Source organism: Candoia aspera, chromosome 2 (assembly GCF_035149785.1).
Source record: "Candoia aspera isolate rCanAsp1 chromosome 2, rCanAsp1.hap2, whole genome shotgun sequence".
Classification (NCBI taxonomy): domain Eukaryota; kingdom Metazoa; phylum Chordata; class Lepidosauria; order Squamata; family Boidae; genus Candoia; species Candoia aspera.
This window is the reverse complement of record NC_086154.1, coordinates 107,408,155-107,464,969: the sequence shown is the minus strand read 5'-3', so window position 1 is coordinate 107,464,969 and position 56,815 is coordinate 107,408,155. Positions and strand designations below refer to the sequence as shown.

The following is a 56,815-nucleotide window of genomic DNA, read 5'->3' as shown; positions in this document are numbered from 1 at the left end:
AGCAGGCATCTATGTGGGAATAAAAGTGACTTTTGTGAGCTAAATGAAAACCACAGAAGGAAGCATAACATTAGCAGATGGCAATTCAACTTCGATTCAGGGAAAAGGAAGTGTGCCCTTGCGATGCCTCAATGGAAGTGAATACAAAGATCTCGTAGCAGATGTTTTCTATGTGCCAGACTTAGAAGTTAATTTACTACATGTTTCAACATTGAATAAAAAGGGCTTTGATGTGATTTTTAGTGCTAATGGACAATGTAAAGTCACCAGTGGAGAAAAGTTTATGTTACAGGTTTTCAAAAGGATGGCGTCTACCAGGTGCACTGCGAACAACGGCCACCAGATGTCAGCCTTGCCTATCAGCAGCAAAAAGAGGACAACAGCACCACCACCTGGCACAGATGTTTTGCACACTGTGATTTTAATGCAATTTTAAGAATGAAAACTGAAGGCATGGTAAGAGACTTTGAAATAAGCAACCAAGATAAATGCCAATCAAAATGTGTGATATGCATCAAAGGAAAGGCAACAAGACCAGCCATACCCAAACAAAGGGAAAGGCAGGCAACCAAGCCACTTGAACTTATCCACACTGATTTGTGTGGACCTCTTCAAGCATCAGCGGGCAAAAATATGTTTTGTGCTTTATAGATGATTTTTCCAGATACTGTGTGACCTACCTAATGAAGGAGAAATTCCAAACAGCAGACATGCTGAAAGCCTATGTAGCCATGGTGACCAACAAGTTCAACAGAACCCCTCCAAAGCGACCGTGGAGGTGAGTTTATTTCACAAACCATGCAAACATACCTAACACAACTAGGTGTAGAACACAGACTAACCACTCCATCACACCCGAACAAAATGGAGTTGCAGAAAGGAAAAATCGCTCACTAATGGACATGGTAAGATGTATGCTTTTAGAAGCAGATCTGCCTGACAAATACTGGGCAGATGCTGTTTTAACAGCTACATACTTACAGAATAGACTGCCAACCAAAGCCAACAAGGTTACACCTTTTGAGCCATGGCATGAACGCAAACCAAGCGTAAAGCATCTGAGAGTATTTGGATCCAAGGCTTATGCACACATACCAAAAGAGAAGAGATCCAAACTAGTCCCCAGAGCTGAAGAAGGCATCATGATCGAGTATGCTCCAGGAAGCAAGGGATACAGAATCCTGAACCCGAAGACAGAAAAAGTAAACACATGCAGAGTGGTGTACTTTGATGAATGAGAGAGAGGCTACCATAGTCATGCTGATGATGACTGCACAGAAACCAACAGCAGCAGTTACCAGCTTGAGACGTTTAGCCCAACATTCAAAGACAACCACCACACTGAACCAGAGGGAGATAGAAGCCCAGGCAGAAACTCCACCAGAGTCAGATGATGAGGCCATGGATGCAGAAGAGGTTGAACCACCAAGTGCCACTCCTGAACCTGCTCCAAGATGCTCATCATGACCTAACAAAGGAGTTCGAGCTGAGAGACTCACCTACCTCACAAGGTCGTCTTTACCAAAGGAACCTGCATCGTGGAACGAAGTGTAGCAAATGCCACCAGATGAGGCAAGCAAGTGGAAAAAGGCATTGGTTTCGTCTCCTAGAGCTGCTCAGAATACAAAGGATTCCAGAACACACACATACCCCGCTCCTGGGATCAATGAACAGGGAGAGAATGCATGAGGGCAATCTGATCCAGAGTTCTTGAAGACACCTGCCCGTTCCAGGTGGAGACCAAGGCCTTAGTCAAACTGCCCAAGCTCCCTCTGAAATCCATTCGGGTCATTAGTTGCCTGGGGCAGGCTGATCTAATAGACGTTGACTCCGCGCAAGGAGAGATGATGCCAGCCAGCCAAAAAGCAATAAAAGAATTCATCACAGTTTGATTAAAATCCACTTTTTAAAAAGATTAGAGGAATGGATGGTCTTACATTCCAGGTAAGGTTAATCTTACCTGGAATGTAGGATGCTGACCAATTCATCCAAAAGTAAAATGGTAAAGGACTCTCAGAAATGTGAAAGCTTGCATACTATTTTTCAAAGTTTCTGTTGGAGAATAAAATAATTGCCTTAAAACTTTCAAGATTTTTTCTGTTACAGTGCCCCATTTTAGTTAGATATTTGTTATTTCGACTTACATGGCCACCCACTTGCCATGCAAGTCTGGGTAAGCTAACAAGAGGTTAAAAATATCAAAAGCAAACAAAAATCCATAAAAACACATCGAGCTGACACAGAGACAACTCACACATCTTATAACAGGCTTACATACCATCCTGGTCTAGAGCCTGGGGGGAAAACCAGATCTTCACAACTTTTCTGCAGGCCATCAGGGATAGGACTATCCAAATCTTGGGGGGAATGCTATTCCATTGGCCAGGCATAGTGACAGAAATGCATATCTCCTGGATCACAGCAGATGCTGCTGCTTAACTGATGAAACCTGGAAGATTCCAACACTGATCTTGTTGGATGGGCAGAGATAATTGGAGACAGAGTATGCCGCAAATATACTGGCCCTATGCCATGAAAGGCTTTATAGATAACTACAAGTACCTTGAATTATACCCAAAAGCTCAATGGTAATCAGTGAAACTCATTAAGTAGTGCTGTTACATGGGCATACTGGGATACCCCCCATAACTACTCATGCTGCTGCATTCTGGATCAGCTGTAATTTCCACGTAGTCTTCAAGAGTAGCCCCATGTAGAGCACATTGCACTAGTTCAGATGAGACTTGATTAAGGCTTGAATGACTGGAGCAGAGCCTCCTGATCCAGGAGTGAGCACAACTGGTGCTCAAGATGAAGATATCGAGTTTGCTGGGATTTGCTTCTTTTGCTTAAGAACTTCCTACATAAGACAGTGATATGATTCTTTATGCTACAGCTGCAGAGACAGGGAACTTATGGAACTTGCTGATTGGCTAGTCTAACTGATGAACTTCATGAACTTCTAAGGAATTATAGAGACAGGCTAGAATGTTAGAGGTCTTTGCCTCTGAGAGTGCTTGAAGCCATATAATATACATTTTCTGAGATTATGCTATATGACTGCTGGCCAGAGAGAAAGGTCATCATCGATAATATGGAGTGATGTAAGCAAGCTATCTGGTAGCAGTGCAGCTACTGCATGTTATTAGGAGTTAAACACACACACTTGAACCACATTCTCAATCAACAGTTTGAAGGCACAGATTATTGTTTTGTCTTCCACCAAATAAGACTTAGTTCTCAATGGGTCACCATAAGCACCCAGCAATGAGTTCACAAAGGTCACTTTTAAAAATATGGGTTCCAATAACCTGGACCACAGGGATTTGGGGAATGATTCTGGTTCCATTTTGAAGAGAGTCTTATGATTTAGCCTGCTTCCATCTTTTTGACATTAATGGAAGAGACATGAATTCTGTGTGGCATCTATAAACACCTATTTCATTATTTTTTTTTAGAAACAAGTGGACTAGAGGAGGTTCTGTTTCCAAAGTTGTACCACAAATTGTTTTTCTGGATAATTTTATCAATGCCATACTTATTAGCATGTGTACCATTACTTCCTAAGTAACACATCTAATATTCTCTCTCCTGCAGCTTTGTACTGAACACGGAAGAATAAACAGAACTGGACTATTTTCACAACCAGAGTGAATCACTTTATAAGCATAATCAACTGCTAGGCATTTCTCTTCTCCTGAGAATATGTATTTACAAGGAGCAGACATTTTCTTTGGCAGAGCTAGAAATAACTGGTATGTTATTTCTACAGATACTGTAGAAAAAAAGATGAAACGTAATAAAAAGACCAAGATTCTCTGTAAAGCTGATTTTTTCATCTCAGTGTTTGAAGAACTCTACCTTTGTTTGTATCAAAGTTGAGGATGGTCTAGCCTCCAGTTTTAATCAGCTTTTCAAAAAGAGAGAACTAGCACATCTCAATATTCCAGTTTCCTTAAAATGATTAACAAGGAATCAAATCATCCAAGCCTTTACCTTCTGGGTATCCCAATTTATGGTAGAATGTTCCAAAGAAATAAATATAGTGGCTGTGGTTTCTATCTGGATTTTCCATTTACAGAAATATATACATGAGAATAAATCATATTGAGTTGAGACTTACTTCAGAGCAAACAGCTTAGAAATGCTACAGATGACTCACTGATATTTAACATGGACTATGATGGAAGAGGGTTTCCAATTTCTTCTATAAGCAATCTACCTCTCAAGATAGTCACCTGGGTGAGGAATTTAGGCAACTGAATGGTGTTGTCACTACCTGTGTTTCCCTTAATTCTAGATTTTGCGTACCTGAAATATCCAACTAAATGAGGTAACTTGGAAGTGTGGGAGCACCTCAGCTAGATCTTTCCCCATCTGACATAGGCAAGTAGCCTTTACTTTTAGGGGCACAAATGGCCTACATCACATGAAATAAAGAATGTTTATTTCTGCCGCTTATAAGAAAAGGAAACATTGCTCGAGGCAAATAAAAAGTGGGAAACCTTTTGGAGTTCCACTATCACAATTTAATAGCTAAAGAACCACCTTTGGGGTAATATATTTTCAGGAGAAAGGGGCACTCTTGCTGACCAAGGATTCCATTTTTTTTCCTGAAAACATTCACCTCTGTTTAAATTATCAAATATTAAGGAAGGACTGTTTTGGTCTGTTCTCCTTATGCCATGGATGTGGCTTTCCAAATATAGCCAATAATACAGGATGATGGGAATTATAATAAAACATCTGGAAAGCCACTGTTCTTTGCACTGCCTTAGGTTCAGGCCATGTCATTCTTAAGCGATAGAGTTCAATACATAATCAAATGTTCCCAAATGTCTACAGACTTATCTCTTTCACTGCTGCTAAATTTACTGAATTCTAAGACTGTAAAGTGCTTTGGATTTTATTTTTAAAAAAAGTGGAGTACATGGGAGTACACAACTGCTGCAGCAAAGTGCTTTGAACACCATTTGGAAATCAAAATGGAAGCACTGCACAGCCCTATTGTGTTTCCTGGACTTCTCATTTCAATACTTCATTGCCCTCTAATGAGAAAGGGTAATCCTTCTAGAGATCAGCAGAGAAATTCTCCTATTTAAGCAATGAAACCAAATCTGTATATATAAGAACAAATTTATTGGGCAAAGAGAAATATATGGAAAAAACAAGGGAAGGTAACTATCACAGAAACAGAATTTCCAATCAAACTAATAGTCAACCAAATTAAAAAGTTACTTATTATCTGACCGCCTAGGAACAATACAAGTTCATAGTGCACTGCGTAGAGGATGGCTGAAGAGAGACTATCTGGTTGGATGTTACTCAGTCCCTCCCTTCCTGTATTCTTGTTTTATAGACTACAGAAGATAAATGAAAGCCAGCATCTTTAAGAGGAATGACTATTGCTTTGTCCAATCAGGGAAAGCTGTCCATTTTCAGCAAATCAGAAATTAACCCAAGCTGAGATACACTGAATAGATTCAATTCAGCTTTTGTTTCCCAAAAAGCTTGTCCTATAATCCTATGTATACAATAGCATACCTGATGAAAAATAGAATGCACCTTTCTAAAGAATGGGCTTAGCCACTAAATGATTTGTTGCCTAGACCCAGGACAGGATAGATGGAGAATTGTACCAATACAGGAATAACATGCAGCCTTGTCTCATTCCCTTATTTTGAACCAGTATGTTTCTCCAAAATAATTTTTCAAAGATACGACTTGTTCACTGTAGTTTCCTCAGAAGAATAATCAGATATTCTGGCATTCCCATCACCGCTAGAATAGACCAGAAAAGTGGTCACAGTCAAAGTGCAGTAGAACCAATATCAGTAATAGCCCTTTTGCTGTACTTGTTGATGTTTATAATTTACATTTATAATTTATATCTTAGTGTTCTGCCAATACCACACTCATCTGCCTTTATAATTTTGAATTCTTGGTTCTAAACCACACTGATTTGGAAGATGTTAATTTTCATTGAACAAATAAAGGGTACACAGTGAAAATGTATGCAAAATTACTAGATTTGCAAAAACCATTCCGATTTCACATCAATGTTTATGAGGAGGATACTGAAAAAGTAGGTAGTCAGCCTTTAATGCACTCATTCTTTCCCCTCTGGTTCTTCTTGCATGCACGGAATTAAGGCTGACAACTAACATTTGAATCACTGAAATTAGTGGTAACATTTTGTCACACACTGGAATCATGGAGGACAATTATGTGTAATATTTCTTATCTGGCCAGGAGTCAGTAAGTGGCCATGCATTTCACATTGTACCATCCACTAGATATGGATTTTCTCAGGCTTCTCCAGTGTTATGTAGAACAGAAAGCACAATTAAAAAGCACAACCTCCACTTCATACCTTGAAATGCAATAAAATCTCAATAATCACTCATTGCATTGTCAAGGACGATCAATGTGCAGGATCTTTTCATTATGCTGTATCTAGACTTTTCAAGTTGGAATGGAATTACCTTCATGAATGGGGATATAAGCACATCTCAGAACATAATACCAGTCTCTGTTACCAACAAAAGTGCCATTGAAGCAGCAGCACACCCTGAAATAATCCAGCTGTCATGGGATACATACAACCATGTTATTCAGGACAGAATACACACACCTCAAATACCCACAACACTAGAACAGCAGATAAGAGTAGAAAGTTTCTAGGCTCCCAAAAAGCAGTTCTTCATTAAATAGATTTTTTATTTATATTTATTTAGACTCTACTCACTCCTTTCTACCTTCATATATTTCCAGAAATTCCCACAGGGAGAGGTAAATGGGGCAGCTAGTTTCTCCCATCTCCATTTGTTTCTGGGGTATACTTCCAAACTGACTGCAAATATCTGCAGTTTTTCATTAAAATATGAAAAAAATGAAGCAATGATGATGAACTGCTGGTTCAAACAATACTTTCACATGAGTCTTATTAGTCCATGGTTGGATTGATGTTACTGATAAATTCAGAATTACAAAAGGTGCTTTTACAAGTAATAATTTACACAATAGGAGAATCATCTTGGTTCACTTGTGCTATAGTAAAGGATCTGCTGGCCAATTACAGAGTAATGGTTGTACGTCTGACCTCCAGTTGTAATGCACTAGAATTCATCTTGTAAACATATGACAATACTGAGCTGGAATCAGGCTTTTAGAATCGACCTGCTTGTTTTAAAGACAGTTCTGTTAGTAGAAATTTGCCATTTCCTTTGTTGACTGCATAGCGTTGGAAACCATAGGATGGCTTTGTAGACATCAGTATTGCCTTCTGCTTATTACACTTGTTTGGTGGAATACAGAATAAAAGTCTGAACCCATAGAAATCTTGAGTTTTCTCCTTTAGTTAGCAAGAAGTCAGACTTTGATAACAGGGAATAGAAGTTAAAAGTTTAGATTTAAAAATAAAAATGGAGTGGGGAAGTCTTGAAAAAGCTTCAAGTATACAGCTGATGGGAGGAACAGAAGACATCTGGCTGGTTGCAACTATCTGCAGACAGGCCTTGTTATCTTTCATGGATGAGCACGACTTCCACAAGATTCCCTAATTCTGTCAAAAACAAAAATATAACTATCTGTCAGGGCAAGTTTCTCGTAACTTATACAAGTGACAGTACGGACTTTCCTTGGAAAACTGATGCATCTTACATTTCTTAGAAGTAATCCTATCTTCTTCAACATCAAAGGAATCCCTTTTATTATAACAAGAAATCAATCAGAAGGAACTAGGGAAAGGGCCTTTGATTGTTCAATATTTGTTAAGAATTTAGATTAGAAAAGCTAAAGGGATGAGATGTTTACCCTAAGATCTTGTCCACAGTAAGACAGCAGGAGAAAGGTCTGTACGAATCCAGGTTTTTCTCCTAAGCAAAAGCTAGTGTGCCTAGGATCCACTAACTGTTTATAAAGAATAATCAGGAAAAAAAAGATGGTGCTCCTTTCTTATGTGACCTTGTCACCTGTTTTCAGTCACTTAGTAGCCCAACCACACATCTCCCAGCTATATTAACACATACAATTTAAGAAAGGAAGATCTAAATACAAATAATCATCTTCAGTGAAACAGTTACCCTGGATAACTACATAAGGCAACAGCAATACAAGCAACTAGCTATGTAAAAAACATTCCATTATACAATTGCACATTAAGTTCTTATTCCTCCACTCTAACTGTAACATTTTAAAGTCTTTTACAAGTATAAAATCTGTTCTGATACCTCACAACAGCACTTTCAATTGAGTGCATTCTGTTTATATAAAGAGAATAGTTTGACAAAAGACAGAAGTAAGTTAGTTTAGAGCACTAGAAATGGGAAATCTGGTTACATGTAATGAGATAAGCTTTGTTCTTTATGGATATTCCCCATTATTCTCTAATTACCTGCAATCTACAGTTATAGATCTGACTAACTTTTATCACTGGTTGCTAAGAATGGGTATTTTGATTTGTTACCTGGAAGAGCTGCGCTCTTTGCTCACACAGTCATCGTGGGAAGTAGTATCACCATTTCCCATCATGCTGCATGTTCTTCGCTTTTTTCTTCGATGCATCATTCCTTCGGTTTCTGAGCTAGAATCACACTAAATAAACAAGAAATAATAACAGTAAGTGCTGAATTTCAGAACTGCAATTTATATAAGGCTTCATCAGAAAAAGAGACTACAACATTTGAGGAATAACATCTAGTACAGGTAGCCCTCACTTAACAACCCTACCTGGGACCAGCAACAGTTATTAAATGAAATGTCACATGACTGCTCCGCTTAGTGATGGCAGTTCCAGCAATCCTGGTTGCTGCTGAGTGAATCCCATGCAGCTGTTAGGCAAGGACCCACCTATCCAAGCCATTCTGGGAAAAGGTAAGGGACTGCCTCCACTTCAACTCCCCCCATACACCTATCTGTTGCCACCAGCTGCCCCCACCACCCAGCTTGCCTGCTGCACGGTGTGCCACTACTCCATACAAATGGAGGCCTGGTGCGAAAGAAGGTGGCATGAAAGAAGGCCCTGGCTGGTACAGTAGTGGTGTGTGGTGTGGGGGCAGGGCTGGGCGGTGGGGGCAGCTGGTGGCAGCAGGTAGGTGGGCAGCCAAAAGGAAGTTATAAATGTGGGTTGGCCCAAATTTTGTTCACGTGACCGCGGGGGTGCTGCAATGGCTGGAACTTCGAGGTTAAGTCTCTTTGTTCAGCACCGTCATAACTTTGAATGGTCACTGAATGAATGGATATTAAGTGGGGACTACTTGTATGTTTTAAAAGCATTACCCCATCCAGAAACAAAACAGGAGAGAGAAAAGATCCCTAGTGTATAAATAGTAGCTCTGTCTTGCTAGGGTTTAGTTTAAGCCTAATCTCTCCCATCCAAAAATCACATAGCCTCCAGGCCATGGCAGGACTTCAACAGCATCTCTGACCTGGAGTTATGATGTACAGTTGTGAATCATCAGCATACTGATCAGGCTGGACTCCAAACTGTTGGATGATTTCCCCCAGCAGCTTCATGTAGATGTTAAATACATGCATTACATTTTAAATTTAGATTTATTGATATTGATATTTATTGATTATTGATATTATTTATGATTTTATTGAATTTTAAACTGTTTTATTGTGAACTGCCGAGGGTCCCCCATGTGGGGGAGATGGGCGGTGATAAAAATATGATAAATAAATAAATAACAAGGGACAGAAAAATTATCTCTGTGGTACCCCATAAGGGAGCAACCACAGTGCCAACCTCTCCCTTGCAACCACCATGAAGTGAAACTGACTACAAAGGAAGCAGCAGAACTACTGCAAAACAGTGCCTCCAATCCCCATACCCCATCCAAAAGAACACCATAGTCAACTATATTGAAGGCCACTGAAAGGTCCAAAAGGACCAGAACAAGCTAACTACCCATGTCCAGGTCCTGATGGAGGTCATCAACCAGAGCAACCAATGTTGTCTCTGTCCATTGCCAGGGTCTGAACCCTGATACCAGTCCAGATAATCCACTTCTTCTAGGGTGCTCTGTAGGTGGTTCCAAACCACTGTCTCAACAACCTTTGTCACAGAGAGAAGGTTGGTGACCAGGCAGTAATTATCTAATACCTCCAGATCCAGGCAGGACCTCCTGAGGAGGGGGCAAACCAATGCCTCCTTAAGGGCTCCTAGCATTAAACCTCCTGCAAAGAGGTGTTCACAACCTCCCAGGTCCACAGAACTACCACCTTCCCCAACTATACAAAGGAGACAGGATAGGCAAGGATCTAGCTCACAGATCGTTCAGGACATCCTAGAGAAAACCCTATTCACTTTGTCCGAGGTAACAGATTGAAAAGAAGCCCAGGTAACCGGGCAAGACAGTGTCCCAGTCACCATGTAAGACCCTGCCCAGATGCAGACCAGACTAGAGGAAATTTGAGGCAACCATGCTGCAAAGTGCAAGCAAACTAGACACAACAAACAGCAGGATGGCCCTTTCCCAAAAGGGAGTTGGCCACCCAGAAAAGGACTGAATGATAACAAGCCAATGCAGTAACAGAGAAGACATAATTAAATTTTGCCTATTTGTCCACACCAAGTTGTGGATGGACATGGTCACATTAGAGACACACCTGGCTTGAACTAGCACCAACTTAAGACTACCTGCCACAATAACCTGGCCACTGGGTCCCCAGGTAGAGGCAGCTGAAATGGAAGAAAGGATCACCAACACATTGGAGGCCTTTCTTTCCCCAACTTTAGGGTTAACACACAATTGGAGGTCTTTTGTGGTCTATCAATGGTTCACTATATGTGGGAATGGAATACCTTACTTGGAGGAGGCCATGACTTCAGAGCTATGAATGCCATTTAGCCTTGGTCATGTGCAGTTCATGCCTAAAATGTTACTTCTGAATATAATAATGGGGGGTACAATGGGCAGAAGCAGATTTTGCATGCTCATTTGAATTGGACAACACCAGAGATCTTACAAGGCACTGTCCTCCAGTACCATGGAAAACAGACAGGTCCTTCTTAGGATTTCTTAGATTCAGTTAATAATGCCACTGATTTCAGCTGAGGATCTACTCTTTTCTAGAGTGGTTTTGATTTTTGCCCTTCTCTCTACCTATAGCTCAGATTAAACCACAAGGGTAGTTCAGTTCTTACGCAGCTGTACCTGCAGCAGCCCAGTTCTTACCTCTGAATCAGAATCTGAAGAACTGGAGCTGGAAGAACTAGAAGAGTCACTAGAACTGTCTGAAGCGATGCCCGTTGATTCTTGTAAGTCAACAGAATCCGCTAGTGCCGCTAGTTCAGGATGCTCCTGCTTTAAGACCCTTGGGATGTATAAAGAAGGGATAAAAGCGTTATACGTTTGGAAGAGGTGAGGAGGGTAAATACCGCATATCCTACTCTTCACTCCAGAGGCCACTCAGAACATTTTTGCAGCGTAATAAAAATAAAAATTATATATCCTGCCCCCTTCCTCAAGCAATAAATTAAAAAGTGGCAACTTAGTAAAAGCTAGATATATAACCAGGGTACAAAACCTCTGTTGCTAAACAAAGGAAGAAGCAAGCCTCTCGAAAATGTTTGTGTCGCCAAAGTGTCATCAATATTAGGGCGACTTTGCTTGAGACTTCGCCAAGGCTCCTTTGCAGAGATCTGCCCAGCCGGGGCTCCATAATAATGGGAACTCACTTTGCCTTCTCGAGATTGAGCTTTTACTGCCCATTTTATTAATTTCGGAAGCAAGATATTTCACCGGTGAAATCAGCTACTTTTTTCTATCTTCCGCACTTCAGGTCATTTTTTAAGGTTTCCTCTAAGTGTTTAATTGGCATTAAACCAAAGAAACAATATACAGGAATTGGCATTTACACACAATGTATGGAGCATCAAACTACTACAGTTATAAAATATTATTAGGTATCTCATGTAGCTAAGTGAAATCAGTGGTGGGATTCACAAATTTTCTGTTCCCAAAACATGATCCAAATTAATCCAACTGCAGAACAGCCTATCAATGTTGTCCTTAAAGTGTGAAACTGCCTAGCAAAAATACAACAGGAGAGGGCTATTGCCCATATGGACCTATTTGCCAGTTTTCCAAGGACCAGGTGACACACTGTTATGGGATAGAGACTTGGAATACCCAGGCCCTTGGTTTGATCCAGCAGTGCTCGACAGGAGACAAAAGACTGTTCGTACAGGAAAGCTTAGAAATCCTGGGGCTACTTGGGAAGCATTTGCATCCGCAGTAAAGTTAAGAAGCCTCACCCTCAATTTTATCGCTTTAATTAACACATTAAAATCACTTTAATCACTAATCTATCACTTTAATATTAGTTTTGTGTTTAATAATTGAGTGGTCAAACATTCTCAAACTTAAAACTATGCCTTTTAAATACATATAGTTGAGTCACCTTAATGAATCTTGAAATCCAGAAGCCTAATCCTTCTTCTGGACTCCATGCACGATGTTGCTATTACAAGCCAGACTGTCCAGAAAGTCTTTCCAAAATGCAAAAAACTTAATTAGATTTGCTTTTCACATACTCTGTTAAGCATTATTCCAGGTGTCTGCATAGCTCTAGGATGCAACATCTGGCTTATCCAACCAGCACCTGGGAAATCACTGAAGTAACATTAACATCTCTCACCTGTACCATTTTCTTGATAACTTTGGTCTTCCCCTTACTGTCTTGTGCCACACCACAGGGAAGTTTGTACAGCTGGCAAAATTTTGAGTGACAGCAATAGTCGTGTCAAGATTGAGAACAACATGCCACCAGCCACCTACAAATGCAACACTGTAGAAGCTTACGATCATCAACAGAAGAAAATATGTAAATCATTCTGTTTTAACTGTAACTTTACAATTAGTAAATAGCTTGCTTGTGTGGGAGACTGTGTAATACAGCCCATAGGTCTGGTCATCAGTAGCAACTAATTCTGGATTAGATTTCCAGCACAAGTCCTCTCCTTTTAGTTTTCCACATATTGCAGAGAACTTGGAAGTGGGAAGGGAGTAGAAGAGATGGGGGGGATTTTTTTTTCCTCACAAAAGCTGTCAGATTTGCACTCCTTTTTTATGTAAAATCCCAGTGCTAAACAATAGACCCAGACTCAGATTCTCTGCATAGAAAGGGGACTACATGGTATAAGCTTCTCCATCACTGTTTATCAGGTGACTGAATTCTCTAGACAGTAGATTAAAGTACTTTCTTATGATGAGATTGATTAAAATCACATACCACTAAATTTTCCAGCTTTTAATTATCTTTAACAGATAATGCCAGAGAAAATTTGGTGCTGGAGTATTCTGAGTTTAAACAAAAGGGGAACATTTTGTTAAAACACTGTTAAAATGTAGTTAATAAAATAAGCAAGCAACTAACACAAAACTTGATTGAAATCCATGTTCTATTTCTTGTGAACTGAAAGTATCATGCATTGCAGTAGACGTTATCAAACCACAACAAATTATTCAATTTATATCATACCTTTCCATCAGGAGCTTAATGTAGCATACACAAAGCTCCCATCTTCCTCCACAACACCAATTGTAGGAGGCAGACTGGGCTGACAGTGAGCTTCCATGGCTAAGGGTGGACTTGAACCTGGGTCTCCCTGGTGCCAGTCCAACATCACAACCATTACACTGTTTTAGTAAGTAAAATTATTCAATCAGATTATTGGCCATAGGGAGTTTATTTCCATTTCATGGAACACTGAAAGGACAAGGAAGATTTTTTTCTCCCAACTATATAAGAGACATCCTAAAATGAGCATCTACTTTGCACATATAACTGCATACATGCAATGAAGAAGTAACTGATTTTAAAAAGCTATTTTAAGAAGGATCATCTTGTCAGTCCTCTGATTGCACTAATTAAGGTGACTGTTGCTCAAAAGACATTATTCATGGATTTATTCGCCATAACTTCCATAGCATTCTAATTGTTTAGAGCATCCCTATTTCAATTTCCTTTCTGAACAACTCATTTTATATTAGGTTTATTCATCTATTGGATATATAAGAGAAGCCTCTGCAGCTTTTCTAGGCCCCTTAATTTTAAGGCGTGGCAGCTGTGCTCGCAGGCTTAGGGATCTTCAGAAAAAGATTATTTCATTAGGAGTATGCTCTTCTGCAACAGAGGTAGACAATCTTTTGATCACTACTGTACTTGTGAATTTGAGTGGGAGACCTAAGGTCCACAGTAAGCAGCAATAATACACAGCTTGGAACCACGTAATACACCCCAAGGTAGGGGTGCTCCTAGGCTTATGGCCTTCCAACGGTTAGTGAAGACCTGGGTCTTTTGGAAGGCCTTTGGAGATCAATCGTATACATTCGTCACCAGAATGGTTGCTGCATTATGATACAATATATGACTTTGTTATAAAGATAGTAACAAAATATATAAAAATGTAAAAAAAATTACAGCACCCGGAGTCCTCCAGGATGTCCTGGTTAATAAATCTAAGAAAGATAGGGTCATGCCACATGTTGATAAACCTGTAATTGTTCTTTTCCCCATCCTTGTTTTGTGTTAGGATTTTTATTTCTTTTCCTCTAAAACTTATTTTAGAGCTCACATTTCAATTTCTGTATACCCGCCATCTCAAAGCAATACTTTGACAATTCCATTATCAAAATGCAATGACATGAATGAAGGGGACAGTGGAGGCTACCAGAAAAGGGCCACAGGTTGGCCATCCCTACTCTGGAATATTTTATTTTATTTATTAATTAAATTTATCACCACCCATCTCCCAAAAGGGACTCTGGGCGGTTTACAATAAAACATGAATAAAAATATGAAACTGTAAAACATCATAATACACAATAAAATAAATATGATAAAAACCCCGATGGCTGGAAGCTCTCTGGGAGAGAGAATATCATACTTCAACACAGAGTTTAACAAATACACATACCTGGCACAAAAACAGTCTCTTCAGGTTTCTGCACTATTTCCAAGGGTTTGAAATCTGAAGGCCAAGTTGGAAGTTGAGTTCGGGGATATATTACTCTGAACCAAGTGATAGCTTCATCTTGCTGATTGCCTCCTTCTTCACGAGTCACTTTGATCAGCTCTCTGGGAGTGCTGGTTGGGAAGAGACACCAGCGCTTGTGTCCATGGACTAAGGCATTCCATGCACTGGTTCCCAGAGGGTCAATGTGAATACCTGTTCCTGACCGGGGTGGGCCCATCACAAACCACCTGCAATATTAGAAAGTTGATTATTTTCCTTATAACATTTCCCCAAAATAAGGATTTGTTTTTCTAAATCAGACTGAAATATTTTGTTCCATTTTCCCTCTACAAATATGTAGAAAAGAAACCCACAAAGAAACTATACACTATACATTAGACTATTGATCTATGTAGCTCAGTATTACCCATATAGTGAAAAAACTTTTGGGAAGATGCCAGCTATTTCTATATTTCTGAATAAAAAACCAGAAGTCTAACTCTTCCAATGGAAAATAAAATACCATTTCAAGACAGCTACATAGGTCAGGGCAGTTTATTTTACAAAATGTAAATCCTGACCATGTGAGGAATGGTTTTCAGAATGTCCCAGAAACATCCTATTCTATGATTCCAAAATCTGACAATTTTTAGTTTAGGAGAACAAAAAAGATAAGAAATGCAGAGTATCATATACATCTTTACTGTAAAGAATGAGGTCAAGAATGGACAGAAATTATCCTACACATTTTTAACATTTCAATAATTTGGCACAATCATCCAATAATATGTCTTGGAAGTTATTTAAAGACAGAGATGAATAAAATATTGTTTTATTTCCCCAATGATAATAGAACCCAACTGTTTTAAGATTTTATGGACATTGTTAAGTGCAGGGTCTAAACAATATAATCCAGAACTGCACAAAAGATGCATTAAAACAGTAGAGCAACTTTTACCAATCTAATACTGCTCATGTATTCAGACTGCAATTCCCAGAATCTGTACTCAGCATTGCCTTTGACACAGTTAGAGAGTGCTATATTGGCTAAGACTGCAGCAAGAAAAGAAAAAAAAAGCACAAGTTCACTCTTTTTTTATACTAAAAGCCCTTAGATCTTTTTAAAATTTTCCTGTTACATATTAACTTTACTTGGACTTTAAGTGGTTTACAAGTTATACAGTAGCTCAAAGGTAGCTGCTATTTGGAAAGCCTTCCTGAAAGCTCAAAAATTTAAACAACCCTCCCAGTTGTAGTGTGCCTGGACTGAATGTGCAGGACAAATGAGAAGAGTGGACACTCACTGGTCTGTAAGCCAGTTTAAAAACCAGTCTTTTGTTGCTTGGGGATAGCTAGTTTATACCTGTAAGGTGGCCTTCTCTTCTCTCCTGCATATTTGAACAGATCATCAGTGAAGAATTTGGGCACCCTGTAGTCCTCTAACAGTTTCTTGCGCTTTGGATGCTCCCCATAACTGCTGTCAAATATATAGAGAGGACTATCATCTCGTGTCGTCTCCATGTACTCAATGTAGTATTTCATCTTCATCTTCACAGAGTAACCATCGTTGTCCTCCCCACACTTGAATTTCTGGTTCCTGTATTTACGCTTCAGACGCTCTAGAGTCCACTTCTCTTGGGCTGACCACCCTGCTTGAGCATTTAACAGGACAACAGGCTTATAAGGTTTCTCGTATCTTTCAATGAATTCTTCCACTGACAAATGGAGGGCATCTGCTCTTTCCACATTATCCTGCAAGAATGGATGAAGAATTGCCTTTAAAACAAAGTATCAGAGAAGGTAATATAGTAGAACATTAATGATCCTATTAGCCCCCCAGAATGAGACCCACAGAGCAAACAAAATGCTTTAAAAAGTTATACGTTAAATTCCTATCCTCCTTATGATCTGCATAAAGATATGCAGGCTTATCCAGGTATTCCTAGATGAAGTGGATTTTTTTTTTAAATAGAAGTGTCCTTAAAGCAACATGGGAGATAATAATTCTTCCATGAGGCCATACTGGTTGCATTCTCATAAAAATCCTGTCATTTTAATGTTTTAAACTATGGAATCCCATAAAGAACTGCCACTGAGTTCAACAGAACTTACTCCCAGGTAAGCAAATATAGAATCAAAATCTTAATGTATAATGTTTCAAATGATAGCTGTCAAACTGATCATTAGTTCTTTTCCCCTGGCAGATAAATGTGAAAAGACATGCTGTTTAATATGCATTTCAAGTACTGTACTCCATTTCTAAACTCACATGAGCAAAGTAAAGTGAAATTGTTTTTACACTCACTCATCATGAAGAAGGGGCAGAGAACAAACTTATCCCATGATTGAAAAGAACACCTGAGATAGAGCTATGCAGTGCTTTGCATTCAGTTTGAAAAGAGTCCTTGGGAGTACACTGTGGCATGTACACAGAACTCACCTGCAACTGTTTAAAGCAGCCACACAAACCTGGGAAAAGATTCATCTACTTTAAAGAGTTGCAGATACTACACTTGTATCCCCACATGCTCCAATACTACACAGCTCTAACCTGAAAAATCTTCAGGAACAAGTAATTAACATGGAGAACAATAAAAGAATATTTTGCACTCTAATCTAAAAGCATCTAAGAGCCTTATCACAGCTCTTATCCTTAGAAACAGTAAACGGCATAGACATTTTCACAGATACCTAAACTGGTATGCAGCAGAGCAGATATTACCATCTCTTTAACACTCATCAGCAAGTGAGTTTTCTCACAGTTTTAATCACAACATTCATTTTTTAGGACAGCCAATGGAAATCTGCAACACATGAAGGCTGATGCTTTGCATTTATTCAGAAGTATTCTTATCAAGTTCAGTGAGGTTTACTTACAGGTAACTTACGATAATGCAGCTTTTGCTACTAACAGTAAGGATATACTGTTTAAGCACATTTTTGCCAATGTGCCACGTATGCAACAAACCCAATTTTACCCCAATGTTGTTCTAAGCACACTAGAATTACTACTCTAGAGACTACTTTGTAGGATAACATATTGTTGCCTACATCCCATAAACCAGGAAGAATATACAAAAGCAAGGATGGCTTGCAAGGATAGAACGGTATGGATAAGTATACTGAAGTCAATGGTGTTGATATAAACAATTTCAGTTATGTTTCCTTTTGATTTTCGTAAGCTTACTTAAGCTTCTCTGTGCTCTGCATAAAATTGCTTACCTTGAAAGGAAATGAACATGACACAAATCTACATACGCATACTTAGTATTCAGATTTTAAATGGGTGCAATCCACTCTGAGGGTAAAGTTACAGGTATAAAAGTAGAATATGACTTTGAAAGTTTTCAACTCATGTTATCTTAATATCACTGTTTCTAAAAAACACAAGATTTTGTGTCATTCAGCAAGTTCTCCTCAATGTAAAATAACTCAAGCACTATTTTGTGACCTTTTTTCAAATACCATTGAACAAGAATTTATGCATTTCCCTGAGATGACTTAAATTAATGCAGATTTTTATAATACTGAAGTTATTTCTCAGATTTCCTTCAATCAGTGCAATGTTTCCCTTTTAAAGTTTTAAAATACCCTTTGTGTCTTATGGGCCATGTATCATGATTGCATGATTTATGAATGCATACTGGCCCTTCGAACAGTCACTCATGCCCTTGTTATTTCCCATATGGACTACTGCAATGCGCTCTACATGGGGCTACCCTTGAAGAGTATCTGGAAGCTTCAGCTGGTCCAGAATGCAGCTACACGGACTATTTTTGGCACCCCTAGAAGGGCGCACATAACACCTTTGCTTCGCGAACTGCACTGGATACCAGTTTGCTTCTGGGTCCAATTCAAGGTGTTGGTTATCACCTTTAAAGCCCTACATGGCATGGGGCCAGGTTACCTGAGGGACTGCCTCTTTCCCATTACATCAACCCGTCCCACCTGATCATGCAGACAGGGCATGCTGCGGACCCCGTCAATAAGAGAATTCCATCTGGCAGGGTCCAGGAGGCGGGCCTTCTCTGCAGTAGTGCCTGCCATTTGGAACATCTTGTCCCCAGCGGTGAGATTAGCCCCATCGCTCCTAGCCTTCCGGAGGGAATTTAAGACCTGGCTCTGCCATCCGGCTTGGGGCAGGGAGGAGAATAATCATACTTGGGGTTGGCTAGTGCCTTGAAGTGCCCCTCCTACGCAAGGATTGAATGAGATCATAGCCATCAGGATTTTATTATATTAGGTTGTTTTAAAAATTGTTTTAGTCTATATTTTATATTGGAATTTTATTGTATAGTTGTTTTATGCTGTAAACCGCCCAGAGTCCCTCCGTTCGGAGGAGATGGGTGGTGACAAATTTGATAAGTAAACAAATAAATAAATACACCCAAATATATTTGACTAAATATATTAAATATATTTAGTAATAGCAAGAATACTATCTCTCCTATGCCTCTCCTTCTCCAAAAAAATCAGATTTGTGAAAGGAAATTTTCTTGAATTCAAGAAAAATCTTGAAGGAAAATCAAGAGAATTCTCATGGAAAAGGACTTCAGTCCCAACTGCAGTCCCAAAACAAATCTCTCTGGTTAAGAATGAAGTACTCTATACCTGAAGATGAAGTGGACCAACATCCCTACCCTTACTTTCACCTTCCATTCATTATTTTATAAAAACTACTGAGATATCTATCTCACTAGCATTTCTCTAAATTTGCCTATACACACAAGCACACAAATATATAATAAACTTCATAGGCAGGTCCATTAAGTCCCCATGAGTTGAGCTCAACTTGAATGAAACTTTACCAACTTCATATGTACCATACCTCATTCCTGCTTATGGTGGGTTCAGTTCCTGCTCCATTTGAAATGGGGCGTAATTTATCTCAGCAGTGAATAACCCAGTTATTGCTTAATCTTATTTACAGTGACTGAGAACTACACCACACATAATTAAAAAACATTTTACTTTCATGTGAACAGGACTGGATTTCATGAAAACATAGAAGTACAAGGCACTTATTTAACATTTGCTCCTCTCCAGCCTGCAGACTTCTTAACTGTTAGAAGGTAACAGTAACCCTACTTCTTCACTACTATTGCTTTCAGCACTTAATTAAAGGTGTTACATTATCAATCCCATCACATAAGGCTATTCCTACAAGATCTACCTTTTATAATTCACATTTTCTTCACTTTCTATATTTTGTCTAAACTAATCTCTACCTCTGCTATATTCTTCTATGAAATCTGCTTTAGATAAAGAATACTAAGATTATCTTCTCAGCACATCAAAAAGGCCTTAAAGTGATTATCTGCCACAAACATTTTCTTTTTTTTCTTTCTCCTTTTACTTTCCCATTCGTATCTAATTCTTTTAAATAAGGAATAGAAAAGCAGTGATGATTCATGTTTTCTCATTCCCCCCCCCCCAAAGGGCAGCTAGTCTGTGTCAACAACAGGTCTGGCATATATTCATTTACTTAAGAGCAAGCCCTATTCCATTTAACCTGATTTAATTCGGAGGAAACATGTATAGGATTGGACTACCGATTAAAAATAGCATCAAGTTAAAAATACATGAGTGTAGGTTCTCTCTGACCAACATCAGTTCTTGTCCAGGAGCAGTTTCCATGTTTCTGCACCAACAAGTCCCACTGAGTTCAACCAAGGTGTCCTTTACGCACATGCATAAAACCACAGCAGTTGCCCCTTCCCCTCTTTAATGGAAACACCTTACAAAAATATACAGAACCCACGAGAGGGGTTTAAGCCAAGGTGCTAATAATCCTCACCTGAGACTGTTAGCCCAGGGTCCCCAAACTCTTCAGCTCCTCGACCCCTTCATGAAGCTTCAGATTGTTCATCGACCCCCAAACATTTATTATATGGAAATAATTTAATGAATACTACTTTAACTAAGAGTACTACTATAATCAAAACAGCAATAATGGATAGTCCCATCGACCCTTGGGGGTCGATACTGACCACTCTAGGGAACTCTGGGAGCCGATTTAATCCCCATAAAACTGGGGGGGCTAAGCCCCTCGCCTCTCTCACAGCCCAACCTACTTCGCGGGGTTGCTGTTGGGAGGATCAAACGAAGACAGACCTGCCTCCCCACAACCCGCGTAAGCCGCCTTGAGCTCCTGGAGAAAGGGGGCACGAAATCCGATGCGCAAGCCGAGCCACCTCTCTCAGCATCCCCGAGCTAGGGAGTTGCATCCCTCCAGTCCGGATAGGAAGAGTCCGGCCAGGGCTTTCAGCTGCCGCCCTTTCCCCGCCAACCACCTAAGAGAGGCAGCCTTCTCAGGCGGCTCTCAGCCTCCCGCTCACCTTACAGCCTGCCGGGTTCAGCGGGAAGCTCTCGCAATAGTTGTGGCGAGTCCAGTCGAGGGAGTCCTTGAGCTCAGGACGCGCGCTCCGCTTAGCCTCACGGATGCGCTTCTTGCTCTTGTGGTTCATGCTCCCCACACGGCTCTCCCCTCCCCGCCCGTCTCTTCCGGCTACGGTTTCCGCAACGACGCCCTCCGAACAACAGTGCCCCGCCGCTTCCAGAAATTTCACTTACACGCCGACTCAGCCGCCGCACCGTGGCCTCGATTTGACCCGCCTTGCTTCAACCTCCGCTCCCTCCCATTGGCTGGCGCCGCCGGGGGTCTCGCGCTCATTGGTCTTTCTAGGAGCGGAAAGAGAGGCGGGCGGGACCAGATTGGAGGAGGAAGTGCTTCGGCGCCATCTTGAGGCGTCACGCCCCAGCAAGCGGCGTCGTTGTTGCGCAACGCAGAGGGCGGAGGCGGGCTCTTGGCGAGGCGCGGAAGCAGTGGCGCTGATTTGCGAGGTGGGTTAGAGGGTGCTTTGTTGCCCAGGAAGGCAGGAGAAGACGGAATAAACGCTGAAATTATTATTAATTATTATTTTCGATTCGATCCGATTATTATTATTGCAGCAACTGCATTTGGGAGGGTTGTTGGCCAACCTGGATGGAAGGTGCCCGTTGGGAAGACTCTTTCAGGCAATGGGATGTCCGTTCGCTTTCATAGGTACCTGGATAGGTTCGACCGGACGCTTATTTACTCACAAATCCTACTCTGTTCAGGGACGTTTAATCCCAAGCAAGTGTGCATAAACAGCAGCCTAACCGAGATACTGGATTTTTATGTCGGGGTAGCAGCCCACACTGAAACACGGTGGTTCCAAACTGCACAGGGGAGTTCATCATACTACAACTAGAGGGATGCAGCTTGATTCTGGGTGTCGGTGTAGACTGTTTTTAAACTAGCGTTTATTTGTTTACGGGACTCTGATCCTTAAAGGTTTATATGCAAGCATTACATTACACTAGCCTGGCAATAACTAACTGACCGCAATGGATTGTTCTGTAAAGGGTCCCAAATCTTTCCGGAAAAGCGCGAGTGACAGTAGGCGAAATTAAGCTCATTAGCATCATGGGATCAATTACCCTGCAGGAATAAACCATCTGAATAGTCTCCACAGGGGAGGAGGAAGTACACCCTGCCGACTCAGATAAAGTGAGAAGAAATTGGGAAAGAAAGGTAACCACTAACGCAAAACTTCAGTGCCATTCGCTGTCGGATGATTTTTCTTAATTCCACCCTTCGCAGAAATGGACATGCTTGGCTCTCTCGTCTGGAGACGCGCTGGAAGAGCCTGACTGCGGGTGGCCAATCGGGCGCTATTGATCGTACGCAAAACTCGGCATGTGCGAGACAGCATCCAGCTTGACTGTGAAGGAATACCGGTTTGGAAGGGGTCAGAAAAAAGGAGACGGGGATGAGCCGACCTGTGCGTTGGTGGTGCTGATTCCTGAGGTGCCATTGTTATGATTATTATTTGCTGAATGAGAGTCAGAGGTTGCAACGAGAGAGCGCAGAAACTATCGGATGCATGCTGTGGGACCTTTATCTGGAATTGAATTTAATACCTCTGCATTTCACAGGACTGTTAAGGAATTGCTGTTGAATAATTTTGCAATACCTTTTTTTTCTAGCTATGGATGCTGTACTGAAAATCGGTACGTTTTCATCCTAGAACATTTCTAAAGTGGGTTCATGTTCCAGCAGGGTTTTGGTTTTTCAAAATACTTTTATAAGGAACTTAAATTAAAACTCACATTGTTTATTTACTGCAGGTGAAATGGCAAATTTAAAATGTCAGCTGAGGACTATTTAAAAGACAAAACTGACAATAAAAAAGTTAATATGGTACCCTATATGCTTCTTCAGTGTAAAACTTTTTGAATGTAGCGGGGCATATTGTCAAGTGGTCATAGGGTTGCAGATTTATTTATTTACATGGCATATACCAGAGCATTTCAAAGTAACACTTGTAGAGTTAATTATACTGCATCATTTCCCAATGTTTATCACTAGCTAGAGGTCTGATAAATCCTGAGTAGGTTCCAGGATCCAATGGCTTATCTTCATAGCCTTTATTTGTGAATTAGTGAAATAAGGATCAACAAATCAATGAATGAGGAAGAATGTTTTTGGTAATGGATACAGCAATTTCTTCTCAGGTTTTTTTTTTTAGGCACTGTCAAGTTTTTACTGGTTCAAGTAAAAAAACAGAAACAATGGGGAGCTCAGATTTATTTTTGTGTGCACAGGCATGTCACATCTCAGTGATATGCCTAATTGGATTAAAGCTTCACCACCTTATGATATTTGACAATTAACTTTTTTAACAAGATAGAAAATGTGTGCCAATTTGTATGCAGGAAAAAATGTACCTGTGTTGTTCTCTTAAATGCTGTATAAGCAATTTGACTTCCTGACTTTATAGATTAATCCCCAAATATGACAGATGTTTCTGTAATCATTATTTTTGGCTTTTTAAATTGGCTGTAATTACTGTGATATAATGAGAGCAGAAGGCTTATCTCAGTAAATAAAATTAGACTCATTATATTGGCCACTTGAATACATCTGTTCTGCAATGTTGTATTAAACAGGCATTCCTATAACTACATGTTAGAGCTAAATCAATTTTGTCACAAAGGCATATTCTGAACTGGTATCTGCTGTAAATTTCCTTAGCTTTGTCAGTTGCTAGGCAACACACACGTCTGCGCGCAACAATAAATTTTGTGTCCTCTCTGAGTGAACTGTAACTATACACTAAGACTTGAAAGAGGAATTAAATCTGGTTTGCAGTTTCTTAGTAGACTCAAATGCTGGATTTGATGTCATTTCATTGGTACTACATAGCTGCATACAGTAATAGCCTTAATTGATCCTGAAAAGATGGATTACAAGACACATCTATTCTAATCGATAGTAGCAACTCTTTCTATTGATACTGAGCAGAAAATACAGTACATAGCATATGCATTATTCCAAATATATTATGTGTTTCAGCCTTCTCCTTGACCTACGGTTTGTATGTAGTTCTAGCATGTTGTAGGAAAGTATTAATAGAAGTATTTTACAAATTACTTGAACCCCAGAAAAATAGGAAAAGTTATATATAATATACATATTTTAAAAATTCTTTTAATGCTAACGTATTTTGCAACACAAACTCTTTTTTCAGGTTCTTGATCCTCAGTATGGTATGTATGTATGGCCTTGCGCAGTGGTTTTGGCCCAGTATATCTGGTTTCATAGAAGACTTGTCTGTGGCAAGAGAATACTGGAGGTAATTTTTTTTTTCATGTCGGAAGCACCTACCAAGGTGCTTCTGTATTGAAAGGATTTGCTGGTGAAGTCACTGTTGCCTGGGGGATGCCCAAGGGAGCTCCTTTCATGTCCCTGTTATTTTCCCACCAAAGTGGTAGCTATTCATCTACTTGCATTTGCATGCTTTCAAACTGCTAAGTAAATGTCATTTTACTATTTTCATTCAGACATCATGGAATTAGAGCCCTTGGGAAAAAGAAAAAACCCACTTCATCAGTTGGATTAGCTTGGGAAGAATATTTTATATTCACCCACAGGTCTTTTTTTGGGTGGGGGGGCAGGGAGATGATTGTAAATGGTTAGGTAAATGTGAATGGTGTAGACCACAATTATTACATGCAATGATTATTCACCAACTTTGACATTCTTCTGTTGGTGAATTGAACAAAATGTATTGTGTGGTGTAAAAAATTGACTATAGGTAGTCCTTGTTCAGCGACCACAGTTGGGACTGGCAACTTGGTTGTTAGCAAAGTGGTTGCTAAGTGAAACTGTGACTGCACTTATGATCTTACTCCAGCTTTCCAGCCCTGCAAAAGTTGTAAATGCAAGGATTGGTCACAAAGTTACTTTTTCATCACTGTAACTGTGAATGGTTGCTGTACAAGGCAGTCACTAAATGAGGACTACCTGTAGTTGAATTGAGAAATTGTGTCAAATTCATCATGAGTTTGTCCACTATTTTAGGCAAGCTAAAATTCTTCAGTAAGACCAGATAATTTTTTTATATTACAAATTCTAAGTAGTCTCATATAATATACCTAAAGATTAGGCCTACGTGTTTGGTCGTGTATCAAAGGAGAAAAACACATATACAGCATCCCATAGATGTACATATAACATTTTTACACATAAGCTTCAAAAATGATCATATTTCATTATGATCCATATATTCTATGATTGGAAGCATGTTGTTTTAAGCAACTTCTTCAGTCTATTAAGAAATTGAAGCCATAAATTTCTTTACAATGCATTAAGGGCATGGAGAATCCATTTCTGTTGACCAGCTATCACTTTCCATGTAGCAGTTATGAGATTCAAAAGAATATGGGAATCTGAAAATATTAAAATCTGCCTCAAATTTGTAATTTGTTTATTTTAGAACAGCACAAAGATTCAGTGGCCATTGGTCACTTAATCCATCCCCATATTCCTCTCTCTAACCAAGTACCACCCATGTTGATCCTAAATGTCTTGGATGGATTAAATTTGCATAGGTATCAAGTATGAATTTGAAGTTGTGATTCTCTATCCCAAGTTTTTCTGTCAAATAATTTGAAGCAATTTGACACTGCTTATTATTCATCAGGAGGCCATTAGGTATTTCAGGTTAACTTTTACTTTTAAGAGTGCAAACCTTTTGATAAAATATCATTAGTAACTTGGTAATGTTATTTGACAGTTCAAACAAATGGAGCAGGGAGGGGAATCAATTTGAATATATTTTATGAATGTGTTTTGGATTACAATTGCTGTGTCTCAAACTGGGTTTTATTCTGTTCAGATCGGAGCAGGTGTGAGTCTTCCTGGAATAGTGGCAGCAAAATGTGGAGCTCAAGTAATATTATCAGATAATGCAGAGTCCCCTCAGTGTCTCAACAACTGCCAAAGAAGCTGCCAGATAAATAACCTCTCTGGGGTGTGTGTTATAGGACTTACCTGGGGTCATATATCACCCTGTCTGTTGATGTTAGCCCCAGTTGACCTTATTTTGGCATCTGATGTATTTTTTGAACCAGAAGGTAAATGGTCTCTCTTAATATTCACTGTTGGAACTATTGAGTGTATGAATAATGGCAATGAGAGAAAAAATTCTTCAGCTGTTTCTTGTAAGCTCAAAACTTTCTACAGGGCCTATTTATACCAACTGCTAAACTAATGGGGAAATAAATTGCTTGATTTTAAAAGGGTATGCCATTTTGAAAGGACCAAAAGGTTACTTTTATTAGAGCCCTTTTCTTTCTGCCCAGTTATTTATAACGTCAATTACTTTTTATTCAGGGATTGCTTAATTTACAGCATAAATTTTGAGTCTTGTTACTACCTGTGAAGTTTGACAGATAACTTGCAATTCAAATGTTAGGAAGGCAACTCCTAAAATTTAATTGTTCGTGAGATTTTTTTAAAAAAATCCATGTGTGTTCAATTCTCAGAGACTGCCTGGACAAGTCCCTGTAGTTTTCTTGGCATGGTTTTTCAGAAGTGGTTTGCTGTTGCCCAAGGTCCATGTGACTTGCCCATGGATAAATCCCCATCAGGGATTTATCCCTATTTGATTAGCAAGTTACTAGCCAATTTTTAAAAAGCATTCATCTACAATGGTACTCTTTCAGGTCCCTGTAGTTTTTACAATGGACTGATTTGAAATAAGCTTTGCGGATTAAAAAAAAAGTACTTTAATGCCAAGATTTGTATTAAAGCTTTCAAACTGTGACAAACACTTGTAACATACTAACTTAAAAATGCCTTTTAAATGTAATATTGGCTCACTGCAATAAATAGCCTTATAGGAAAAGCCTCAATTGCTAAAGGAAAGCTAACTGGAAAATAGGTTACAAATAAAAGTACTTTGTTAATAAACTGTCAGAAGTTGCAGGACCTAGAAAAAATGTGAAAGGAATGTATAATTTATGTCTAAGCATACCAAAATAAACTAACATTTGATTTTTTAGACTTTGAAAACATTATAAGCACAGTGCACTATTTAATGGAAAAGAACCCACATGCCCAATTTTGGACTACTTACCAAGTCAGAAGGTATGGTTATTGCTCACTTTCCCATTGATTTTAGCTTTCACATATTTATGCACATCTGCAGTAGAAGCAACCCATTAAAAATGTCTTAAGTTGCTCACTATTAATTTTTCTACAATTTTCAACTTCTAAGTGCTATTGCAAACCCAACTTTGCATCAAGGCTTAATTGCTTTTACTTGCTTTTTGCAGTGCCAACTGGTCTATTGAAGGATTACTATACAAGTGGGGGATGGAAAGTACATGTGTGCCATTGCAGTCATTTGAAGCCAACAAGGAACAACTTGCAGGGTCTTCTCTTCCAGGGATGCACACTATTCAAATGATAGTTATCAGTAAAAAAATAAAGGATTGAAATCTGTTCTGTATTACCTTGGAAACCTAATGGATTTTTAAATAAAAAAAAAAATTATGAACTCCTTTACTATCAATGAATGCACATCAGTTTATTCTCAGTATTTTAAGTTTTTTTAGTACTTAATTTTATTCAGTTCATACCAATATGAATTCTACTGCATGTTTCCTTTGCATACACATAATTTCATAGGAATACCAAAATTGTGGCTTGAGGCTACAATCTTTTAAAAACAGTATTTGTTATATAGGAGTCCCATTAACCAAATAGGAATATTGTATATAAAGTATAGGAGTGAATTTGGTGGATGAGTTTGATTTAAAAAGCAAACTAATGTGATCTATCCTAGTCTAACACACAAAACTGACTCAAACCATCTGTTTAAAAAAAAACTGAACACCAAGAAAGTGTTGTTTTTATTAAACTACAGACACAGTGGTTATAATACAGAATGTTTTAAGAGATACTCCAAAATCAGTACTTAAAAGGAATGAATCAAATGCTTTAACATTACATTTTTAGATGCAAGTTCACATATGTAGATGGTCTAATTTACCATTCTGGAAAAATAAGGTGTGTATATCATCAGCTAGATGTGCTCACTGTATGCTCCATTATTTTAATGCAAGGCCCGGGTGACTGGAAGTGCAGTTGTCAGGCAATTACAATTAACTGGACAGCCATTTGTTTCTGCACGACAAGGCATCTTTACAGGAGCAATCAGGAGAAAACAGGAAACAGCCAAGCACTCTGCACTGCAACACGCCACCTTAACAGCTAACCAGCATTACTCAACTGCTACACAACTGCGCCTAGTGCACAAAAATACATAAGAGAAGAGATTAGAATTTTGTCTGATGAAAACAAATCTTTCAAAATAATTTGTCAGCTGTAAAGTTTAATGTTTGACTTGAAGAAATATTTGCATATGCGCTTGAATTTTAAAATTCAGAATTGGGAGAACAAAGGCAAAAATTGAACATTTGGACAGCATAAAGCTATTCAGCATACTGGAGCTGCATATTTAATATTAAACTTGAGGCAGCATGTTAGTTATCAGTTTAATTTGCAAACAAGTCAGCACTATATGAACAAAAATGAAGTTTTACCTCAAATATCCAAGCCAATAATGAAATCTGTAGTCGTTCACATCACTAAATTACAAGAAATTTGAATAATAGCAACAAAATGGCACATAAAAGTAAAAGTCTGCCATTTGAGGCTCAAAAACGTAAAGTAAAAAGTTAGACAAAGTGTTACAAAATAACCTTTTCAACAGCCGGTTGCTTGTGCAGGAGTCTCTCCAAAGGACTTGGCGATTCAAATGATCATTTCTCCTCCAAAGGCATCCTTTATGTAGATTTCTCATCTATTTGCAGTATCTAGATTTGAAAAAGATAATGCTTAGGAAGGGTACTCCTTGAATGCATTCTGTAGCTTATGGATGCTTTTAAATACCTACTGGTATTGATCTTTTAATACGTTTCAACGTACGTACAATGTCTCCTCCCAACCATCACATTTGATACTAATATAGCCATCATGAGATTTTTGGAGATGTTGTCCGATCACTCCACTAACCACATTATGCGTTGTTTATGAACCACCCCAATACAAATCCAACCTGATTCATATTAATTATGCATTCATCTTTATTCAAAACTTTGGTGTGTTATTAGTTATTAACCTTAACAGTTCTAGGCCTTCATTTGAAAAAACAGGACCAAACAATTTGAGGGAGGTTAAAGACACACTATCCATTTTCCCACCCAGCATATTCTTATAAGCCCACAATTGCACTGAAAAAACTGGTTGCCACGAACTTTTGCATTTCACTTCTAAAAGTGTTTGCTGCTGTTGAGAACTGTATCCATAGAACAGATTCTTAACAGGATAGTGTATCTTTAACATTTAAAGACAAACCTGCTCCAATACACGCCCACAGAAACTGGTCCCTGGAGGATCAGCCAAATCAGTTAAAATCTGCAATACTGGCCAATATTCTTTAAGCAAACAGGAGACCGCAGCTTTAAAGGGGAAAATGCAGATGTTGGATAAGAACAGTAAGAAAATAGTCATTTCAGAAATAGGTTGCGTCTCAAACAATAGATATTAAAAAGCAAGCTATTAATTGCAACAAAACATGAAGATGTCTTATTAGCTGTAAATTAAAACACCCTCTTCAGAAATGAACATGCCCCATTTCCTTACTCTAGAATGCTTAAGATCCCAGTACCTACTAATTTCCTACAATAAAGCATGCAAGTTCAGTAGAATACCTGATACTTTACCGTTTTCTTAAGATGACACAGCACCTTCCTCTTCAGGAGATTTAGGAGGGCTCTTAGAACGGGATCTTGATTTCGATTCCCTCTTGGAGATAGGTGGAGGGCTTCTAGATTTGGACCTGGATCTCGATCGGGAACGAGATCTGGACACAGATGAAGACTTGGACTTCGACCTCCTGGCCGACCTGGACTTGGAAGTAGAACGAGAGCGGGATCGCGTGCGGGATCTCGATTTGGAACGGCTGTAGCGCGATCTGCTTCGGGATCTGGATCGGCTCCTGCTTCGGGATCGGCTGCGACGCCGCCTTCTGGGACTGCGTGGAAGAGAGAGAAAAAGAGACGGGTAGTTGGAAAATATCCAGGAAGTCGCGCACTCTTATCTTTCGGGAGTTCGCTCACCGCGCCAACGGCAGAAGACTCGACTCGGCGCCCATCCAGTATCACGTGGCTCTCTTTCCCGCCGACCTTCCCCAACCATTACGCTAACGTATTGCCTGGGGCCCGTTTTTCCTCCCTTACGCCCCATCCCGTTTAAGTCTTTTCCTAGGAGGAACCGACCTTTCCTCCGCCCGACGGGCCCTCTCCCCGAATCTCACCTTCGGCTGCGACGTCCGTAACCGCCGCTTCCGTACCGGCGCGGAGGGGGCCCCCGTCGGCTGTGGTGGGAATCCGGAGGTCGGCCGTAGCGGGCCATCTGGACGCGAAGTTCGCGCCCGTCGAGCACGGCTCCGTCCATGGCGTCCATGGCGTCCTCCGCGTCGCGCTTGTCGTGGAAACGCACGAAAGCGAACCCGCGACTCTCCTTAGTGTAGCGATCGCGGGGAATGTAGACATCCCCCACGCGGCCGTACTTCTCGAAGACGCGGCGAAGCGTGTCTGGGGAAGTACGGTATGTCAGGTTGTCCACCTTCAGAGAGGTCATGCCTTCCACGTCCGGCGGCGGTCGCCCGTAACTCATAGTGGGGGGCGGAAAAAGGCGGAAAGACACGGGAGAAGCCGAGTGGGCAAACCGTCCCTAAGGATACAGAAACGGCTGCTGTCTTAGGCTCGCGTTGCCACAGCCGGGCCTTCTAAGAAGTACAGAGGAGACCTCACGCACGAGCCACCATCTCCGACCACCGCCACGAGCAAGTGAACGAGGTGCCGCCCTTCCTCAAGCATTTAAGCGCCACAAAATGGCCGCCACTGGCCCGGAAGCAGTTCTCGATCCTACCCGCGCCCCCTCCGTTGGACCCTAAGCCATTCAAATTAAATTCGATTTTTGTTGTGCCAAAGGGAAAAGAAGATATTGAAAGGCACTGACACGGGCAACTGGCATCCAACCAAAAAGAAAAGGAAAAGATAGGCTCGTTATCCGCTTCGAACGCTCATCTGCCGTTAATGCGGAACCCCGGAAGCGATTGTTTACGCTTCTCACATGGAAGGCTACGGAGCGTTAATTTCCCTTCCAAATTACAATTCTGAAAAAGGTATAACGGACTGTGCTCATTATAAGTTAGTCAACGTGTCGATTTGTAAAACCGTTAAGTGTTTTGCGTCCTAAATACTTGCTAAAAGACAAGAAGCTCGGTCTTTAAAATGGCGGCCAAGCCTGAGAGGAAGCTGACTAATAGAGCGCGGGGGCGCGCGCGTAACGTGCGCCTGGAGCGCGCGAAATGCGCGCGGCGGGGAGGGGTGGGTTGGGGCTGCTATGGTTGCTGTGTTTCGTGCTGAATGAGAGTCTGGGGGTCTTTTGCTTTCAAAGGCGGTATTTCTTTTGCCTTCGGGTAACCTCCAGTGGCTGCTTTTGCAGTATAGTATGTTCTGGCTGTTAAAATATCCTAGGTGTAGGAAGATGAAACAAAGAATAAGTACAGTAGTAAGAACACCATGCTAAGATCTTCAGAGCTCATTATCAGGCTGGGTATTAAGCCATCATCTGTGGATCAGGAAACTTACTTAAAACGGGAAAAAAGGACATTGTGCTGTGCAGTATTTTGCACCTTTACTCCAGGAAATGGATATTAATGCAATGTATTTTGAGGAGGTATAAAAATATTTCTGTGAGACAAGCTTGCCCCTTGTTTTCTTGGTATGATAAAATAGTTTGCTGTTACCTACTTCCGGGTGAGTTTTTCCCTAACCTGACCTACAGTCCTGGGATTTCCTAGTGGTCTCCCATTTAAGTGCGAAAGTTGTCTAATAACTGTATTGGATTGCTCCCCCCACCCCCCTGCAAGACCTCTTAGAGTCAGTCAGTGTAGCCTGAGTTAATCTAAAGAAATTTGTCAGAAGTTGAGGCCTGAAATTATATTCAACAGGCTTGAGGTACACACTAGTCTTTCTTGCCACCTTGATATGTTTGCATAGCCTGGAAGACAGTTTCTCCTAATCTCCAGTCTGTTGCTGTGGGGCATAGCACCTAGCTTCACACAGTCTTTCTTTAATCATGATTTCTTGAGTGAACTGGAACAGATAGGTTCACTGTGTGCTGTATTTGCTTTTGATGAAGTGTGGATGTGAACTTCATGGGTCTGGTGCTAAGGTTGAAACTGTTGGGCCAAGAGGGCTGCTAATCTTTTGAACAGTACGGGGACTCTCCTGATATTTGACACACACACACACACACACACACACTGTCAAGGGTGTTAGGCAAAGAAACCATCATATATGCAACTCTAGTCTACTTTATTGTTTCTACCAACCACAGAAAATCTTGCCAGACTGAAAGGCTCTGATAGAGTTCAAAGGAAAATTACCCTTGGGAAATTAAGGCGGTGCCAGGCTGACCCTCTTCTTCGGCCTCCCTGCACTTTCCACGCTAAGCAGGCTGAGACTTCTTTTATCAGTCTGGAATGCTCTCTCCTCTCCCCACTCTCCTAACTCCATCACACCATCTCCTTCCTCGGGGAGACATTCCACCACACACACATGTTCTAGAGATATATTTGTAAAGCATCTTGTCTGAATCTGTTTGAGGAAACTGACCATCACCGTTTGTGCTATGAACTCGAAAGTCATTGAATAGTGTGACTGGATTCAAAATATTCTGTTGATTTTAGCACGAGAGATACTTATTTTAGAGTAGCCCTACGGTATTATAATCAGGATTGTTTATTTAAGGGAACTGGAAATGTAAATGGATGCATTAGCTGAGATGAATTATAAATAAGTTTACAAGATCAACATTTTAGAAATATGGGGCATTATGGAATAAGCATGAGGATAGGCAATGAAGCTGCAGATATCAGTATATCTCCAGATATTGCCCTTGGTGCTGTCATGCTTCCTGTCCTAAAATAGTCTTTAATTTTAAAAAATTGGAAGGTGGCATATTGCAAAGTAAAGGTCTGGCCTATAACATCAATTAAATTCTAGCAGTGGCTTTGGATCCATAAATGGCCAGCCAGGATGAAAACAGCGTTCTCAGGGTTTAATTCACCTTCCAGTAAATAAATGTTTTATGTTTGCCTATGACTGCTATGACAACCATTTTGTGATTTGGCAAGTTACCCTGGGAGGCATTTTGGGAATATGTTCAACATACGTTCTCAAATTTCTGAATATGTACCTGGCTGAAAAAGGTAGGTTATCACTATTACAGCATGTAAACCTGTGTTTACTGCTTTATAACAAGGGATCTACAGGTAGGGTTGTTGCTGTTCAGTTGACTCTTCATAATCCAGTGGACTTCATTTTGCCAGGATTCTTTGCCAGTAACTTAGAGTTTTTCCAAGCATGTCCTTATGCCATCAGTAATAGCATATAGCCACCCTGTTTTCTGTTGGCTTCCTTTTCTGTTGCCTTTCATTTTTTCCAAAAATTGGAGTTTTCTCTAATGATTCTTGCTTTCGTATTATCTGTCTAAAGTATCTAATCTTTAACATCATTATTAGAGTTTCCAAGGAGCAGCCCCAGGCACTTAATCTAGTACTCAATAATTTGTTCTTGTGATCCAAGGTATTCTCAACAATTTTCCTCAGCATCACAATTCAAAGACATCAATTTTTCTTCAGCTTTTCTGATATACTTTCATAGCCTCATGACTGGGAAAACCATGACCTTGAGGGTATACATATTCTTTATCACTGTGATGTCTCTGATTTTACTATGTTGTCTAGGTTAGTCCTAGTCTTTCTCCCAAACAACAGAAATTTATTTCACGGCTACAGTTACCAACCCTGAATTTTTGAGCCTAGGAAGATCTGTTACTATTGCAGCTTTTTCTGAAGCTTGAGGTAGCATTGCTGTTGACATAATCTTAACGTTTTGTTTTCTTTTTTAATATTGAGCAGCAGATTGGCTTTTGCACTCTTTCTCTCTTACCTTCAGCAAGTTTTCTTATGAATTCCTTGTTTCCAGCCATCGAAGTGGTATCACCATATCTGAGGCTGTGTCATGAGCACTGATGGCGAGCAGGAAGGGGCCTCTATCCAGGGGGGAAAACGCATGCGTAGTACTGAGGAGTTAAGCAGCCATTCAAAGAGACACAGATCAGACCCGCCTTAACTTTTGGGGTTTATCTGTCTGGGTTTTTCCCACGCTTCTTCAGTTTGTTAGGATTTTCTGTCTAATGTAGCAGTAATAAAACACTAGAGACCTACTCCTTGTCTCAGCGTGGTTCCTGACTGTTAGGACAGGTTGGTTGATGTTTCAGCAATTTTATTTCCAGTTTCTTTTAGTCCAGCATTTCATACATTCTAGAGGCTTGGTGCATTCTTCTCCCAATTTTGAACCATTTGGCTTCCTAGTCATTGTACAAATTCTTCAGTAGGCAGAGAAAGTGACCTGGTACATCCATTTTTAACGAAATGCCTACAGTCAAAAGCTTTCGTATAATTAAAGCAAAAATAAATGTCTTTTGGGGACTTCCTTGTCTTTTCATTATCCATGTGCTGTTAGCATTATGATCTCTAGTCCCTGCCTCTTTTGAATTCAACTTGCACATCTGGCAACTCCAAGTATTACTGAACTCTGGATTGTTAGATATTGAGCTTTAGCTTTCCTGTGTGTGAGAGGTGCAATTGCTTGCTAGTTTGAGCATTCTTTAGCACTGTCTTTTTTCCTATTGGAATATAAATCGATCTTTACCAGTCCTTTGTCAACAAAATTGAGGTTAGAAGTTTATCAGTACACTGAACTAATGTGATTAGAATTAAACTAATGTTAAAATATTTTCTTGGGGCAATGTAGTGAGTTAAGGCATTATTTTTAGGTCAGTGCAAAGTTAGATATTTGAAAATAATATTTATTTTCTAGTGAATTTCCCTGAGTGAATATTTGGAAGTGTTTATTTGATGAATTAGTAAAATGTAAAAAACACGTCTGATTTATGGAATAATGATGAACTAGAAAAGGGAGCAATACATAAAAATGAGGGACATGCTTTATAAAAGAATGCTTCTCAGTCTGATGCATAGGTAACATTCTGCTCTCTCTGAATCTTCTGCTGAATTGAAGTATAGTATTCTTATTCAGCATGATTTGCTTTATTGTCACCAAAATCTTTATGGGAGATTTAGTTTTAATATATTTGAACTAATGTTTAATTGAAGAGAAGACTAATAAAGTAATTTCTAATGCAGTGAGAGAATGTAGTAATAGTGCACATTATCAACACAACCAGCATGAAAAATTCGTAGTCCATAATGGGGAAAGTAAATGAGGAGCCCAAGTTCTGTGCTTATTTTCTTGAAAATAACACACACTATGTTCAGTGGAGCCGCTTCTTTAATATATCTTTCAGAATTCTAAAACCAGTATTGGGGATATTCATAATACTGGGAAAAGCTGCTCTTATTTTGATTTTAATCTACAAAATTGACTAATAATCTTGAATGCCCACCGTAAAATAAATGTTACTTAGGAGTAGATGTTAGTTATGTTGTTAGTGTTAACTGTCCACAGTAGCTTATAAAACGGGTGTATCTTGTTCATACATTTGGACATTGAACCTAACATTTGGAAATTGAAAATTTGAAATGAAGGAAACCATGAACACAATAATCTAACTGGATTTCATTCTCATGTGGTTTGTCTTGTATACTAAGATAAGATATATGTATTTAGGAATGTTACCTTTTTTTCTTGACAGCACTGCATTATTTCAATGGCTACATGATAGTAAATTTTTGATTGGGGGACTTAAATTCATTACTATAAATTTTTATGTTTATCATTTTTATAACCTGATTCTTTGGCCACAGGTACCTGTGGATACATTTGCTATAATTTTTGTTTATAATGCAGATGATACTGTATAACTTCTCTTGATAAACAATCCTTGATAAAATTTAGTTACTTTTTATTTACTGCATTTCTAGCCTGCTTTTCCTCAAAGAGCTCAAAGTGGCTTATTGACTTCACCCTCACAATCTTGTGAGTTAAATTGAACTGAGAGATGGTGGCTCAAAGTCACTCTGTGAGCTCTGTGGTCAAGTGGGCATCTGTATCTGGGTTTTCTTAGTCCGGGTCCTAACCAGAACTACTATACTATTCTGTATCTGAGTTCAATGATATTTTCTATCAGGGTATAAAATTTCAAACAATATGAAGGAGGCTGATTGATTAAAATATCCACTAAAAGCTTTTTGTATGTAGACAATTAGCATACCATGTAGAATTCTCTCCTTGAAACAGATTTTTATGTGTGGGAAACATTTTAAAAACAGTATTCTTTACTACTGGTTGTAAGAAACATAGTTTCCATACAACCATAGTTACCACATAGTTTCCTTGAATGTCACTGGATGATGTGAGATGTAACCATAACAACTGCTGTAAATTAAAACAGTATGCTGTCAGAGATAACAGGTTGCAAGTGCCATCGTAAATAATAGTGAGGCTATATAGGCCCCATTTAATTCAGTGGGACTTAATAGATGTGTATCGACTTGAGGTTGCTCATTCTGATTTTCAAACAAGTTTAGGTTCAGTAATGATTCAAATCAAGACTTTCCCATTATCAAAAAGCAGATTATTGGGAACAAGCTTTTCTCAAAATTTCCTGGCAAATGAGGAAAATGAAATGTACAGCCATGATTATCTAAAATATATTTTGTTCATGCTTACATTTATCACTGAAAAAAGTTTTTTCTGTAGCGCTGTGTAGATGCTTGCTTTTGTTTAGTGTATAGCTCTTTGAACTGCATTTCCCAGAATTCATGAGGGTTTTTTTTTCTCATTTGATCAGCTGACTTGATTTGTAAACAGTTCTTTATTTCCTGTTTAGTGTGAATGGAAATAATCTCTGTAGCTGTTCCTTTTATCAGATAATCGGTGTTCTGGTCAAAATCTGATTCCGTGACATGGTAGATAAGTGAAGATCTGGGGCAGAATGTTTCTCCTTTGTGGGGAATATGCTGCTGTTCTACATTCGAAAGGTAGAGACTCTTACTAATCTTTCATTCCTGTTGGCTGTTATTTTGTTCCTGCTTTGTTTTGTCAGAAAACAATGGCTAATTTAGTAATGCAGAGTGTGTGTTTTTTGTTCCTTTCTCAGAAACATAAAAAAGGGAAGAAGCTTGAAAGACAGATGGTTCCCTACATTTAGTTTGACAGCATTCTGATAAAACACAAGATGAATTCTGAATTTAAAAAACAATTGAACATCGTCGTTTTAGGAATAGCATTCATGTTTATGTTCACTGCTTTCCAAACATGTGGAAATATAGCGGTAAGAGCAAATGCTTTTTTTTTCCTGCATTGATTGACTTCATGTCACTTCTGTCTAAATGTTTTCTTCTGGAGCTGTTTTGCCCTATTGTTATTTCTTTTGCTCTCACTTGATTTAAAATGATTGCTGAAGCAATTTGCTTATTTATATACCTATAGTTTATTTCACTGTTTTGAATGTGATTAGATTGCACTGTTAAACATGCATACTTACTTTCAAGTTAAAAAAGCATATGATTGTCTTGATGCAACAGAAAAATAGATATTTCAGAATTTAATATTGTTGTCTCTCAATGTTTGCAACCCTTTTCTTTCCATTTCCTTTATCTATCATTACAATGTATGAAGTTTCCTGATTGCCAGGAAAGCATAATTTTAAAACAGAGTCCTCTTTCCCTTGTACTAGGAGAAATGGTAATTCAAACTGCCTGGAAGGCTATTTCTTTTTTGGGTTCCTTCTAAAAGATGTTATGATCAGTTGCCACCAGTCATGCAAAACACCCTAACACACCCCAAGTCTGTCCACCTGGAGACTTTTTAGTCATTCTACCAAGGTCTTCTCCCTTCAGTCTAGCTCTAAGAAAATAAAAAAGGTGCTTTGGATCTTCCAGCTTTTAGCCCAGAGATACAGATCTTAACAACATTTTGCCAATCCTGAAACACAGAAGTTAATTGTACAATCTTGCACATGGGGAAGGTTTTAATGAGAAATTCCCTTATTAAAACAAGGAAACCAGATCTCTAGATATAAAAGGAGTTTATTGGGAAAGGGGGAAAAACGGGTAAATGAGGAAGAGCAACAGTCAAACCATCGGAATCCCAAATAAAACTGATAGAGTCAGCTTGGCTAGTTACTTTTTATAGATGTTAATCGTTATTATTATAGTCTTGATTTTATTGTAAACCGCCCAGAGTCCCCCTTTTGGGGGAGATGGATGGGAGATGGATGGTAGCAAAATTTGAATAATAAATAAGTACTTATTACATTCTTGGATAAACTTTTGGTTTATAGTTATCTGCAGAGAAATTTTGATTGGAAAGCGAATACCTGGGCCTCCTGCTTAGATGTTTTTAGGCAACCTTCTTTATTCCCTTTTCTTTTCCTTTTTGTCTTGAGCAATATGGAGGGAAGGCTAGCCTTGGCTTTGCACATTCAAGCTAAATGTACCATTTCTGATGTCCTGGGTCTAGCCAATAAATCAGAAGGTTATATAGAAATTGGACTTACCTTCCTTTTGACCCTAGTGATGGAATGATAAAGGCATAGTCTAGTTTTACCAGCTGTGCCATTGTATAAAAAATGATTTTAGGTAAGAAGCTTTTGCGGGGGCAGGGTGTATGGAAACAGGAAAATGAATTTTGTCTGTCAGGCCTCTCAGCATGGGATTAATTTACATGATGGTTTGGGAGTACTACAGTGCTATACCAAAAACTAGGGATTTACTACTTCCCACATCCCAGGTTCTGCTACAGATGCTCCTCATTTTATCTTCTGTGGGTAAATACAGATTTGGACACACCTCTTGACCAAGCTATATAATGTTTTGCCCTTAATAGAAGAAAAGTGGATTTTAAAAATGTTGTTAGATTTTGACTTTTTTTACTTCCTAATGTATCTTTCTCCATGGCAAATTCAATGTTAAGAGAACTGATTTATTAGGATATTAATTGTGAAAGTCCTCTGTGAACTTTGTCCAAGTAATTGTAAACAGGCATGTTTAAAATTTGTATTTATACTGACTTGCAGGTCTGTTATGCATTTTAAAACTTAAAATACATTTTTAAAAACAATCTGGATAATAGTGCATGCCATTAATCATTTTAATGTTTTTGTATTACAGCAAACTGTTATTACAAATTTAAACAATACGGATTTTCATGGAAGTGGCTACACAAGGTACTTTATGCTTGTTCTTTTTAACTTGTTGCTTTTGAGCTGCATTTTATGACTGGGTTCAGGCATAATGGAACAGGATGAGTTCATCCTGTGAGAAGGAGGCATGATAGACTTACCAGTCCCCCTTCATCTTCCCCTTTTGTCTGCCAGTGATCAGAAATTCTTGCTTTCAGTTGTAAAGTAAACAAAGATCCCAGTGGGTCAAACTATGATTTGAATAAGACAGGCTGAGGAACAATATATTGATTTTGACTTGTTTTCACTAAATCTAGTTTAAAAGAACTTCCATCTGGAGATCTGGGGGAATTACAGTTAGTTTTACTGTAGTTAAAAACTTTTACTATCTTTTGTGACCTCACCCTATTATTACATGCTGTACTTTACTATTTTTTACTTTATTCTTTGTATTAAAGCTAAAAACAGGTGGGACACTTATCTCTGAAATCTCATCTCCAGAGGAAGACAGTCTAAAATAAACATACAAACTGAATCCTCATGGGTAAAATTTGTGGGGGAGAGATGCAAAAGAAGGTAGTGCTCTTGCATTTTCATGTAAAATAATTTTAGCAGATACAGCACCTAACGGTGTGGATGTAGTGTAGCAATGCAGTAGTACCATGGTGCCTGAAAAATTGTTGTTGTATACATAAACAAAGTGTGTATATTGACAGATATACCTTGTATACCTTTACCCAAATTTTAAAAAAACAAACAAGTTGCTCCTGACTGTTCTCTTAGTGTTCAAAAAAATACTTGCTAATCATTGTTATTGCTTTGTGCAGTATGGCTGTTATTTATGGAGTGTTTTCAGCATCAAATATAATTTCACCTTCAGTGGTTGCAATAATAGGACCACAACTCTCCATGTTCATTAGTGGTATCTTCTATAGGTAAGTAAAATTGCTTCAATTCCTAGTATTTAATTTGTGCTGACTTCCTTTTACCTACCTGCATCAAGAAGACCTGCTATTGTTTTGTACATAATTGACTAGCAGGGAATGTATGATATAACTAATGCTGTTCTAGTAGCTGGTGTTAGAATTACTTAAATTTGGAGTAAAGTGATAGGAGGAAGGAGAATTAAAAATACTTTGGGCTTTGGGAAGAAGAAACCCAGATTCAGATCACTATTCAGCCATTAAACTCATTGGGGACCCTGACTTGTTCTCAGTTTAAATTAACTTCCCAAGGCCTCTGTGTATAAAAATCTACTCTGAGCTTCTTGCAAAAACAGTGGGAAACTAAGTAACAAAATAATAATGAGTATATTCTTAAGGCAATGTGTCTTGTGTTTCAGTGTAATGAATATTTTTATTTCAAATATGCTGTCTCCCCAGGGTTTATTTTTTGGCAATTTAACTAGGAATAAAAAATTGATCTAGATAATGAAATATATGGTAAGCAGGTAAGATAGGATTCAGAATTGATTGGCAGAGGTAACAACAACTGAAAATTAGCAAGTACAGATTACTCCCAACAAATGATAGAAATTATTTTACAAAGAACCATGAGCATGGCATCACGCATAATATGTTTTCTTTTCAGCTTATATATTGCCGTTTTTATCCAGCCTTCTACTTGGAGTTTCTACACAGCCTCAGTTTTCCTTGGAATAGCAGCTGCTGGTAAGCTCTTCCTCTCAATCTGAAAGGTGTTCTCCGTTTGTATGGAGGAATTTGTTTTGGCTTCTGTCAGTTTGCTTTTGGGTAGAATCATGAGATTTGGGTGAGGGACTGAGAGCCTAGGCTGATTCCAAGTAATATGGACATTTTTCCAATTTGCTTTCCCACACTTTTCTCATTTTCCATTCAGGGGAATGTCTTACTCCCCAGTATTAACAATGTAGTAAGCTGTTCTTAACCATTAGAAACATTATACAGATAATATAAGTATACATGTGTATGCCTTGTGAAGAAAAGTTTCAGTGGGAGTTGGAATTATTTTTATTCCTCTTAAACTACCATCTTAGCACATTAGCCAAGAAGTCAGTTCTGTGGGATTCAGATTTGCTTAGCATCTCTTAAGTTGTCTTTGTTCCCAAGTCTTTGAAGATGAACTGAGTCATGTTTGGGAGTTGCATTACAAGATTACAAAGATGTAGCTAAAGTGGCATTCACTTTGAACAATAATACTTTCTGCATCTTATAAATATGCATTATATAGATTTGTTATCTGAAATGAGTAATAAGTATAGAGGTATTTCTATTCCTTAAAAATTTGCCACAACTGCAATTACTGGAACAGTGGCCAGAATATCTTAATATAATTTTAATACTTAATATATTTTTATCACATCCACATCATCTATTTTTATTTGGACACTTAAATACACATCAGCTGTATGCATTTGTGAAGCAACCCTGAGATGCACCCCAAAAATACAAATATAAACTATGTTACGCAAACATTTTCAGATACCTATATAAACAAACTTTAGAAGACTTTCTTTTCTTGCTTACAATCATTCTGATTACATTTTCAGTACTGTGGACTGCTCAGGGAAATTGCCTAACAATAAATTCAGATGAAAACACAATTGGCAGGAACAGTGGAATTTTCTGGGCATTATTACAATCCAGGTAAGTAACTAAGCTAGTGCTTCTGGTTATATCCATCCAGCATATCTTTGTTGGAAGAAGGGTGAAATTAGCCTTTAATACCGGTCCCCAAATCACCCATTAAGTGCTGTGTATGAAATAAAACACAGATTTCAGTAGAGGCCTCTCTCTTTTGCATCTTCCACTTGCTCCCATATTTATTCTGGAGGATTGGGAATCCACTAAACCAGAAGAAGAAATCACCCAACACCAGAAGGTGCACAGAGGGTACTAATACTAAAATACCTTTCATTGGGAAACAAATGTGTGACTAGGCTGTAGTTCTCTGTATACTTAAAGCAAGACTGTGAAGGCACAACTTACAAACTGAACATCAAGTTTGGTGCTTACAAAGGAAATGTACTTTCTGGAATCACAGTTCCCTTCAAGTTCTTCATTCTATGTCAGTTATCATTTAAATAGTCCCAGATGGGAACAGTAGTTTGTTCCAAATCTATACTGAGTCACTGTCTCATCTGTGTCATAGGAAAATATCTGAGGACAGACATTCAGAATTTTCCATGATTTTATTGTAAGGCAAATTAGGGAGTATGAACAGCATGTGCAACTTAGAATGTATTTTGTGTCTGGATTGCTTAGATTGCTTTGATTTAGATCAGGGAAGTTGAAATTTAACTTCCAGTTTAGGCAATGGTCACTGGTCACATGTGGGACTAGTCCCATACCCTCTGCCTCACTTATATGATTCTAATGAGAATGTTCTTGGGTTGGAGTTGGGAAACATGTATGCTACTCGGTGCTCCCTAAAAGAAGTTTATTTTTTAATTTATATTCTGCTTTCCTATTAAGCATACTAATCAAAGGGGCTTGTAATAAAGATTAAAACATAAAAAGATAGGACAAAATAAATCAAAAGAATTTCACAAAATCAGTTAAAATAAACATCTGCTAAATAAAAAAGTAGATGTAAGCCATTCAGCAATTAACAAGATTAAAATGATAAAACAATCACAGATTATGTGCTGGCCAAAATAAAGTATTCTTTATCAGCTGTCTATAGATGGAAACAGAAGGGATTATTACAAAGAATTAATTCCACTGTCATTGGAGCCCCGGGAAAAGACTGCACAGGCAACACAGAGTGTAGTGCTTAGAGTTCTGATTTTAAAACCCTGTGAATTTCCAAGATAATTTAGGATTCTAAAGATACCTTAGTTAAATAATGTCTTCTTAGACTTGACATCATGGATGTGTTTGTGTAGTTTTCTGGGGACTAATACAGATGTATTTGCTGATACCTTCTTTAAAGATGCCTTTTTTCATTTTCCCAGTCTAGCCTGCAGCCCTTTGGTAGTTTTCTGTCTGGTACTTCCAGGTCTAACCCTGCTTAGCTTTTCAAGGTCAGCCAAAGTCAACTAGGTTCTGCTGCTTTGGTTCATAGATAAATTAATAAAGTGTAACATAGCATTTCAAACTGAACCAGAAGCAATGGGCTTCTTAAAGCAACTCTGAGATCTGTAGGGGAAAAAAAATACCACAATGTAAAAGGGGCAGTGGTATAATCAGATTGCAGCTGGAAAGTTGTGTTCATTCCTATTTTTAATTTCCAAATCAAATGCAGAATCTCTTCTTCAGTTATTTTAAATTTTGGAGTTATGTCCTACTTCCATATATTAGAATTTTTATAGCTCCCCCCATTGGGATTGTATTTCTAGGCTGGTTCTTACTGAACCAAGATATGTGTCTACCTTAACATTATGTTGTGGATTTTACATGATTGTCATGGAGCCTTCTCTGCCTGGTGTGATCTCTGTGTGTTGCACTTCAGTTCTCATGGTGGCCAGCTGTCATAACCAACGGTCATACTGATTATGGGACTATGGGAATTGAAGTCCAACCCTAGTTTGAAGAAGGCTGATGTAATGAAAGAAAGACATGTGTATCTTGGGAATATGAGCTCTTCTACTCTTACTGGCTAGGTATGTTGGAATTGACTTGCAATGCCAACATAATTTAACATTTTACAGAGAAATCAATCTTGTTTTGAACTACAATTCACCTTTATCTGTTCTTGTGTTAAAATAATATATTAACCACTAGTTATCTTCTGTTTACAGCTTGTTTTTTGGAAATCTCTACATATATTTTGCCTGGCAAGGGAAAACTTACATATCAGGTTGGCATTGTTCATAAAATCCTTTTGAAGCTGTAAATTTATCCTACTGTCTCAGTCTTTGAGTTGTTACTGTATCTCACTGTGTATCTTACAAATCCCATTTTAAAACATTTATTTATACACACACACACTGGGCGGTTTGCAATAAAACAGGAATAAAATATTGATTAAAATACAATAAAACATGCTGTCTTCCTTGATCCTTAATCATCTACACATAGAGGGGCAGACTAATTCACTGCCTCAGCAATTGGATATGAGAAGACAAAGTTTGTGTGGAAGTATTTTTCTGCCTGAAGTGGACCAGCAAATGCCTTCCCACTCTTTTCTTCCATTTCCATTCTACCTTGGTCGAGCCAACTACCTACCAATCTAAGCTACACTAATGGAGGTTTGTTCAAATTCTGTCTGGGGTAGGAGAAAGCAGAAATAATTGTCTCAGGCAATGATATTACCTGTGTATTGTACAATGTTTTAAGATATTTAACATATGTACAGGTTGACAAGCATTTGAACAAGGTTTTGCCATTTTCCATTTAAAAAATTATTCTGAGTTGACCCTGGAGAAAAAGTGAAATCTTGAAGGCTAATGCCAATTTTCATAATTCATACTAAAAAAAATTAAAATTTAAAAAGGTATCCTGTTGTTTCTTATTTGTCCCCATTGCTTTATCTTCATTTTCTGCCTGATTATTAACTTAATGGAGCATGCTGTAATCAAATGCACATCTACTCAGGAGTACCATTCAGTATATTTAGGGTTTAATCCAAGAGCCACAGCACTTTGGCTGATCTTAGAAGCTAAGCAGGCACATCTGATCAGTGTTTGTGTGTGGAAGTGGCTGAGAATTCCGAGGCTTTTGGCTAGACTGGGAAGTGAGGAAAAAACATCATGGAGGAAGGTAGTGGCAAACCCCTTCTGTAGTACTGCCAAATACACTGCATCAATGGAGTCTCCAGGAGTCTAGCTCAGCCTGTGGCTGTTTTTACCTTTCTTAAAAAGTATATATAATAAAGCACTGCATTCTTAAAATTTGATAGCTGTAAAACCTGCATTCTGTACTGACCAGTGAGCTATAGGAAGCCCAAAGACAAGGCATAGAATCTATGCCAGTGAAGAATAGAGACTAAGAGGAAGCAGATACAGTCAGAATACTTTGAAGGCTGAACTTTTCAACCAATACATACTTTAGCATTTATGTTTGCAGTTGAGAGAACTCCATATGTCTATTTTTATGAACATTAAAGCTGTTTCTTTTATTAAAAAAACTTGAGAAAGCACTGCATTTGGTAAGATAATTTCTTCCCTATATTATTATAAACAGGAATTTTGATACAGAGGCAGTATTATTATCCCTGTTTAAAACTATCTGCCAACATATTTATGCTGAGATCTCTTCCTCTGCATATTCTAGATAGGTTTGGATGCTTTTCTGCCTTATTTCCTAATAATTGCCATTAAGATATCCCTAATTAAGTGACCAACTCCATGAACATATTAAGACAATACGTTAATATGCATAGTTATCTTCAGATACAGAATCTTGGTTTGATTCATGAAAACTTACTGAAACTTGTGTGAATGTAATTTTTTCTCTCTATATTATATTTTGACTTGTCTGAAAAACATCCTGAATATTTTAGCAACTTTGAATGGATGCACTGTTTGTTGAAGAAGGTATAACACGCTATTTTCCTTCTCCACAGAAAGTGACCGTAGGACTGTCTTCATCTCTCTGACAGTGATCAGTCTAGTGGGCACTGTTTTGTTTTTTCTCATTAGACCTCCAGAAGAATCAAATTCAGAGGAAGAGGAAGCCGAAAACACTGTGGATAGCATGTAGGTGCTAATGGCTGATGTTTTGTTAGATCAGCATATTGTTAGTTCCACCATTTCTGCTCCTCTTTGAATCAGAAAGGAGACTTGTATTTACTGCAAAGAAAAATTGTAGCTAGAAAACAATCCACTTGCCCCAGTTATCCAGGGCAGGGAGTATGCTTAGAGTTACAAGATAATTTATATACAGCTACATACATTATTTATGTAAGATAAATTAACTTGCATTGGTATATTTTTAAGCTGTATGATGCTGGGCAGATCTAATTTGATGTGTAGGGGGAATTTATGAAAAAAAGTGATGGCAGAAGTTTAATGCACAGATAATTTAGGTCAGTGGTTTATTTCTGAATCAGTATTTCTTATATTGATATTTTAAAATTTCTAATGGCAAATGGTGCTGAGCAAAGTACATTGGTAATGATACAATATAATGATTATTTTCTCAACATATTACATATTTTTTCACTTTAAATAAATATTTGTTTTACCAGGTCTGGCCAAAGCAAAATATCAAGGGCCATGAATGCAATAAGTAAGTAAAATTCAAGGAAAAAGTACCCAGGGCATTTTGACATGCTTAGCAAGAGTCAGATACAAATGGTTACAATTCCTTGCAGCTGTTTTTAAGATTTCCCTCCTCAGGGAAGCAGTGGCATAATGTTAGTAGCAACATTGCTGTGAATTCTGTAACACTGCCTATTTTAGATGCAGCTAGACTGATTCCTTACCCTGCTTTGGCTTACAAAGTTGGGATAGTCCACGGATTTATTAAGCTGCACAGCCTGTACTCATCTACAAAACTGTGTGGGTACTAACAGAGAAGAGCTCATTGTGACTGAGGGAGAAAAGGGTATTGGAGTTCAGCTCAGTTCCCCATTTTTGAATTTATAAATCAGTGAGGATTCTCACTGTTTAATTAAAATATTTTCATTTTGCCTTTTTTGCAGAAAGATCGTTCAAGTTATGTTCTACAAAAGAGATTTTGCTACTTAGTGTCACAACAGCCTATACAGGTAATAGAACAAGAGTGCAAACACCAATCTTGGAAGTTTGTAGAGACATGTGAATACATTTTTTATGTCACTGTATTTTTTCTAAATGCTTTCTGTCCTGTCAATTGTCTTCGGTGTCTTCATGAAAATCAATTAGTAATGTTCTTTTCTGACCTTATTCCATTAGCTGATGTTATTGTGATTCCATGGAGTTGTGAGGAAACTATACAGAACTTCCCTAAGAATTCTCTGCAGCTAAAAAACTATTTTTATAATGAAGTGCTAATTGTTAAAGGGCTTTTTTTTTTGGACAAAAGCCAAAAAAGCCAAGATTATTTGTATGTTTCCTTTCTGTGCGTTTACTGACACTTTTTGCATTATAACCCTATAAATCAACTTTTTTTTTTCTTTTAGCATATTTAATTGTCTTTTTGTACTCTTTGAGTGAACCTCTTCTTAACTGGGAACCAAGTGTTTTTGTTGATTTTTATCTCAAACCATGATGCTGATACGATGGTACATTATCATTATCCATTGTTATTTGGGGGGCACTTCTGACTGGGCTCTCAAGTCTGTAGGAAATTAAAATTTTACCAGACTAGTCTAAATCTTCCCTAACTCTTTTTCCAGTACTATGAGAAATAAAATTGTAGGTAGTCTTTAGATTACAACCACTTGTTCAGTGACTGTTCAGAGTTACAACAGTGCTAAATGAGGGGGACTTACGAGTGTCCTCATGGACATATGATCGCAACTTGGGTGCTTGGCAACTGGCTCTCAATTATGTGATCACCATTTGCAACCTTCCCTGCCAGCTTCCCACAAGCAAAGTCAATGGGGAGGTTGGCAGGAGCTTGCAAGTTGCCCCTGCAAGTTGCTCCCGGCTGCTTTTTCTCCTAAGTAGCACCTGCCCGCACAGAATACCACACTGGTCAATTTTATCTGCACTGTGGCATAAATTAATAAGAGGTTTTTTATTACAACTGTGGTTAGTTTGAAATATGATTTTATACAGTTTGTTCCCTTTTTACAATTTTATCTTAAAACTGGATTATAATACTTTTTATCTAGGATCTCTTTACATTGCTGGAATCAGTCTTTGGAATTAAAGCAGTCTCTTAATTTTAGAAAGGCATAATCCAGGTCCTTGATTTTGTCAGTAATACTATTGTATTCTGAAAAAAGTAATTTGTGGGCCAGAAGATTTTGATCCACTCATAGGAAGACAGCTAACTGATCTACCATCAGCTAGTACAAAGACATTACAGACCTTGAATGTACTTGAATGCACTACTCTGTTACCCATCTGTGAATTATGTTGTTTGTTACTAGGTGGTGTTTGGTTTTTAAAACTGAGTTTTGTGAGGAGGTCATTGGAATATGGGAATTTTGCTAAATAATTATTGTTGAAACCTTTCATATTGAAAGTGCCTCTGAAAGGATTGTACTTAAGGATTGAGTACTTGCAAATAATAATACCTGAAATGTTGTTTTTCAAGGTCTGGAATTAACATTCTTCTCTGGAGTATATGGAACTTGTATAGGTGCTGTAAAGAAATTTGGTGCTGAAGAAAAAAGTCTTATTGGGCTCTCTGGTATTTTCATTGGCATTGGAGAAATATTAGGTGAGTTCAAACTGAACCTAAAATAATAGAATTTTTTTCCTGACATTTAAATAAATAAATTTGATAAATAAATAAGTTTGTGTAATGTGCAAGTGGATAAAGTAACACAACAAAGAACTAAGATAATAGGCTGTTCAAAATCAGTTGTTAAACTTTCAGTGTAGACTGTAGAAGAATGGCTAAGCAGGCAGGCCTTGCTCTGTCTATGTTCCACTTGGCAGTAGCAGGAAGGAATGTTACTGTTTTATTTGTTTGTCAATTTGTATGCTGCCTCAGTCACAAACTGGTTCCACAGAGTTCTTCACAACCTTACCGTTGCAAAACAAGTGAACAAAAACAAAATAAGATTTCCCAGGCCATTCTCAGAGGATGTTTTTTGTTTTGTTTTGTTTTTCGCTTTAAATTCATGAACAAAGTTGTCTTAAATAACTTTTTCTTTACCTTCTTCCTTTTGCACTCACTATAGAATATGTGAGTTCTGTAGCACTGGATTTTGAGTTCAGATACAAGCAGCTGTTCAGTATAGAAAGCAGGCGTATTGTTTTGATAGGATAGCATGGCTCAGTTATTCCAGTGTAATGCTACCATTAGTATAGCACTTGCTCCAGTTTGCTGTGACACCAGTCCACTTGTAAGCATTTTCCAGACAATATAATAAACCAAACTATAAACATTATTAGCTAAAGAAAAAAATATCAAATAAATTAGCAGCCATTTAAACTCATATGCTTTAGAGAATTAAATAGGATCTTGCTTGACATGTAACCATATGCGCTTAAGTGGGTCTCTTTAGAGAGAAAGTGCCACCAGCAGGTTTCCATAGCTGAAAGCACCTTCCTTATAGATTATGGTTGGTAATAAACTGGCAGCTACTGAAATTTTGTAATACTGCTAAGACAGATTCCAACCATTCCAGTTCAGGTACTTACTTAATGGCAGGAATCCTAAGAAACTAGTTTCCAAGAAAATACTCTCCTTTTAACTTTTGCAGTAAAAATCTTAATTTAACCAGTGAGTGTCTGCATTAAAGAAAGCAACTAATTTTCCATACTGATAATAATTATATATTCACTGTTACAGGTGGAGGAATCTTTGGCCTCCTAAGTAAGAACAACAGATTTGGCAGGAACCCAGTGGTGATGTTAGGCATTGTGGTCCATTTCATAGCTTTCTATCTGATTTTCTATAACATACCAAATGATGCACCTATTGCCCCCATGGAGGGAACAGATAGCAAGGCATTCATGGAACCAAGGTACATATTTTTGTTTCTCCTATTCATATTATTTTTAGGAGACAACTGTGTATTTTTCTGCGGAAGCAGTAAGCTGAAGATGTAGCTAGTGCACAGAATCCTGAATTATTGCCCAATTGTTGGGGGGTTTTGCCCTCGGTCACAAGTCATCTTTCCTATAGTGAATTACCAGCATCTGAAGATCTTTCTTGTATGTTTTGATGGTTTATCAGGATGAAAGATCCAACTTTCAATTCCTTTATTGTAGTTGCTTTTGCAATTGTGTTTCCTTATTGTGGAATAGAACTGGAAATTTCATAGAATTTTATAACTGGAAATTCTTCAATTTCTACAAGCTCCATTTGAAGGTGGGAATGGGTGGTGGTGGTAGTTAAGCTTTATTTTGCTCAGGTGAACCTATAGCTAAACGATCCCTTCAGGTATCTTAAGCTTATTTCTCCAGGGTATTCTGAAATGAATTATGAATCTTGTTTAATAGACAATGTATGGTTTAAGTGGCCACAAACTGTAATTTAATCAAATAACAGAAACTAAAATCGGTGTCTGTATCACATGCACAGATCCTGAAGTGGCACAGGATAATTCAGGATAGATTTGCACTTCTCTGGTGCAAAATGGATGGATCTGAACCCATTCTGTTCAGGTACTGGAGCTCCATAAAACTAGACTGGTCAAAAAGGCACCATAGCAAAATAACAGCAATCTTTCTGTATGACATAAAATGCCATGACAGTGTTGTGAGGAAGAGGCCTATTGTTTTTGATGCTTATCAGGCCTTACCTGAAATCAGTGGCCCTTTAAAAAAGAACACTGTCAGTAGCCCCAATCAAACCATATTGAAGGCTGGAAGAATTATAGGAAGGGAACCCCACTGTTGTCCAGCATTTTGTAAATGTATGTGAAAGGTTATGTACAAACATACGGCATACAATTTTTGAGGGAAGGTAATATTAAAGAATAGTGGCCCTGAAGCATTTACCCTGATATCTGTGCTGTATAACTGTAATGTATGATTTTTATGGTTCTTTAAATATTTTTTATTGTTCTTAAATTGCAGTTTTTGTATAGTTTTGGTGTTTTTATATTGCTTTTAATAATTTGTGAGCCACCCAGAGTCATATATTTGAGATAGGTAGCTATATAAATTAATAAAATAAATAAATAAAATGTAGAAATACTCTGAAATGGCTTTCTTCAATCTTGGGCATACAAATGTGTTGGGAATACACATGGAAAAGCTGGATTGTCTTTAAAAAATGCTCATGTTCAAATGAAACATCTATTTGCTCATCTTCTGGGATTGGCCACTTTTTTCTTGTATTTATCAATTAATCCTTAAAAAATGAGAAACGATAGAATTGAACATAATACTATTTTTCAATTATAATTATGAGTTTATTGTTTGCTGCTTCTTTATTTTAGCAAAGAAGTGGCCATTTTTTGCAGTTTCTTACTGGGCTTTGGAGATAGCTGTTTCAACACTCAACTCCTTAGTATTTTGGGATTCCTGTATTCTGAAGACAGTGCACCCGCCTTTGCAATATTTAAATTCATTCAGGTAATATCTATTCCCAAGTGGCAGAAGCAGGTGGTGGTGGTGATTACCTTCAAGTCAATTTTTGACTCCTGGTGACTGCCTGGACTAATCCCTGTAGTTTTCTTGGCAAGGTTTTTCAGAAGTGGTTTGCCCTTGTCTGCTTCCTAGGGCTGAGAGAGTGTGACTGGCCCAAGGTCACCCAGCTGGCTTGGTGTCTAAGGGGGGGACTAGAACTCACAGTCTCCCAGTTCCTAATCTACCCTGATGTCTTAACCACTACACCCAGAAGGGAGGGACCTGGTAACTATTTCATTTTCATTGGGTAAAGTGTCTCAGCAGGTCATAGCACCTGGCTGATCTTGTCTCCCTTGGCCATTAAGCACAATTAGGCATGATTATGCTTGGGTAGGAACTGCCAGAAATCCCTATAGACTGGGCTAAAAAAAAACTCACTAGAAATCCCTATAGACTGGGCTAAAAAATTTGCTTTCATCAATCTTTCTTTCCACATTGTGGAAGAAGTACCATACTCTATTACTATACTGTTGCCAAAGAATTTAATGGATGTAACGATTTAGTTACCAGGAATTGAGCATAACCTGAGGGAAATTTTGCCCTTTACTGCTGGGAAAAATTAGTATATTAAAGGGACAGTGGGATTAATTTCTGAGAAATGTGCCTATGATATTATCAAGTTGGTGTTATGGTAGCAAAAAGTGGAAATGCATCCCCTGTGGTGTATTTTTGTTTCTTGTTAGATATGCTGTATACCCTGCCTTTCCTCCGGGAGTTCAAGGTGGCATGTAAATGTAGAAATGACTTTTTAGTGTTTTGCAACGAAGTCTTATATTTATCTATTCAGAAGTAATTCCTATTGATCTCACTGCGGCTTACTCCAAATTATTTAGACACAGTCAAAGCAAATATTCACAATCAAAGTGAATATTTAGACACAAGACACATTGATAAATTAAATGATATTTAAATTAAATGCAAAATTGGTATTCTACATCAAGGCTGTTCAATCTACAATTTGAAATGCTGTGTTGGATTTTGTGTACGCTAACAACACTCTCTCATAAGAAGTCATCTGTATGTTGGACACATCCCAGTTTGGAATAAGTGTACTTGCTTCTGTAAAGAAACCTGATTGGGAAAGTTTATACTCTGGTGATTAAAAGTGGAGGTGGGATGGCATTAAAAATCAGTGCCTGTAACTGAGCTGGATTACGATTAAGGCTGTGTTTACAACAACTCTATTTTTTTTCTTTTCAGTCTGTCTGTGCGGCTGTTGCTTACTTCTACAGCAATTATTTGTTTCTTCAGTGGCAACTTCTAATTATGGCAGTCGTTGGATTTTTTGGGACAATTACGTTTTTCACAGTGGAATGGGAAGCGCCAGCCTTTCTTGCCAGAAGAACAGGTTATCGCAACATTTGATAAACACAGCGTGGTCGTCCTGAGGCAATAGTCACCTGTCAAACCACAAGTTTATTGGAAAGATTGATAGTCTGTTCATTATAGAATATAGACATATTTAACACCAAAGTTCTAAAAGGTTTTGTTTTCTTATCAGTAGTGATAGAGATCACAGACTACAATGTGGAGAAGGAACTTTGCAGAGGGGACAGAGAGACTCTCTTTTTTATTATGTCTGCTTGAGTTTAAGAATAGCCGTTATGGAAATTCTACTATTACTCTTCTTTTAATGCAACCCTGTACATGTGGTTACTTGAACCCTAATCAAATTCAGTGAGACTTGAACCTAGGCATAGGATTGCAACCTTACCTTTCATACATACATACATACATACATACATTCTTATTTCCTGTATGTTTTTTTTTCTGTAAAATGCATCATTTTGCATTTCTAGTAAGGGGATATGCAGAATGGAAAGTGTTACTAGCTGAAATAAACACGTTGTATTTTACAAGTTCTGACAAACAGTTCTGGATAGACTGCAGTTTGCTGGAATTGAAACCTGGAACATTTTTATTCTTCTGGGTTTCAGCTGAAACAATTCTGGAGGGGTCTTACAGTGTCAAGTACTGCAAAGCTCAGGCAGTTTGCTCCTGTGTATCTTTCTCTTCCTCTGCATAGGCTGTACATTAGCCTGCCTGCTGATCTTCTCAGGGCATTTCTTTTCCTACTTCCCTTTAGATGCTACTGATTTCTGTTTCAAGTGTGACATATCCAACTTTGGTTTTTTTTTTAGATTTTTTTTTATCCCACCTTTATTATTTTTAAAAATAACTCAAGGCAGGGAACATACCTAATACTCCTTCCTCCTCCTATTTTTCCCACAACATTTTCATAGGCCCTTCCTTTCCTTACCTCCCCTTAATTGATGCCGCTGATTTCTGTGGCTAAAAGTACAACTGGTCTACTTACCCACCCACCTATCCATATTCCTAGTTACTTCCTTTCCCTACTTCCCTGCCATGCACCGCTGCTGATGTCCTTAGCTTTTTCCTGCTGTCTCTCTCTGAAACATTTTTGCTGGAACATGCATGTTCCAGGTCTGGTTGTGGGCCATCCAGAACAGAACAGTTCATATATGGAATGTTTTGTACCTAGATAGTGTTGATGAACTGAACATCATGAGAAAAGCTAAATTATAGCACTAAAGTGCATAATAGGGATGCTTGACCTTTTGGTAGTTGGGGTTGCACTTAATGTTTAGGGTGACATTAAGGGCTGCAAACTGGGTGGAACCATATCATACATGGAGGTAGGGTTGGATTTCTGGGGAGTATCTTTGTTTTTAACTGTTATATACATATTTTAGAGCTTTTTAATGTATTTCCAAGCTCAAAATGATGGGAAACTGTAATCAGTTTTCAGAAGTCATGAGAAGAAAAGACTAAGCCACAAAAAGGGATCACTTGAAGGCCTGGGACTGTCAGTTGCCCATCCAATACAGGGACAAGCATGATTCTTAAATGTTTAATTAGGCCATCAGTTCATAGCTTGAATTAAACACTACATTTTAGTGCCATAATTTCACTTTGGAGACAAGCATACAGAGGTTATGAATGTATATCCACTACAAATATTTTGCCAGGTGCTGAAATGTGTAACACACCTATAACATTTGACTAATTAGTTTAATCAAAATGATTTTTTCTTGTTTTAATTCACATGTGAATGTATATAGATTCAAACTGCAATCAATATTCATCTGGGACTGGGAGAAAACTTTAGTGAATTCAGAGGAGCTTCCTAGTTCTATGTAGGATTGTGCTGTAATCAGTTACAATGTATGGTTGATCCTACTAGAAGTTCTTTGATTAAATAATACACATAGATTCAATTCAGCTTCTTGTCTGTAGTGCGCTTTGCTTCAGAAGAGCTGTCTAATCTCTGGGCTACTTTCACAAAAAGGGAATAAAGAACATACAATATGATCCAGTCTTCTCCCTACCATTGCTTTAAATAAGGAACATCTCAATCTTATCTAATTATGGAACTCATAAGGCAGGGTTTGACATTCTCAGTGCAGAATATGTCTGAAGTCAGCTATAAAGGAACACAACGATTGTGATCAGTTCTGCAAAAATGTGGACACACAACTGTATCTCTGTCATAGAATAAGCAACTTGTGTGACGTTGCAAAGTGCTTACTGAATTACTTGAAAATGGCATACCTCAAAAACCTTGCTACTGCTGACTTGTATACAAAACAATATTTTTGCATACCATTCTGTTGAAACAGTACTATGCGGAGAGACAATACTAGATAAAACAGTAAATGGTTTCCATGTTCAGTATATACTTTCTTATTTGTACATCTCAGATCCTGGCAGCATTGATACTAAATGATATTTACTTAGTAGTCTAGCCATAGTAGCTAATCACTTTTAAGAGACATATCTGTCAATACTAAGTGCTGGGTGAAAGTTTTGCCATTTAGCAACGCAATTTTTATAAACAGATTTCAAACTGCTAGCTTATATACAGCAGAAAGAATTACAGAATTGATTTTGCTTTGTAAAACCAGGAACATTAAAATCTTCCCATCTCTGGCTCTATGTGAAAATTACAGATGACAGGGTTAATTGATTTGTTCTTAGTTCCAAGCAAGTAATTGCTGAAAAATTAACATAATTTTAAGCAAAACTATTTCCTTGTAAACATTTGTTTAAGGATGTAATCCAATATCATGTGTATGGATCTGAGAGCTAAAGATTGCCAGAACAAATTACCCTGGTTAAAAAAAAAACAGAGTTTTCCTATAGTTTGACCCAGAAGTGGTTATTTGTGTGCTTGAGGAACAGTTTTGGTTCTGGATGTTGGCAGAAAGCAAAACTACCAAAGACCCTAATGATGCACAGGCCTTGTAAAAACAGGGAATTGATGCTAATAATAATTGCATCTATCCAGGTGATATAGAAGCTCATTAACAGAAGCTGGGATATTAAAAAAAAACAAACCACATGACTGAAAAGGTGATTAGTTTGAGCAATTAAATATTGGCCTATTTGTTTAGCTGTTCCAAATGGTAATGTCCAGCCAAATGATTTCACAAACTAGCCATTCTGATTTTGTTGACATAGTTGTGTTACCTCTAGTTCTTCATTTTTTTTAAATTATAAAACTATTCTCAGTTACATGATGTGGATTGAAAGAATTTTAAAAATTAATAATGCCTATTTCTTTTTATTGTTACAGAAATCAAACTGAACTGAGATCAATAAATATATCTTGCAAAAAACCTCAGAGGCTTTTAATTTAATTGTATGTGATGATTATGCACATTCTGTGGTTGTTTAAAGCAGTTATGTAACTGTGTTGCACTAATAACCTGTTTCACCAGCAGTGTCCATTTAATTGATAATGGCATTAATTGCCCTTATTTTTATGCTTGTTTTAAACAATTTTATAAACACTGATAATGGTAAAAGGAATTATGTCACACATTGGCATTTTAAAAAACTCATTACATTTATTTTTCTAAAATTCAAAGCAGCTTATAAAATGTTCATAACATACAGTAAAAATTGTCCCGATTGTTAAAATGGAGTCAATATATTACTCCTCCCTACCAGAGGAACCTGCAAAATCTGACATTTTTTTCCAAGTAATGAAACTAACGTAACGCAAACTCTAACTTTTCTGTATGTGCATACCTTCATCTTATTCCTATCCTGCGGATTAGATAGGCTTAAGCCATCATTAACTGTAGCAGTGTTAAAACAGTTTTTTTTCTTTATA

The 56,815-nt window shown here is 38.2% G+C and overlaps 4 protein-coding genes across 13 annotated transcripts; 2 read left to right on the top strand and 2 right to left on the bottom strand.

Moving 5' to 3' along the window:
• Positions 1-5,118: 5,118 nt before the first annotated feature.
• Positions 5,119-21,589, bottom strand: JMJD6 (jumonji domain containing 6, arginine demethylase and lysine hydroxylase). Its single transcript, XM_063292915.1, has 7 exons — positions 21,307-21,589; positions 16,332-16,720; positions 14,930-15,216; positions 12,649-12,784; positions 11,184-11,322; positions 8,468-8,595; positions 5,119-7,564 (listed from the first exon to the last, which is right to left on the bottom strand). The coding sequence occupies exons 1-7, from the start codon at positions 21,433-21,435 to the stop codon at positions 7,528-7,530; spliced, it is 1,245 nt and encodes a 414-aa protein (XP_063148985.1). The 5' UTR covers positions 21,436-21,589; the 3' UTR covers positions 5,119-7,527.
• Positions 21,590-22,551: 962 nt separating this feature from the next.
• METTL23 (methyltransferase 23, arginine) lies at positions 22,552-27,790 on the top strand. The gene is made up of 5 exons (XM_063296516.1): positions 22,552-22,802; positions 24,526-24,630; positions 26,176-26,413; positions 27,344-27,428; positions 27,617-27,790. Exons 1-5 carry the CDS (start codon positions 22,692-22,694, stop codon positions 27,777-27,779), a joined length of 702 nt encoding a protein of 233 aa, XP_063152586.1. The 5' UTR covers positions 22,552-22,691; the 3' UTR covers positions 27,780-27,790.
• Positions 27,791-28,172: 382 nt separating this feature from the next.
• Positions 28,173-31,211, bottom strand: SRSF2 (serine and arginine rich splicing factor 2). Of its 10 annotated transcripts, none has more exons than XR_010067177.1 (4): positions 30,664-31,211; positions 29,703-30,381; positions 29,048-29,161; positions 28,173-28,591 (listed from the first exon to the last, which is right to left on the bottom strand). XR_010067177.1 is itself a non-coding variant. In XM_063292905.1 (3 exons), the coding sequence occupies exons 1-2, from the start codon at positions 31,023-31,025 to the stop codon at positions 30,078-30,080; spliced, it is 666 nt and encodes a 221-aa protein (XP_063148975.1). In that variant the 5' UTR covers positions 31,026-31,211; the 3' UTR covers positions 28,173-29,806; positions 30,059-30,077. The 10 variants fall into 10 exon arrangements, 5 of the variants coding, with proteins under 5 accessions (XP_063148975.1, XP_063148977.1, XP_063148976.1 ...); XR_010067178.1 differs by having other exon boundaries at positions 28,173-29,161; positions 29,703-29,806; positions 30,071-30,381; XR_010067179.1 differs by having other exon boundaries at positions 30,071-30,381.
• Positions 31,212-37,243: 6,032 nt separating this feature from the next.
• MFSD11 (major facilitator superfamily domain containing 11) lies at positions 37,244-56,297 on the top strand. Its single transcript, XM_063292902.1, has 14 exons — positions 37,244-37,428; positions 37,548-37,721; positions 39,562-39,617; positions 40,400-40,507; positions 41,163-41,242; positions 42,100-42,196; positions 44,293-44,351; positions 46,059-46,191; positions 46,683-46,723; positions 47,139-47,204; positions 48,683-48,808; positions 49,889-50,063; positions 51,486-51,621; positions 52,876-56,297. The coding sequence occupies exons 2-14, from the start codon at positions 37,626-37,628 to the stop codon at positions 53,038-53,040; spliced, it is 1,338 nt and encodes a 445-aa protein (XP_063148972.1). The 5' UTR covers positions 37,244-37,428; positions 37,548-37,625; the 3' UTR covers positions 53,041-56,297.
• The last annotated feature ends 518 nt before the right edge of the window (positions 56,298-56,815 follow it).

Coding starts and splice junctions, on each gene's coding strand:
- JMJD6 (XM_063292915.1), bottom strand. CDS start 21,435: ATGAACCACAAGAGCAAGAAGCGCATCCGTGAGGCTAAGCGGAGCGCG. Junction 15,217..16,331: donor AAGAGAAGGCCACCTTACAG/GTATAAACTAGC, acceptor CTAATATTGCAG/GTGGTTTGTGATGGGCCCAC. Junction 8,596..11,183: donor CTTCAGATTCTGATTCAGAG/GTAAGAACTGGG, acceptor TTGTTTATTTAG/TGTGATTCTAGCTCAGAAAC.
- METTL23 (XM_063296516.1), top strand. CDS start 22,692: ATGTGCGAGACAGCATCCAGCTTGACTGTGAAGGAATACCGGTTTGGA. Junction 22,803..24,525: donor TGGTGGTGCTGATTCCTGAG/GTGCCATTGTTA, acceptor CTCTTTTTTCAG/GTTCTTGATCCTCAGTATGG. Junction 27,429..27,616: donor ACTACTTACCAAGTCAGAAG/GTATGGTTATTG, acceptor TGCTTTTTGCAG/TGCCAACTGGTCTATTGAAG.
- SRSF2 (XM_063292903.1), bottom strand. CDS start 31,025: ATGAGTTACGGGCGACCGCCGCCGGACGTGGAAGGCATGACCTCTCTG. Junction 30,382..30,663: donor TACGGACGTCGCAGCCGAAG/GTGAGATTCGGG, acceptor TCTTCCACGCAG/TCCCAGAAGGCGGCGTCGCA.
- MFSD11 (XM_063292902.1), top strand. CDS start 37,626: ATGAATTCTGAATTTAAAAAACAATTGAACATCGTCGTTTTAGGAATA. Junction 42,197..44,292: donor TGGGCATTATTACAATCCAG/GTAAGTAACTAA, acceptor TTCTGTTTACAG/CTTGTTTTTTGGAAATCTCT. Junction 48,809..49,888: donor TGGCATTGGAGAAATATTAG/GTGAGTTCAAAC, acceptor TCACTGTTACAG/GTGGAGGAATCTTTGGCCTC.